This window comes from Hakea prostrata, chromosome 5 (genome assembly GCF_041222555.1).
Source record: "Hakea prostrata isolate BN-2017 chromosome 5, UWA_Hpros_2, whole genome shotgun sequence".
Lineage (NCBI taxonomy): Eukaryota > Viridiplantae > Streptophyta > Magnoliopsida > Proteales > Proteaceae > Hakea > Hakea prostrata.
The window spans coordinates 1,469,012-1,524,086 of NC_142604.1; the positions used below are offsets into that span (position 1 = coordinate 1,469,012).

Sequence of the window (55,075 nt, forward strand, 5' to 3'; positions counted from 1 at the left end):
ATCCCGGATCAAGTATGATGCGAAAAACTATTGAAAATTCAATTGTCATCCATTGAAGAACCAAAAGATTCTTCAATTAAGTGAATTTTCTTGTATTGCTTGTTCTCAAGAAAAATTTATTATTAAATATTCACCAGCTAAAGTTGAGATTGAACATTCTACGTTTTTAAAACGTATAGAGGGTGAAATATATGGGCCCATTCACCCATCATGTGGACCATTCAGATAATATATGATTTTAGTAGATGCATCTATAAAGTGGTCACATGTATGTTCATTATGAACTCGCAATTTGGTGTTTGCGAGATTGTTTGCTCAAATAATGAGATTAAGAGCATAATTTATGGATTATAAGATAAAGACAGTTTGTCTTGATAATGCTGGTGAATTTACATCTCAAGCTTTATGATTATTGTATAACAACTGAGATCACAGTTGAATAGCCTGTTGTTTATGTTTATATCCAAAATGGTTTAGCAAAATCATTTATTAAATGTCTCCAATTAATAGCTAAACCATTGGTTATGAGAACAAAGCATCATTTGTACGCATCAGGCCAAAAGGTTGTCATAAATTCTCCCTATTACAATTGGCTTATGGTCAGAAGCCAAATATTTCTCATCTTAAAATTTTTGGATGTACGGCTTACGTTCCAATTGCTCCACCACAGCGCACAAAGATGAGTCCCAAAATAAAGTTGGGAATATATGTTGGATATAAATCTCCTTATATAATTCAATATATTGCTAAAGATAGGAGATTTATTTAATGCAATACTTGCTGAGTATTATTTTGATGAATTAGTTTTTCCAACATGAGGGGGAGAGAATAAACAGTTGGAAAAAGAGATTGATTGTATGCATTATCATTATCTCATTAGATCCTCGCACTGAGCACTATGAACTTGAAGTTCAAAGGATAATGCAATAAATATTATAAATCAACTGCCAGATTTGTCGACTCGCTAAGAGTTACTAAATCTCATATTCCAAATTTGTAAATGCTCCAATTAGAATTGATGTCCCAAAGAGGACAATCTATCAGTGCAAATGAAATTAAACCACGTTTAAAACGTGGAAGATCAATCGGTTCCAAGGATAAAATCCTAGAAAAAGAAAGGAGCAAATGATCAAGATGGTCATAAAATGGAGACAATTGATTATGAAAATCCTGAAGACATAACTTTCTATGAAACCCCAGAAGAGGTTCAGATATCTAAAAATAATGAAGAGATCTCGATTAGTTATGTCATTGCAGGAAAAAGATGGAACCGAAAATATAAAGTTGTCGACAACAATTTTTGCATATAATGTTTTTGTTGAAATAATGCAACAAGACGAGGATCTTGAATATAAATTTGTTGATGAATATAAATCAAGAAATGATTGGCCAAAATGTAGAGACGCAATTCAAGCAGAATTGAATTCGCTTGAAAAATAAAGTTTTTGGACCTATAGTCCAATATCTGAAGGTATAAAGCCAGTGGGGTACAATTGAGTTTTCTGCGAAAAATGAAATGAGAAAATGAATGAAATCGTGATATATAAAGCATGAATTATGGCACAAGAATTTTTGCAGATGCCTGGCATTGATTATATGGAAACATGTTCTCTTGTGGTGGATGCAATCACCTTCAGATATCTTATTAATCTGGCAGTATATGAAAATTTTGACATGCGTCTAATGGATATTATTACAGCCTATGGCTCACTCGAGTGTGAAATATATATGAAAATCCCTAAAGGATTCAAAATGCCTGAAGCACATAAAAATTCCTAGGAAGTTTGTTCAATAAGGCTTCAGAGATGATTATGACATATATGATATAATCTCCTTAGTGGATATTTACTAAATGAAAAGTATAAAAATGATCCAATTTATTATTGTGCCTTTATTAAGGATATGGATCTAATTTTAGTAAGTGTATATGATGATGATTTAAATATCATCGAAACTCTGAAGAGTTTCCAAAAGCAATAGATTATTTGAAGAAAGTTGAAATGAAAATCTTGAAAAGACAATGTTTTGTCTTGACTTGTAAATTGAGCATTTGACGAATGAAATATTCGTTCATCAATCAACTTATATAGAGAATATTTTGAAGAGATTTTATCTAGATAAAATATATCCATTGAGTACCCCAATGGTTGTGAGATCGCTCAATATAAAGAAAGATTCATTTCAACCCCAAGAAAATAGTGGAAAATTTCTTGGTCATAAAGTACCATACTTAGTGCAATTGGGGCATTAATGTATTTTGCTAATAGTATAAGACCAGATATAGCATTTTCTATAAGTGTATTAGCAAGATTTATCTCTTCTCCAATACGAAGACACTGAAATGTTATAAATCATATATTTCAGTATATTCGAGAAATTATTGACATGATATTATTTTATGAATGTGGACATCAACTTACTTGTTATGCAGATGCAAGATTTTTATCTGATCTATATACAACTAGATCTCAAACAGGCTATTTATTCACAAGTGAATGTTAGCTATTTTATATTTGGTTTAGACCAATGATACAACACATTCTGAAAGCATGAGTCTTCTACTAGAAAAAAGGGGTTTGAACAATATTATATGAAGATTATGCTGCATGCATAGCTCAATTGAAGCGATGATACATCAAAGGAGATGGAACGATACATATTTCACTGAAATTCTTCTTCATTCATGGTCTTCAATGAAATGGTGAAATCGATGTTCAACAAACTCGTTCAAGTGATAATTTGACAGATTTATCTACTGAGAAGTTGCATACTTCAAATCTTGAGAAGCTGGTATATGATATTGGAATGTACGTACTTAAAGATACTCAATGATGTTATCATCAGGGGGAGTAAAATACGTGCTGCACTCTTTTTCCCTTAACCAAGGTTTTGTCCCACTAGGTTTTCCTGGTAAGGTTTTTAATGAGGCAGCTACCAATACGTATTATTTAGATATGTATACTCTTTTTCCTTCACTAAGATTTTTTCCCACATGGTTTTTTCTTAGTAAGGTTTTAACGAGGTACATTATCTATTGATGGACATTCAAGGGGGAGTGTTATAAATAATATTGATTATGGATATCCATCACCCCCCAATAGACAATACTTCCAATTGAAGATCTCAACCACCTCAGCATACAATATTGGTGATTCACATTCCCATCTTAATTGAAGATTACAGTGATCTCAACACACAATGTTGGCAGTCAATATTTCCATTCCATGCACCTTCTATCTTGGGCGGCAATCTATCTTTTCATATCAAGAATATCTTATTGTGTGCAAGAATCATATATTGTATTTCCATATCAGAGTAGATGCTCATTCTACTATAAATATGTAATGCACTCAACTAAATGAATTACTTTTGATTGATCTTGTTCTAGTTTTCTTCTTTGTCTCTGATATATTCTCTTTATTTTATAACATAATAAACTTTTTGTCTATTATGGATTATGGTGATAATTTCATTCTCTTCATTTATGCAAAAGTTTACTTAAAATTTTATAGTTAAGATGAGGGTAAAATAGTCAATACACATTCTTTTATAAAAAAACCATATATTTTTTTTTCCCTTTTCTCCTTTTTCACTTGCTCATTATCATTTTCTAACAATTTTTTATTTTAACATGCCAAACTTATTTTTCATTCCATAATTTATTTTAAACAAAAACAAAAAAACCTTTACCTTTATTCAATAAAAATATTTTATTTTTTTATTTTTTTTTTTATTTATAAAATAAATTTTATATATTAAAAAACCACCCCCCCTTTTTTTTTTATTATTTTTTTCACCCCTTTTTTTCTTTTTTTCAAATTTTTTTGCCTTATGCATCAAAATGCCTTCCGTGTCTCAATATTCATCCTCATATTGTGTATTATTCTGCCAGCGGGGTTGCTATCAATGGAAGGAATCTCTTGCCCAAACGCCCTTGGAATCGATTGGTTCTGGGTTCAACTTTCATAAATCCCTCTATCACTCTTTGGTTTTGTAGCACTGCTTACCACATAAGAATAATCATTTGGCAATAGATGTGCAGCATAAATCCTCTTCCATGGTAGGCTCTTTTTGGTATCAATTCTCATTTTCTATTATGCTTGTAAAATAATAAGTACAAGAATTCATTATTGGTCAAGAATGAAAAATGGTTTGATGAATGTTGTCAAAAATAAATTATGGAATGAAAAATAATTTTAGTATGTCAAAATAAAAAAATGTTAGAAAATGATAGTTAACAAGTGAGAAAGAGAAAAGAGAAAAAACTATATATGATTTTTTATAAAAGAATGTGTATTGACCATTACCCTCATCTTAATTATAAAATTTTAAGTAAACCTTTGCATAAGTGAAGAGAATAAAATTCTCACCATAATCCATAATAGGCAAAAAGTCTATTATGGATTTTGGAGGCTTTTCTATTATTTTTTTAATTAAAAACAAAACTGATAATAGATGCCAAACAATTTAAAATAATAAAAAATTCTCATAATTGAGAATGACAATTGATACCAAAAGAGCCTTAGTCCGTATGTCTTTTTCACATTTTCACTTTTTGGGTCATTTTTTTTTTTATTTTTTTTTTATTTTTGGCGCGGGGTCTGGTGGAGAGTGTGGGTTATAGAAGACACTCTTCCAAAGAAAGCATTTAAATATAAATAGTTAGGGCTAGCTATATTGTACTCTTAACATTTTCCTTTTTATTTTTCTTGTTTTGTTACAAGTAATTATTGGAGACTTAGAATGAAATTAGGGCTATATTGTGCTCTTCATTTGTTTCGTAGTACAACCATCTCAAAGCTCTAGGAGTATACCCTTTAGGTGGACCACAAAATCCTTCGTACTACTTGTGTGCTTTCCCTGCTTTTGTATTTATATTGTTGTTTGATAAGTAAAAAATAACAATGAACTGGATTAACTACGATCAGTTCTATTAATCCAGTCGGAACCGGTTCAAGAACCGAGCGAAGAGATAGTGTATGCATGAAGGAACCTAATGGTTATAGAAAGATACGTGATCTCATCAAATTCGCGAAAAGTGATCGTGCTTTACATGGAAACTATAACTAACTCAGATGAAAAGGAAAAAATCCTACGACTGGACGGCCACAAAGGAGAACTATGAATGAATCTGACGATCGAGAATACGAGATGAATCCTATATAAACTAAAGTATCACACAAATAAGAAGTATCAATTAAACTCTGCAACTAGCCAGAGCTCTGTGGTGATTCAATTACTAACTTAGCCTTCGGAGGTGGCTTCCCGACCGTTGGGTTAGCCCACATCTGACGTTGTTTTGCAAGAATCCAAAGGTTGATCAATTTTGTACGCATCATTCAGACCCTTGGGAGCATGGGAGGAGGCTTTTAGAGCTGATGGGTGGGCTTCAGGCTCCTTCTCATTTCTTTTGGTTTTGGTGGCCCGATCCTTAGCAGCCTTGGCCTTGGTTGGCTAAGGTCTTCACAGCCTTTGGATTATACTTTGGAGGCACTGCAAAACAAAGAATAAATGTCAATACAATATTCATATAAATAATTAAAGTAAAGACTGGAATCGGGAGCTCACCGGGGGCTAGACCCCACCATTGAAGGATCACCTCGTACTCCATGGCAAGATCATGGATTTCCTAACACGCCCGGATAGCCTTTATTGATTAAACGGTGCTCTCATCTTCGGGAGATAGAGAGGGGGCGATTCACCTAGGTGTAAGAGTTCTGGTGACTCCAGGTGATCAGGAAGTTTAGATTAGACAGTGGCACTTGGTTGAACAGAAACCGATGACGCCAACCCTTATAGTTTGATGGGCAAGTCCCCTCAGCAAGGATGCTGCCCGACCATCCTAACTTGGGGTGCTTGGAGAAAAAGATCCAATCGGGAGGGTTGGACTTACTAAGATAGTAAAACTAAGAGAAAAGCGGAAATGAAGGGGTGATTTGGAGTTCGAGACACAACCCGACTAAGCCAATGATGTGCCTCCAACTGTTCGAGAGGAGCATATCGGGACAAAGGTCCAAACACTACAAAAAAAAGGGTTTTCGTGGCGGTTTTTTTCGCCAAAAGTGGCAAAAACCGCCACCATTTATTTTTTGGCGGTTTTTTAAAACGCCACAAATCCGACGCCGAATCCGCCGCAGCCATTTAATCTCGGCGGTAATTGGTATCGCGTGTGTAACGTGTAAATAGTGGCGGTTTTATATAACCGCCACTATTAATATGAATATGCCGGCGAAAATTACCGCCCCTATTTGAATATGTAAGAACGTGGAATGGGATGAACAAAGTGTATTTAGTGGCGGTTATGATATAAACCGCCACTAAATGTCATTAGTTAGTCACGGTCATACCCAAACCAGCCACCATTAACTTATATTTAGTGACGGTAAAATATAAACCGCCACTAAATGTCATTAGTTAGTCACGGTCATACCTAAACCAGCCACCATTAACTTATATTTGGTGACGGTAAAATATAAACGGCCACTAAATGTCATTATTTAGTCACGGTCATACCTAAACCAGCCACCATTAACATATATTTAGTGACGGTAAAATATAAACCGCCACTAAATGTCATTATTTAGTCACGGTCATACCTAAACCAGCCACCATTAACATATATTTAAGAATTTCAGGAAAAATGGTAGAATAAAAAGGGAATCTCACTCCACTTTTCAGAGTATCAATGTAAATTGAGAACTCCTTGGGAGGATTGGAATAAGCTCTCTCATCCAGGTTGGGAACCCGAAGGAGATAGGAGAAAGGAAGAAAAAAGTTGGTAGAAATCTCATCCACCTCAATAGGGCGAATATGGGAGACATAGAATCATGGGCCATTCACAGGCCTTTTTGATGGTCAGGAACTCTCAGAAACTACCTGTTGGGAGACCTTGTGCTTTCGAGAAGGAGAGGGAGAGGTAATTCTACCCTCAACGACATTCCTTGGTTGTTCCCTAGGGGCTAAACGAATGGAGGTAGCCAACCAGCAGTTGGTGATCCTCTCATTCTTATCACCCGACAGCTCAATTGAAGTTGAAGGGCTAGGTTGATTAGCATAATCATCCCCTTCAACCATTCGGTCAATGGAATTATCCTTGAAAGTTCTGCCACTACCCATTGAAGAAAAAGAAACAAATTCTAAGGGTATTTCGAAGGAAATGGAAGGCCAGAATCCTAAGTAAGCTAAGGCAGAAGTCACAAACCCGAAAAGAAAAGAAATGATGGAATAGAAGAAGAAACAAAGCTAAAGACTAGGAAACTTACTTGTTTAATCTTAAAAGAGTCGAAGATTGAAGCTGGAAGACTAGAAATCGCAAGAACTTGTTGAAGACCTCAAGCGCAAACAAGTTCACGAAATGGCAAAGTAAAAGTTGAAGCTAAGAAACGAAGGTGTTTAAATAGACCAAGAGCAAAATTTTGAATGAACGAGATCAATTAGGGATCAACTATCACATCCCCCCAGTCGGTACCCTAACTGAAATACCCGGAGGTGTGATCCACAACCCTGAAGATTAAGTCTCAACAATCATCCTCCCACATAACACAATAGGACAATCATGACCAAGAATAATCATTGTATTAATGTATTAAAAGAATAATCAAAGTATGGATCTCAGAAGGATCTCAAAACACTATCAGAGTACGGAAGTGATGCAAAATAATCAAAGTAAAAGTGTGCGGAAGTAAACTCAAATAATTAAGTGTGGAAGAATAGTTAAAACTAAAGTATTGCCAACTGAAAGAATAACGAAAGACCGAAATTGTTCTAAGTTCTACAAATAGTATGTTTCCTTATCAAAAAGGTAATGTCTAAATTCAAAAATCTCCGTATCTGGTACGGGGTAGACCAGCTCCAGAGTAGGGCTAATCCTGGTACATGCAGTTGACGCATGAACATTCTTCACCGTGATATTCGTGATCGCCAACACTTGGTATACCGTACAGATCACTCGTCTGGGTCTCATATTCCTAGGTCTCAATGTCATTAATACCTGCAGCAAAGTCTAAAGCAAACATTGCCCCAAAGGGTGAAATCAAAAGAACTCAGCAAGTAGTTCAGATATAGTTAACAATTATAATCCAATTTAAGAACATAGCATGATGCAATATGATATGAGACAATATGCAAGGAGGCAACTAACTTTAATAGATGCTTGTCTCTAATGGCAAACACGCATTAAGATGGAATACCAACCTCTTATAGGAAGGTCTTTGTCACTTTGATCCTTCAAGGACTGGATACCTCTTTTGGCATCACGGGTAAGGAGTTCTAGGCATTCCTCTCGGACTATCACCATGGATGGGGTTTAGGTCACCTCTCTCTCACCACACCATTTGGTATAAGTACTGGCGCATGTCAGGGTTATACCTATCCCAGTGCAAATCATCTACTGAGTCACATCAACTTAGGGTCAGATACTTTCTCTCATGTCTCTCATAATCGGTTCTGGTATCCTTTGTCTTAGAGTCATCGTTTCGTATGGCACCAACCAGCTTAGAATAGGGACTCTTAACCTTAGTGGTCATCCACATATAATAAATGGGAAGCTCTCATGTCCTCTCATGGGTTGTCTACCGGCCTTTAGCGCCCATGAACCTAGGCTTATTATGATGGGACCCTACCAATGAATGACCCCTACAATGTCATTGTGTCCCTTCACAAGTTGGCTACTGGTCTTGAGGGCCTACAATCCCCATTGCTACCACGAGTCACTCGGCCTTAATACCCACGCCAATAGGGTGTGATATGACAAGATTTCTAACCAAACACTTCTAGACATCCTAGGTATGACATCTAGTAATCATGAAAAGTGCTAAAAGGCATCATAGGATTATGTCTCATAGCACCTCCACTGATGTCCCAAGACAGGAAACACACAAATGACGTTTCCCAATTCACAATCACAACCTAAGCATTCACATTACAATATGAATCCAATCACATCATCATATCATAATTCATTCTCATTCCAAGCATTCACATATCTAACAAATATACATAACATCATTACTAACAATATTCTGAAATTACAGAGGCATATCAATCATGTTTAAGTCCTAAAAATAACATATAGAACATGCATTCAAGTCCTATTACAAATAAGAATGCAACTAAAGTTATATGTTAGTGAATGCCCTCACCTTATTGTTGATTTGAAACCTTTAAAGAGTAGATCAAAAGATGAGTTCAAACTTGCCAAAAGTCCTAACAAAATGATGATTCAATGTTAGGAACAAACCCTACAAGTTTGGAGATGAAAAGAGGGCAAAAACTAGGCATTCTACTATCAGCAACATGCTTGGTCACTTGGGGCTGCCAAGCCAATGGACCAAGGCTGCTGTGTACAGACAACAAATCCTAAAATCGATAGAAAAAAACTCATCGTTTGGGTTCCAAACCACTGCAAAATTAACTAGAAAATTCTAAAATCATAGAATATAATCTAACATGGATCGAAATTAGACTAATCAAAGAGAATAAAAATCATATAGATTCATGCTAGGTTTTTACTGAAATCATACCATGAAGTTCACGGAAGAGCTAGAGTGAATGGAAATTCACTCTAGAACTAAGAGAATAGAAGATTAGGTTCTTACAACAAGTATAGACCTTGAAGAAGCTCTACACAGTTGGTAGAAATAATAAAGAAAGAAATACTATAAAGGATAGAGTGAATGCTAACCTCGCAAGAAAAAGAATCGTCGACGAAAAACTTGACAGATGCTCCCAAACCTTCCTTCACCTTGGAGAGGGTTCTTTAGAGTATCTTTGATGTTCTCTGGTGGCTTTAGAACATAATGACATGTTTTAGAACAAAAAAGAATTAAATAGGGCTTCAAAAACCTAATTTCCCAAAAGTGCCAATTTTTCCTCGAGACAAGCTTAGCAGGCTGCCAACTTGACAATTTTGGTCAAAAAATGTATTTTGGTGCTCTAAAAGCCCTAACTTCTTCTTGGGTCCTTTTTCAAGTTATAGAAGGGTCTTACCTAGTTTTTTGGGACCTTCCACTTGTGTCATTACTATACTCTTGATCCATGTACCAAGTCCGTCAACATTCGAGTTAGTTCTTCTCCAAATCCGACAAAGTTCCCAACTTAGCATGATCTCCATCTACCTCCATTGGTTCAAAGTCAAAACCAATGGTTTCAATTTGGATGACCCACAGTTGCATTTTTCCCGCAGTTTGGGTTTTCGGACCTACAATATGGATTTTCAGGTTAGGGTTTTGAGGGATTTCACATCAACGGTTGCAAAATGAAGACGGTTTGTGAAAGAGAGCTTCATGATGGCGCATGTTCCCAATGAACACGTGGCGTCACAAGCGCGGAGCATGAAGAGCGAAGGCAGTTCGAGAAGACGTGACGTTTTTGACATTGAATGCGACGCCTAAAGAGCGATCAGGAGACCAGGGAATGTTTGAACTTCTCTTTGCTATACCAAGGCCTACCAATAGAGACAACATACCAAGTGATCGGTTTATCTCTCTTGATCAGTTGGCTCGGTGGGATCATGATAAGTAAAAAATAACAATGAACCATGGTCGGTTTGATTAATCTAGTCGGGACCAGTTCAAGAACCGAGTGAAGAGATAGCGTAAACATGAATGAACCCGACGGTTATATAAAGAGATGTGATCCCGTCAAATTCAGGATAGGTGATTGTGCTTTACATGGAAGTTGTAACTAACTCAAATGAAAAGGGAAAAATGCTACAATTGGATGGCCACAAAGGAGAACTATGAATGAATCTAACAATCGAGAATAAGAGGTGAATTCTACATAAACTAAAGTATCACACAAATCAGAAGTATTTGAATCATTTCTCTCCATTATTGTTTTCAATTAAGCTCTGCAATTAGCCAGAGCTCTGTGCTGATTCAATTACTGACTTAGCCTTTGGAGGTGGCATCCTGACCGCTAAGTCGGCCCACATCTGACGTTGTTTTGTAGGAATCCGAAGATTGATCAATTTTTGGACGTATCATTGTTTAAGATAAAGAGCAATTGGTTAAAGTAATTACAATAAAGGTATTTTGGGAATTTAAAATACAGTAAATGTTGAGTTATCAAGTAACCCCATTATTTTAAAATAGGGGTGCACTTGATATATAATCTAAAACATAGGGGATGTAAATATAATAGAATAAATTACAGGAGGCATAAACATAATAATTTGCAAACCTAGGAGTGTATGTAATTGCTCTTTATTATATTGTATATGTAGAGATGTTCATTGATATCGACAAAAACCTAGCAAAACTAACTGAGAATGATGTGAATCAACAAACATTGGAACCGAACTGATGTAAACCACAATTATCATGTTTTGAATAGACATTTTGCAAAACTGAAACCTAATCGAACATCACCAAAGCCATTTTTTTTTTGGTGTTATCACCAAAGCCATAAGAGACAGAAAAAGAATTTAAAAAAGGTATCATATCAAAAGCAGCTTGAAATTCATCAAGAGTCTTTTGGTATCAATTGTATTTCTCAATTTCTGATCTTTTTCATTTTATTTTGGATTTGTTAGATATCTATTTTAGATCTTATTTTTTATGTAAAAGAATAGGAAATACCCTAAAATCCATAATAGACTTTTTGTCTATTATGGAATCTAGGTCAAAAACTCATTCTATTTAATTTTGTACATTGCACTTAAAATTCAAGTGCAAATTGATGGTATGCAGTAAACATACATTCTTTTTATGAAACTTGGCCATCATTTCTTTCCATTTCCTTCTAACACCCTGTAGATCTTTCTTACATCAACGTTCATGGCTTCTCCTTTTGAGACTTCTCAAACCTTGTCTGATTCACCATTCATTTCCTCTAAGAAATCTTTGGGCCATCATAGATTCACTCAAAAGAGGGCCCTTTCCATAAATCTTTCCCTATTCACTTGTCATCTGTTGATTTTTTTTTCCTTGATAAATGATGTCACTCCCAAAGGAGAAGAAGATAATGAGCAAGTGATGGGACAAACCAAGAAGAAGCCTGAACAATTTGCCAGCTAGAGTTTGCGAGTCCAATAGCATAGAAGCAACATAACGAGGACATCAATGACATGGACTTTTTGATATCTAGGGTTCTATTCTGTCCAACACAAACGGATATCACTAAGTTAGGTATTGTGTCATTGCTTCTCATTTTTTAGAACACCTCAAGAGCCTTTGAATATTCCCCATTTACCCATTAAGCATCACATTCCACAAAACACAACCCTTCTAGACATTCTAGCTATCAAAAGGATGTTGTGCTATAGAGCATTTCTCAGCATAAAGCTTGATCAAAGATCCACCAGTTCAAGTCATCTCTACAGACGAAGGGTTGATGCCCTAGGCAACCAACCAGATGGAGAGATGAAGTTATTGAAAATGACAAGATCAAGGGTGGGTTACATCTTCTCTCTCTTTTGGTTCTTTTGAGGAAATATTGTTTTCCAAAATTTTTCATGGATCTGATTTGATGTTTGCATATAAACTCAATCTAAACTCCTAGGTTTATTATTTTGATATTCTTTGAAGATTCAACCTGTTTTAAAGTTTTACAAAAGAAATTTCTTTTGTTTACATTTTAGTTCACACTCTATGGCAACTATTTTTTTGATATAATCCAACATTTTTCACATTATAATGTTAATTTTCCTTATTAGTATTTGTTGTGTTTGTACTCACAAGTGCACGAGATCGCCCAAGTAATATAGAGGTAAGAAAAATGTCATTCCCACAAAAATCGAAAAGAGAAAAACTCATGTACTAGCTTAAAAATCACCCTTAATTATCTAGCTAAATGAATTATCAAGAAGTAACTAAACTATTGGTTAAATTAACAAAATACAAAAGAAATAATTAAATTGCTAACGACAACACAAATCAAATTCATTGAACGAAATTATTAAGGATTCGATTTCACCAAACGTGATATAATTTATTGATCTATTCCCCCTATTCATATAACCAACATAATCTCTTACTTGTTGACGAAATTCTCTAAGTTAGATTATCTCATCTATTATGCATGAGGATCCCTAACATATTAAATATCCCTACTAATTACGCATAGAGGATTAATTTAATATATCGCATTAAAAGCAAGAAACTTACAAACAAAGTTGAACAAACCACATAACCTATTGCGGATTAGATGTAACTTGTTATTCTTCAATCTTGGTTCTAGCATGCATTCCTCATTATTACATGAATGAAAACATACCATGAAATTCGTGAAGGTTGATCAAGCATTCAAACATTAAAAATAAAATTGAAGAAAACAAGAGGGAGGATTGAATTATATGAAAGGAGAATAAAATCAATAACTATCTCATGTAAGGATCTATCTAACCTTATCAACAGAAACTTAAAACATTACAGAAAAAAAGAAAAAGAAGAAGAAAAAATAGTCAAGATATACATCACTCTAGGGTTGAAGAATAAGAGATTGCAACAACTCTCCAAAATTCGCCCTCAAAGTAGCTCCTCTCCAAATTCATCCTCTGCAGTTCTCCAGAGCCAAAAAACATTTTTGCTAGAGTCACTTCCTTTTTTTTTTAAGCTAATATCTTTCTAATTAAAAATCAGAGCCAAAAAGAAAATAAAACCCTAAGCATGCAAGGAACCCCTCTCCTCCACGTTTTTGACTTGAGGAATCTTCTAGAGAGTGGAACTCTCTAACTTGATTAAAAAACACTTTCTTTTTTGAGTGGAATAAAATTTAGCTTGGTTTCTTAAGATTCTCTTCACAAAATACCCTTGCAAGATTTAGTTGAAGATTTTCTACAAGCACAAGTAATAAAACTTAATTAGTATTTGCTAGGAAATATATAAAATCACCAAAATTATAAAAATAAAGGAAAGTGTGCAATATATTAGATTTCATACAATAATAAAGTAAGTTGATATAAAAAAATTATGAACAAAATGAAAATGTAGCCAATTAATTATTCAAAATAGTATGCATGAAATAAACTTGACACGTGTATTTGCATGTGCAAATTTCAACTATTTATATATGCAAGCTATCCTAAGGATATAGTTGAGATATACGTAAATTGACCGGATGAACCTTAGATAAAAAATTTTACCTCTTGCATTGGTATGCCATTTTTTCATGTTGATGTGGTTTACTTTTCTCTTACCTAGTAAAGCCCCTCCGTAGAAAATTTCCTTGTCACCATAAGAAGTAAGAGGCCAAATTCTTCAGTCGAAGGCTTGATTAATCCCCTCACCAGTAGACTATGTTTTGGACTTGAGAAACCTTTATTAATGAAAATTTTTAATAAAATAATAATAATAATTAATAACCAACTTTGAAGAGTGAGTGAAATACATAATTCAATAATTGTCTTATTATATTTTCTCCAGTTTTCTTTCTTCATTTACCCAAAAGAAATGTTTATTTCTTGGCTTCCAAACAAAGCTTTAATATGATGTCGCCATTCAGTGTATGGAATTTGGTTATTTGATTGAGATTTGGGGTGCAACGCCTGTTCCTTCTGCCCAAACCAATCACATGCGTTGCCAAACAAGGTTGGAAAAGCATTTGTGTGGGCGAAAAATACGCAATTTGCTTGGGCGCTGCAAATTAAACTGCAGCACCTACAATATACGGGTTGAGGTTTTGATCTCGTGTACGTTGCAGGCAGCTTGATCCAGGCCCCAAAAATACGTGCAGCATCCGGCGGGGTTACCCAACCACATGGATTGTCTAATCAACCAAAGTACAAAAGCAGCAGAAGCCGCAACAAAGAGAATCAAATTGTTTTTGAAGTTTCTGAAAACCTCAAGGAACTCGAAGAAGAGTAGACGAATTTTTTAATGGAGAAGGAAGAGTTGCACGTGGTAATGGTTCCATGGTCAGCTTTTGGACACATGATTCCGTTCCTGCATCTCTCCATAGCTCTAGCCAAGTCTGGAATTCGTGTTTCCTTCGTTTCCACCTCAAGAAACCTCAGCAGGCTTCCCCTCCATCTAATTCCTCATGATTTAGCGGCTCCGCTGAATCTGGTGGAGCTTCACTTACCCGCCGTCGATGGCCTACCAGCAGATGCCGAAGCCACCGTGGACTTGGCCATGGATCAAATCCAATACCTGAAGAGAGCATATGATCTCCTGAAACCACAACTCAAGCAGTTCATCTCCCACGACATCCCCGACTGGATAATCGTCGATTTCTTTCCCTTCTGGGTGGCAGAGATCTCTCGTGAACTCAACGTTCACATCCCACTCATTTTGTTGTCTGTTTACAGCTCAGCCATGTTTGCCTTCTTTGGTCCACCTGAGTATCTCACTGGTGAAGCTCAAAAAGAACACTGGCCATCTTCCGAATCTTTGACGTCTCCACCAAAATGGATCGATTTCCCGTCCACAGTTGCCTTCCGGCCGTTTGAGGCAGGCCCCATCTATGCAGGCATTTTCTGTAAAAATGCCTCCGGAACGACGGACATCGAACGCTTCGCGCTCATCTCTACTGCTTGTAAGGCCATGGCCTTCCGAAGCTGCAGGGAGTATGAAGGTCAATATCTGGAATTAGTACAGAAAGTCCAGCGGAAGCCTGTGATTCCAGTAGGTGTTCTTCCGCCGGCGCTGCCACCTTCGTCAGCAGAGAAGAGCTTCGGAGGAGAGTGGCTGACCGGTTTCAAGTGGTTAGACGAACAATCACCGAAGTCGGTTGTGTTCGTTGGGTTCGGCAGTGAATGGAAGCCGAGAAGAGAACAAGTTTATGAGATGGCTCATGGAATTGAGCTGTCCGGGGTTCCCTTCTTATGGGCTCTGAGGAAACCAGCTTGGGCAGTTGATGAAGAAGACGCCTTGCCGCAGGAATTCAGGAACCGAACCCAGGGCCGAGGTGTGGTGTGCATGAGCTGGGCACCTCAGCTGGAAATTCTTGCTCATCCTTCGGTGGGCGGATCATTTTTTCACTCAGGTTGGGGTTCCATAATAGAGACACTCCAGTTTCGTCACAAACTGGTGGTGCTGCCCATGGTGGTCGATCAGGGCTTGAATGCTACGCTGCTGGTTGAGAAGGGCTTGGCCGTGGAAGTAGAGAGGGGAGAAGATGGTTCTTTTGATCGGAAAGGCATCTCCAGTGCACTAAAGAAAGTCATGTTAGAGGAAGAAGGCGATGGGGCGAGGGAGATGAGGGCCATCTTTGGTGATCACGGGCTCAATCAAGCATACATGGATGGGTTCGTCCAATACCTCAAGAAAGAAAGACCAGAAAAAGACAAGCTGAATTAGGTTCTGTTTGGGATAGTTTATATTTATGTTTATGCCTTATGAATAATTTAGGTTAAGTTATTACTACAGATATAAACGGGTATTACATCAGTTACAGCGCAATAAATGCGTTGAAGTCTTCAGTGAGATTTAGTACTATGGGATTGCACATCTTTGCTGAGATTTAAATCTCAACCATTTGTTTTTCATCTGTTGAGATCGAAATCTTGATTTGATGGTCCACTCCTTCTCCCTGAATAGTCTTGCCCCTTGAACTGAAACTGTAAGGGTAATCTGGTCTTTTTACCTAGTTATTTGGTTTTAGCCAGTTCTTTGAACCGGCTTGGTTCACATGTATTGTATAAGGCTCTTGGTGATTTGGTTCATTCATTATGCTACATAAATCGATTTGGGGTTTTTTCTGATTCGTGTCTGACCTTTGGCGATGACGGTTTCGTTTTCTCTCTGTTCTTCAGCATCGACCTTTGTTCTTGGATGATTTCTAAGGCGTTGTGACTAGAATGTGTTCAACGAAGGAGAAGAAGACTTGATGGCTATTTGAGGATGATCCAATGCCTAATTTGATTACTCTTGTATACTGATTTCATCTCTGATCTTGTAAGTTTATTTCAATCCCATAATGAGATCGGACTCATACCTGAGTCCCGGAGAGTAAGTCCATTTGGACCAAACTCCGTCATCAAATCTTGTGTCTTCTTGCTTTACAATTTTGGTAAATCTCTGTCAACTGAGCATGTTTGGGTTAACAGAAGCAATTTCCAACATAAGCTCTAGATTGTATAATGAAAAATAATTTGGGTATTAATAAGTGAAGAATATATAATGTATTACTATTGACATTGCTTGAATGGTTGGATTGCCGATCAAACCCTTAATTGATTGGATTTCATGGATGTGAGATTGGATTGAACTTGCAGTTAATTTATAATCTACTAAAAATCACAGAAAAGAGTCATAGCAGCCGATTTGGATGATCTCCAGGCCACCTCTGATGGTAAAGTCATGCAATGAGCAACACCGAAAAAGTGAAATCATGAGTGAACATTAAGAGAATTTAAGAGTTTGAAGTGCATAGCATTGCTTAGTCTTAATCTTAGGCATTTATACTCGCATATAGGATTAGGGTTTCGAGAGACTACTAAGTCAGCATTCCTTGGACGTGGCCTAGTCAACGTCACTCATCATTGTTTGATTGTCCTAGTCAAATAAAGTAAATTTGATGGGGGCAAAAGAGTAAGTATATTTGGCATTAATGCACAGAATGCATGACCTCATCAAATTTGCTGTCAGGCATTGTAACCTGCACACTTATACGGCCTATTGTCTGATCAATCTTGAACCAAGTCAAACCCCCTGGTTTCATAGGTAGTACCCAATATGTTGGCTAAACAGGTGGTCGACCAAAATTGTCATAGCACAATGTATTATAGATTTGATTTCAATATCAATCTAGTTTTCGGTTTAATTACCTTGTAGATATATATGAGTAAATTGAACTGGCATCTTAAAATGGAGGCCTTAAAGCATTGACACCCCACTTTATGTTTAAAAAGCACAAAGACCCTAAAATTAGATTTTTATTGGATATATTATGATCCCCAAACCATTGTGAGTGCAAGTCATACTTCTACTTGGATAATGTTGAAGAAATGCTTAAGAAGTCATCCAACTTAGTAGTGCCAAGAAAAGGTTTGGATGCAATGGGAGAAAAGAAAACTACATCCACATGAAAATTTCATCCGTGATTCAATGTTCTTCTCTATGTCTGTTTTCACTTGCTTGCAACTCAATGTTGTGTATGGAATCTTACCAATAACATTCGTAGCCGAATGAAAGGAAGCTCTTACTCCACCATTGCTCAAGTCGGCTGCCGGCTGCCGGCTGATTGAATGCTCAACTTTGGTAAACCCCATTATGGCTTATTGATTCTTCAAAAGCATGACTTGTCACAGTAAAATAATTATTTCTATAATAGATGTGTAGCATAAAACCTCTTCATTAAGTGATTTATTTCGATAATGTACCAAATTAACATCCTTGTATGAGATCGCCAATTTGAATCTCCTTGGGATCAGGTGTGATACCCCACTGTACATTTAATTTATATCTAAAAGTTATCCTAAATATGTATTTGAGGTGTATGTTTTTTGGAGATTTTCTCTGATCTCACAGGGCAAGAAACAATCTTGAGAAAAGTGAAGCTTTTTTTAGTAGCAATGTCAATAAACAACTAAGAGCACAACTGACTCAAGTTCTAGGGATTAAGGAAGGTAAGGATCATACGGTTTACCTGGGTACGAATCTGTGGTGTGGAAGAGCAAGATCAAAAAATCTTCAAGGGGTGTTAACTAAGGTAAGCAATTGACTTGCTAGTTGGAAAGCGGCTAATCTATCTTTTGCAGGAAGGGAAGTTCTGATAAAATCGGCTCTCCAACCGGTAGCACAGTACAAAATGCAGTGTTTTCGATTTCTCAAATCAATATGCAAACAGATAGATTCGCTTTGTCAAAGATTCTGACAAGGACATCCAGAGAAAACCAAACAATTAACCTTAATCCCTTGGCGATCTTGCTGCAAGCCAAAGAGTCATGGTGGTCTGGGATTCCAAAGGATGGAAGAAATCAACACAGCTCTCCTTTTAAAACAAGGATGGAGACTCATCAATGAACCTGATACGTTATGGGTCAAGGTACTTCGAGAAAAATACTTTCCCCATTCCTCGATTTTTGAAACGAAGGTCAAGCGGAAAGGTGGATCGTGGACCTAGAAAAGTTTGTGTAGTGTGTTCCATATCCTTGAAAAGATGATATTTAGAGAAGTCATAAATGGAATTCAAACCTCATTCTAGTTTGACCCATGGAGAAGAAATTGCCCAAAAATAGCAAAGGAGAACCCGGGCATGGATTGTTGGTTATCAAAAGCTACGGTAGCCGACGTCGTCAACATTGTCAGGTGTAACAAGGAGTGCCTGCAAGGACTAAACAACACCAATTTGGTGTTATCACAACTGCCCAATCTCTCACAAACCCATGAAGAGGATAGATGGGTTTCATTGCTATCAAGTTCAGGTGATTTCTCGACAAAGCTAGCGGGAGAATTTGTAAGGAGTCAACAACATCAAATTGTTGATTATGAGGAAAAAGGGTGGTGGAATTTCTTTTGGAAGCTCTCATTACATCCAAGGTTTAAAGTTTTTTTTTCTTCTGGAGTTTGGCAAATGCAGGAATACCAGTCAAAAGAGTACTGGGACATTGGGCGGAGAATGACACGGGATGTGTCCTTTGCAGAAAGGAAGAAGAAACGATCTGACATCTATTCTTCTCGTGCGAATGGACGAAACGAATATGGGCTGCTGGAACACTAGGATTGCGAACTGAGGCTATTACTTGGGAATCAATCCTTGACTGGTGTAGAAATGTTATATTAAATATGCCAGCACCAAAGCAAACTAAACGGTGGACTCTTTCCTACTTTATTATCACATGTTACTTTATATGGATGGAAAGGAACAAAATATGCTTTTCAAATGAACAGCCTAATCCACATAGGGTTATGCATAATATAGATCGATGGGCTAATAACTTACAACTGAATCCTATGCCACATGAAAATATGAAATATAACACTAAAGCCAATGGTGGAAGTGTTCTTAGTAAATGGTGTGATAATAAAGCTGTCTTTAATAATTATGCAACAATCAAACTAACCACTATGTTATGTGCAGGGGCATATCATGAACTATTGAAGAAAGCAGGGTGGTGCGTGGGGATAGTTTTGGAAGGGCGTCTCAGCTACTTGGATACGGGACAAATAGCTAATGGTGGAGAAATGGAGGCACTACTTAAGGCAATTACGATAGGACAGGAATATGCAAAGAAACACCAAATTACGATGCAGGAAATTTGGTGTAATCAAAAGGCAGTGTTGAACCAATTAAAGACTCCTTATTCTGCCTGGCAGATACATTTAACACCTCTTTTTGTTAAGATCTTATTGAACTACCCTAGATCATCTTTTGGTAATTTTAAATCCCCAGTACTACAGGAATGGTTTAGTAAGTTAGCTATGTTGGCCATAACGGACAACAAGAACTGTAACCAATATGAATTTCTATCTTAATTTAAAGCTTTTATTTTACTATCAAAAAAAAGTTGGCCCAAAATCCAAATGAGCCTCAGATTCCAACCCAAAAAAAAAAAAAACATTAACATCCTTAAAAGAGATTCTAAAAATAAGTGTGACTGGAGGTAACTAAATGTTATACTTCACGTCTTCACCCTCCATTTTACGGAGAAAACCATCATTTGTTCAAATATAAGCACTGATGATACTTTGACAGTACTGAGCAAAAATCCTCTGAGGGATTTATTCATTAGCCATGTAGATATGTAAAATTAACCAAAAACATATTAAATTACAGGAAAAACTAACCAAAAATAAACTAAGAACATTGCCATGTTCCAAAGTTCTCATAAAAACGAAAAGTAAATCAAATCCCAAAGGATTATGATCAAACAAAATTCCCCTAAGATAGATAACAGGTATGCTCTTCTCTCTTTCAAAGTATCCACCATTTTCTTGGTTTAAGTTGTCAAAATGTGGTATATTGAGCACATCATCTATAAAAGTAAGGATAAATTTCCGGGGTAAATATATCACACTCACCAAACTTCTAAGAATGATGACTTAAAGTTCCAATAGAATAAATCATTTGTCAACTATAAGATTATGATTCAAGAATTTAATTAATTTTGTATATTTCACATCAAATGTTCAGAATAAGAACAAGTCACTAGAATCACAAAATTGGAGGATGTGAACTAAACCCCACCCCCTCCCTTGCCTCTTTGGCTCCCTCTCCCCATCTAGCCAGCTGTTCTCCTCCACCACTGACATCTTACAACCGAAAATTTATCCAGTCCATTTTTGACAAGGAAATGGATGATCCATTTCCTTGTAGATGTGTGACATGTGTCCCAACATCACATCAAAAAGTTGAAATCCATTTATAAATCACATCAAAGAGTTGTGATTAAAATTTTTTTTAAAATGATGTGACTTGTAAATAGACTTCAACCTTTTGATGTGATGTTGGGACACGTGTCACACATCTACAAGGAAATGGATCATCCATTTCCTTGTCAAAAATGGATCATCCATTTCCTTGTCAAAAATGGACTGGATATCTTACAACCTCCCAAACTACTCTTTCTCCTACCCTTTAGACAGCTCTCTTCTCCCTTTCCCTAACCCCATTAAACCTAAAATCCCTCTTTGTTTCATCCGTCCTTCGATTATTGATGGTCTCAAGTCATTGCTTTTTTCGAAAAGGTGTTCTAGACAATGAAATTGCCAGTTGGAACCACTGCTTGGTGGGTGTTATGGCCATTATGGTTCAAGCCAATGAACTGGAGCATACTAACCGAATAAATGGTTCAAATTTGGTCCAAGATGATCCATTTGGTACTTCTGAGACTTTGCACTTCTTGAAAGAGATACCAACTGCTACTAAGAAGACCATTTAGTGATACACAACCGTCCTCATGCTACTTCCCGGCAAAAGTAATGCAAATAAGAGATTCGACGTATCTTTATTCAGACGTCAGTCACAACATTTAATTCAACATTGAATGCACTGAGAATCATTAAATGCTCATTGCTGGTGAGGAAACTTCTCATGCGTCCAAAGTATGCCTCGAGTATTGCATATACGTCTTTTGTCCCCCCCCCCCCCACTGTGTGCTGGTATCACGTCAGGATCAATTTGATGCTGACCTCTTGATTCACCAACTAGATCTCCAGCTGTCGTGAAATCACACAGTTTATCTTGTTGTGCAAGCCTCTCCAAGAAGTCACCTCCACCCTCCAGTTCATCAAACGAGCATCGTAGGGCTATGGAGCATCCTCCATCAATTTAGGTATGGACCAGCTATATAAATCATCACTATGCCTGAACAACAATACTCCAGCCATTACTCCTGAAGAACATTCTCTTCTTCATCTCTTTGAGCATTTATTCCTCAAGGGGAGTCTTTGATCCTCTTATCTGAACTAACTTAATCATTGGAGGTGGCTTCCCGTCCTCAGAGGCAGCCCACTTTTACCATTGTTTTGGTCTCAGAAACCACACTCGGATCAGGAGCGAACTAGGAGGTCCCCAGCACATTTTCGCTACAATAGTGGGTCTCATGACCGAGGGGTGAGGGCATCCTTTCACACTATCCAAAACCTCCCTAATGAAGTAGTGGAAGCACATTGTACCTTGGAGATTGATCTTCTTAACTGTGACTTCTTTCTCTTTAACTTCTCTATCCATGAAGACAAGATTCGACCTCTTATGGGGGGCCTTGGCTAATAGGCAAGAAACCCCTCTTGCTACAACATTGGCATCATATATCGAAGCTCAGCCATGAAGACCACTCTTCACTTCTCTTTTGGTCTCTCTATTGGATCTCCATCTCCAATATTTGTGTGTTGAAGGCTTGAGCATTGCCATATCTACCCTAGGCACCTCCATCTCATCTGATGCCATCACAATGAAGAGCTCGCCTTACTTTCACAAGATTTTGCTTAGACATTTTAGCTGAGAATCCCCTTCCCTCTACTATACTCGTCACAGAAGAATCAAGGTTTAGCTTCAAACAAGGAGGTGCATTTCAAACAGAAGCCCCCCCCCTAGGTCTCACTTGTAAGAAATTTCACCACCCTCCCTATGCGAACAACAAGTCCCCAGCTACCCCTAAGAACCTCCCCTCCACTTTGTGTGGCATTAATGAAGGAACCCCATTCAAGAAGCTCAACAAATTGCCCCTCATGGCCAGTCTATTTTTTTCCACGGCAATATCGACATACTCATCTCCAGTGGAAAGAGCTGCCTAAAAACTCTGCTAGTCTAACGTGAATTGATTTTTGTTCTTGTCAAGCTTGATTGATGTTGACCCCTCTTTAGTGCCTAATGCTTGAGGCTCTACCAAGCTTTGTCCTAGCCCTTCTTCATATTCGCTGTCTATTCCTGCTCCCCTGATCTAAGTGTCTTCTTCCCCTTGTTCCCCTTTTTGTGTTTTGCCTCTACCCAATACCCCCTTGCTGGGTCCAACCCAGCCCACATCTCTGCCTCATCTTTTTCTTGTTGACACTCTCTTCCCTCCCCTCTAACCATTTCCCCCGTGTCTTGGTAAAAGCCCACTGCCCACCCAGTTGAGACCGAACCCAACTCATTGTCTTCCCTTCTCTTGCTCAAGCCCACCTGCTCTCCTCCTTTCGACCCAAATTCCTATGCCCCTCTCCCTTCCCCTCCATCCCTTACCCTTCAATCTTACCCCCTGGTCCAATCCTCTGAAACCCTTCCCCTACCAATCCCATGGAAACCAAGTCTCCTACTTTTATTCTTTGTTTGTTGCTTTAGTTGTTAGGTTAGTGTCTCTTTGTTCTTGCTTCTTTGTTGTTTGGTGGGGATTTGCCCATTTTCTCTTGTATTCTTTCTTCTCCCCTTTCTCTCCCTTTGGTTATTGAATATTTTATTCAAACAAAAGAAATTCCCAAAATTATTTGCTTAAGATAATAAAAATAAGATTTTCAATGCTAGATTAAAAAGAAACTACATGTTGATAAGGTATAAAGACTTATTTACTGATGTATAATAATTTTAGATTGAGGACTTCACACTGATAAGGAAAGAACAAGTCAGCTTAAACCAGTCCGGTTTGAGCCCAGTCCGACCAGATCCGAATCGAACCAGTTCGGTTTGAGCCCATCCGACCAGTTCAGGAATCAAACCAGTTTGGTTTGAGCTTAGTCCAACTAGAACGGATCCTATCAGACCGACCAAGTCAAAGTCAGTCGAATAAGTACAAAGGCTGAATAACAAGGTGAATCCGAATAAGATTCTAACCAAAGTAATAGTATTCAGTTACGACTCAACTACTCGTATTTGAGTAGGACACAATGACTAAGAGTCAGATCACAACCAAACTAGGGTTTGAGTATCACTCGAACTCGTACGTGGAAAATCTATAAAAAGGTAAAGGAGCACAAGAGAAAGGTACGCTGAATAGAATTATCACTATTCGTATTATTATTGTTCATTACTTTCTTGCCTTCCTGAGTCGGATTTAATTAGATCGTCGGAGGTGAAAACTCGACCTCCACGGTCGAGCTCATCTGTGCAGGTTTAACCGGCTGAAGGGACGAACAGGATTGTGCAGCAACAATTGGCGCCGTCTGTGGGAACTTGATCAAAAGGCTATTATGAAGACGAGATCAGGTTTGGTAATCGAAGAGTTGTCTGGTGGAGAAAAGGAGGTCGACCAGGGTGGGATGGAAAAAATTCCCGAACTCCAGATTCAGCAAGATTCTCCAATTCTCCCAGACACACCAGCAAATCCATATGCGACAACACATCAAATTGTCGAAGTTCAAAAGGAACAAGTTGAGATGAGAAAAGAAATCTCATCCTTAGGCGAGTTGATCGGGATGGCCATACAACACATAATTGCTCCGAGAGGCGATTCTCGGAAAAAAACAAAAAGTCTCGAGGGGAGCAGGCGTGACCGACCACCAGTGATCGACCGGATCCCTCAACAATCTCAAAAAGAGTCAGCGAAATCTCGAGCCCCGAAGGAGGATAATCCTCCGATCGACAACGACGAGGATCGAGGAAGCGAGACAGATCCAAGCAAAGGCCTCAAAGGGCAAAAAAGATCATAATGGTTCAAAGAAGCGTGATGACGAGATGAATAAGCGCATCGCCGACCTTGACGAAACAGTCAAAAAGGCGTTAAAGCTCGGGAAGGAAGAGTTATACGCCGTCTTAAAGGAGGATCCTTTCATAAAAAGCGTCTCGGAGGCGGAGATGCCAATAGGTTTCAAATGTCCGACCTTCAAGGCGTACGATGGATCGAAGTGTCCTAAACACCACATCACCCATTATAAGTCTGTCATGTCTACTCAAAGACATAATGAAGCAGCCATGTGCCGTAGTTTCCCAAAGATCATTGACCGGAGCTGCTTTAGATTGGTACCAAGCTCGCCTCGGGGCACAATAAAAAGTTTCGAACATCTAGGTTGGACTTTCTTATTGCGTTTCCAAAGCGGAGTAGAAACCAAAAAGAGAGAAGATACCCTGTTTGCCGTAAAACAGGGGCGAACGGAGTCCATTAGAGATTTCCTTGAGAGATTCAATAAACTGACCATGCAGATTGAGAATCTGGATGAAAAAGATAGCCTTTCACGCCTTGTACCAAGGGCTCAGCCATGAAGGCCTACTTGAAAGACTTTTGAATGACATGCCAGAAACATATAACGATCTCCGTGAACGATGCCACAAGCAAGCTGAGATATCAGAAACAATTGAATCTCGAAAGAAGGAGCATCCGACCATGGAGACACGAACATATAAAGAAAAGTACCAACTCGTCGGAAGGTCGACCATAAACCCGACCGGGATGGTCGACCCGAACAGAAAGGTTACCGACCATGAGGAGATCGGAAATTCCGATGCAGATTAAAGATCGAGGAATCCTCCAACAACCCGAAAAGTTACATTCTCGACCAGGAAATCGGGACAAAAGCAAATATTGCGACTTCCACAAAGATCATGGACACTGGACAGATGACTGTCGACAACTAAAAGAAGAAATTGACAGAATCATCGATCAAGGGCGACTCGTAAAATACCTCAAACCTACCCAGCCTGATCAAAAGCAAGTAGAAGGGGGTAGGAAGAGGCATAGATCTCCGAGCAGAGAAGGACGCCAAAACAAGTCCCGACCACGAGAAGGAGGAGATAATCAAAAACGACCACCAATATTTACCGTATTTGGTGGTCCAACCGAGGAGTCCAAAGAGGGCAAGCCAAAAGAAAAGCACGATATGTGGGGAATGCCGAGCTTGAAAAACCAGGTGAGAAGATCACTTCAGAACCAATCACCTTCTCAACCAAAGATAAGTAGGGGGTAAACACTCCCCACGACGATGCCCTTGTCATCAAAGTCACTCTGGCCGGAACAGAGGTCCATAGAGTCCTAGTAGATACTGGGTCATCAGCAGATATCTTGTCGTTAGAAGCTTTCCAAAAATTACAGCTAGATGAGAAAATGTTGATCCCTTGTGGGACGCACTTGTACGGTTTCACAGGAACCTCAACCCGAGCAGAGGGCACTATCAGATTGGATCTTCGTATTGGTGAACACCCCAGAGACAGGGTCGTCCAAACAAATTTTATGGTCGTCCGAGATCTGTCAGCTTATAATATGATCTTAGGACGACCAACCCTTTGTACCCTGGAGGCGGTAGTATCATCCTTACACATGAAAATGAAATTCCCAACAAAAAAGGGAATAGGAGAATGTTCCGCCGACCAAAAGGGAAGCAGGCAGAGCTACGCCAATTACATGAGAAAGAGAGTAAAAACAAGCTCTACCATGGCGGTTGAAGTCAGAGATGATCGAGATGAAGAAAACATGCAAAGAGTCAAACCGGTGGAAAAATTGGAAAAGATTATGCTGAATTCAAGGGAAGATCAAGGAACTATGATCGGAGCAGAACAAGAAGAAGAATTTAAAAATAGTCTAACCAAATTTTCTACGAGAAAAATACCGACGTCTTTGCATGGTCCGCCGAAGACATGCCCGGAATCGACAGAAAAGTAGCCGAGCACAAGTTGAATATTGACCCGCATGCAATTCCAATAATACAAAAAATAAGAAAATTTTCTTTGGAAAAGCATGAGGCAATCCGAACAGAGGCTCAGAAGCTAAAGCAGTCCGGATTCATTAAACCCATCGACCACCCAACTTGGTTGGCCAATGTGGTGATGGTAAAAAAGACCAACGGAAAATGGAGAATGTGCACAGACTATACCGACCTCAACAAAGCCTGTCCAAAGGATTGTTATCCTTTGCCAAGGATAGACTTGCTCATCGATGCAACCGCCGGGCACGAGATGCTCAGTTTCATGGACGCTTATTCAGGATACAACCAAATCTTGATGAACCCAGACGACCAGAAACACACAGCATTCATGACAGACAGGGATAGTTATTATTACAAAGTAATGCCCTTTGGTCTAAAAAATGCTGGGGCAACCTACCAGCGAGCGGTCAACAAAATTTTTGAACAGCAGATAGGCAGGAATATGGAGGTATACGTTGATGACATGCTGATAAAGAGCACATCTCAAATCAATCATCTGAAGGACCTAGCAGAAGTCTTTGAGGTACTCCGAGCATACAAAATGAAGCTCAACCCAGAGAAATGCGCTTTTGGAGTATCTTCAGGAAAATTTCTGGGGTTCATGGTATCCCGAAGAGGGATAGAAGCTAATCCAGAGAAGATAAAAGCCATACAAGAGATGAAACCACCAAAAAGCATCAAGGAAATACAAAGTCTTACTGGTCGGGTAGCAGCCTTAAACAGGTTCATAGCTCGGTCAGGAGAGAGATGTTCACCTTTCTTCCAAGCCTTAAAAAACTTATCCAAAAAGGGAGTACCAGAATGGAGCGAGGAGTGTCAACAAGCTTTCGAACACCTAAAAGAAAAGCTAACTACTCCACCCTGCTAATACGACCAACCACAGGAAAGGAACTGATCGTCTACTTGGCCACTTCACCCCTGGCTGTTAGTGCGGTATTAGTGCAAGAGGAAGGAAAACAGCAAAACCCGGTTTACTATGTGAGCCATGTGCTCCTTGATGCTGAAACAAGATATCCGTAAGTGGACAAGCAAGCTTTGGCCTTGGTCATAGCAGCCGTAAAAGCGAGACCATATTTTCAGTCACATTCTATTGCAGTACTGACAAATTTTCCCTTGAAGAAAATACTGCACCGACCAGACTTGGCCGGAAGACTGGTATCCTGGGCAGTCAAGCTAAGTGAGCATCAAATAGAATTCCGACCAAGACCAGCTATTAAAGCTCAGGTCCTAGCTGATTTCATCCTTGAAACTTCTGAACCAGAGCATGAACAAGAGGAAGAGGCCACTCCCGAAAACATCAAGAGATGGATACTTTCAGTGGATGGTTCCGAAGCAACGCACAGGGGAGTGGAGCGGGATTGCTCCTAATCAGCCCAGGAGGATTCCACATCCGGTATGCCCTACGCTTCTAGTTCAAGGCCTCAAATAATGAAGCAGAATATGAAGCGCTAATAGCCGGTCTTCGCATAGCGAAAGCCCTCGACATTCAGAATATTGAAGTTAGAAGCGATTCACAACTAATTGTGAATCAAGTGAACGGGCTATATGAAGCAAAAGAAAAAAGGATGACTAAATATCTGAACATGGTCAACCAATACAGACAGTTCTTCAAAAACATCCAAATCCAACAAGTCCTTAGAGCAGAAAATGAACAGGCAGATGCCTTATCTAGGTTGGCTACGGATGAGATGGAAGCAGACCCGGTTGTATATATGGAAGAACTACAATTTCCGAGCATCAATCTGACCGACCAGATGCACATTCAGTCCGAGCACGGTTGGATGACTCCAATAATCAATTATCTTGAAGGTGATTTACTACCAGAAGATCCAAAAGAAGCTCGAACTGTAAAGCAGAGAGCAGTTAGATACACTGTCAGAAATGAAAAGTTGTACAAAAAGTCTCTCACCCGACCATTGTTACAATGTGTGGGGGCTCCAGAAGCAGCCGTCATCCTAAAAGAAATTCATGAAGGAAATTGCGGAGGTCATATAGGAGCCAGAGCCTTAGCAGATAAGGTAATAAGGCAAGGATATTATTGGCCCACACTACAACAAGATTCGAAGGCTCACGTCCACAAATGTGACAAGTGCCAGGCACACACCAACATACCTCATGCTCCCGCAATGCCTCTAACATCAACTCTCTCTCCGATTCCATTCGCTAGATGAGGGATAGACTTGGTAGGAAAACTACCAAAGGCCACAGGAAGCAGAGAGTACTTGGTGGTGGCGGTCGATTACTTTACTAAATGGGTGGAAGCTGAAGCACTGGCATCCATAAATACCGATCAGATGAAAAAATTCGTCACGCATAATATCATGTATCGGTATGGTATCCCAAAAATCATAGTCACTGACCACGGTAAACAGTTCGAAAATGCTGAATTCGAGCGATTACAGAAAGAGCAAGGCATAGAGCACCGTTGGTCTTCTCGTAGCATATCCACAGAGCAATGGTCAAGTGGAAGTGACTAATAGATCAATGTTGGAAGGATTAAAGAAAAAATTGGACCAGTCTAAAGGCAGATGGGTAGAGGAGCTACCTAAAGTTCTGTGGTCTTACCGAACTACTGCCAGGACGACCACCGGAGAATCTTCATTCCGACTAGCTTATGGAGTCGAAGCACGGATTCCCGTAGAGGTTAAGGTCGGATCTATCGGAGAAGAAGAATTCAACGAAGAAGCTAACATCGAAGGGATGAGGGCCAACATAGACTTCATTGAGGAAATCAGAGATAAAGCACAATATCGATTGGAGGAATACCATAGACGCATTGCAACACATTACAATGCAAGGGTAAAAATGCGACAGTATCTTCCTGGAGATCTGGTCCTCCGCAAATCATCTGCCTCTGATCCTACAAATCAAGGAAAGCTTGCTCCTAACTGGGAAGGACCGTACATCATAATACAACAAGTTGCCCGTGGAGCATACAAGCTGCGCGATCCAGAGACCGGCCAACTTATACCTCGGACCTGGAATTCAAACAACTTGAGGAAGTACTATCAATAGTATAAAAGCCTCAACAAATTTTGGAATTTTCTTTCAGTTTTCGTCTTTAAATTGTTTAGATACTCACTACAATTGGTGATTCAGACATTTTGATTTGAATAAAGTTTTTGAAATTTCTACATATCATTACAGCATAAGCTATAGTACTTAGCTAAGATGATCATGGGGGTATTGACAAACAACTGAAATTCATCCACCGACCTACTAAGGTCGGAAAATAAAAAGTCCTAAGTCACTTAGGCACAAGAAGCAACTTAGACATACAAAGACTTGAACTTTGGTGTTCGGAAGAAAGGGGTAACAATTGACATCTGTTATAGATTAAAAATGTCTTTCTATTCCAAACAAATAAAGATTACATTGAGCCTCAAAAAGAGAGCAGTATAACAACAAAAAGACATTCAAAAAGTCATCCGAACTAAGTCTTCTTCTCGATTTACTTGGAAGAGGTCGAGCATCCGACCTTGGGCATCGGATCCCAGTTCGAATCCAGAAAGTCGGTTACTTCAACATTTGAGGGCTTTGGAAATCGAGGTTGGTCGGCACACCACTGGGGACGAGGAACTTTCAGATCGTCATAGATGCCCGGATCAATGAAAGCTTTAAAAGCCTCCAGATTCAAATCCCTAAAAGCTGCTATGATCCCCTGGTAGACTTGGCGACGAGCATAAATATACCCAGGGGCAGCAACCTTCGCCATAAACTTCCTGCATCCTGCAGTCTTGATCCATCTCTTAATGACTTCATGACGAAGCTCGTCGGAGAGATCTTCAAAGACACAGGGAGCCTTTTCTTCAATCAACCTGGTCAACCGAGCAACCTCACTATCCGAACTCTCCAACTTTGCTTGCAGACTACTGATCTCTGCATCCTTTCCGACCAGGGAGCCTTCAGCCTCCTCCAAGCTAGTTTGTAGAGTAGATTTTTCGAGCACTAATGCATCATTAGTACCTTTCACTGCTGCAAGCTCGCTCAGCAGCTCGGCTTCCCGAGCAATCAAAGAGTTGTTACTCGATTTCAAAGCTGACAACTCCTCTTTTAACTTCTCGTTACATTGCTCGGACTCTTGAAGAGAAAAGTAATCTTGCCGAGCAGAGCCAATACTTTGACCCAAGGATTGGATCAAAGCACAAGCCATCCTGTACACCAGGAAAAAAGGGTAAGATTACATATACAAGAAAGAGAACAACAGTTAAAACAGGAAGAAAGTACACATACCTCACAGTAATACTATGTGCCTGAAGACGACCAAAGGTATGGAGGTATTCAAGGTCGGATGGCAGAATAGCCCCAGTCAACCACTCGTTGGCAACATGGGACATGGAGCGAGGATCGCCTCTAAAAACTGATGAATTACCGTCCAACGACCAATCTGGTCGAAGAATGTTGGTAGACCCTGAGGTCTTCACCTCATCAGGATTACCCTGACCTGAAATATCCTCACCCAAGGAAGGATGAGAATCAGGATCCGAACTACTCTTGCTAGCCACCCTCTTAGTCGGTCGGGGAGGAAGATCGGATGAGTTGCCTTTCCGAACACGGGAAGATGATTTGTCCTTCATTACGCCCTTATCTTCGAAGGGGAAGACCGATCAGTAGCTGGGGCCTTATCTGGTTTAGTAGGATGCTTGGCCTCCACTTCCAACATACTAGCTGCAGCATCCTCAAAATCTTCCTCACCGAGCATCACTGCATCATTTTTTCCGAATAAGATGACTTTGGAAATAATAAGATGAAACGAAAGCAGGATGAAAAGGAGAAAAGACTCGTCTTACCGGTCAAAAACCCCCAATAACGGAGGATGTTCGGATATTCCGGACAATACCCATTAACAGCAAATAAATTCCGATCTGCGGTTGGGATCTTCCGAATACGATCCCGGGCTTCTGCTCGGAACAAGTAAGAGGAGGGATGGCATTTGAATCCTCCCTAGGTGCCTTTGGCCACAAGATAGGGAAACCAGGAGAAGAGGGAGGACGAACAAAAAAGTATCTAGACCTCCAACCCTTAGTGTTGGTAGGGAGAGTACCCTTCCCCACAAAATTCCCTTCCCAACCGGAATGAGAAGCGATCGTTTGGAAAGATAGAACCAACGATCTTGTTCTTGTTTTTTGCACATAAAGAAGCTGAAGAAACAAATTCAAGGTCGGCACTTCACCGACCTCATCCTCGTTTGAGAATCCCCAAAAACAGGATGATATTACGCCAACTGTTGGGTGCTAACATTCCAGGACACATCCCAAAACGATTAAGGAAATCAGCAAAAACAAGGTGCACGGGAAGCCTAAAGCCACTAACAAAGGCATCTTCGTATACAGCAAACTCACCAGGAGGAGGTCGGTGAGCCCGATCATAAAAAGATGGAACGCTCAGTACAAAGCTATCCGAAATAGCATACCGAGCTCGAATCTCCGTCAGATCAGCTTCTGTAAGCTCAGACGGATAGAATTTGGGACCTGAAGTACTAGGGTCGAAATCTATGTGTTCGGAAGTTTTAGGACGACTTCTCTCAAGAGCTAAGGCTGAGGGGGAAAGGTTAAACAACCAACGCTTCCTATTCGTACTAAACCGACTACGAATGCTCAATGAAGCTAACTCAGCATCACTAAGTAGGTTTGGACGAGTACCTGGAGACAAGGTCAGGTCAACAGCAGTGTCACTATCAGTGTCACTGTACCCAGAAGAGGAAGCCCCACTGTCTCCAGAACGAGCAGTGGAGCTCCCCGAAGAGGGTTGGCTAAAGGAGGCCCTGGAAGGCTTAGAAGCTTTCCTCTTCATACCCATTACTAAACAGAGGCGAAACAAGCAGAAAAGAACAAAAAAGAAAATACAAAAGAAAACTCAGAGATTGAATACAAATGCAATGATACAGGTCATCAAAAGATTCAGAAGAGGCAGGTAAACTTACTCGTGAAGGAAAAAGCAGAACGAGCACCAGGATAAAGCTTAAAAGGACTCTTCAAAAGCACTGCAACTCCTTTCGTTTTCACAGAGAACGGAAATGAAACAGCAGAAGCAAATGAAAGAGGGAGAAGAAAGGTTTATGTACCCCCAAATATTCCAATCTAAGTGATAAAGCAGGGGGGCTGCAAAACTTCCAAGAAGATTCTGATCCTACGACTGCAAAAACACCCACCTTCTGATGAATCTCCAAACGATGGCAACCGTACATCTTCCTTAAAGATTCTAATCTAAAAGTGAGGATTGAAAATCAAAAGAGAAGACAAACGGTTGCAATTCCAGCTTTTTTAAAAATTAAAGCATCCTCATCCAAAGTTATAAATGCAAGGCCACATGTCCAAAAAGTTTTCCTCAAAGAACGTGCACTGTCATTCTAAGCCGTAATGGCGCAGTACCCTGACAACTGACGTCAGTCATCAAACTTCCACATATCAAGATTGCAACAAGTAACATTGGTCGAAAACATTGACATACCCGATCACTAAATCTCTAAAGTCCGAACAGGAGAAAGCTCGGATTTCAGAGATTGGGGGGCTTATGATAAGGAAAGAACAAGTCAGCTTAAACCAGTCCGGTTTGAGCCCAGTCCGACCAGATCCGAATCGAACCAGTTCGGTTTGAGCCCAGTCCGACCAGTTCAGAATCAAACCAGTTCGGTTTGAGCTTAGTCCAACTAGAACGGATCCTATCAGACCGACCAAGTCAAAGTCAGTCGAATAAGTACAAAGGCTGAATAACAAGGTGAATCCGAATAAGATTCTAACCAAAGTAATAGTATTCAGTTACGACTCAACTACTCGTATTTGAGTAGGACACAATGACTAAGAGTCAGATCACAACCAAACTAGGGTTTGAGTATCACTCGAACTCGTATGTGGAAAATCTATAAAAAGGTAAAGGAGCACAAGAGAAAGGTACGCTGAATAGAATTATCACTATTCGTATTATTATTGTTCATTACTTTCTTGCCTTCCTGAGTCGGATTTCTAACTAGATCGTCGGAGGTGAAAACTCAACCTCCACGGTCGAGCTCATCTGTGCAGGTTTAACCGGCTGAAGGGACGAACAGGATTGTGCAGCAACACACACCTTAAATACAAGGCAATTTGGTCTCAATCTGTGAAGGATTTCTCATATTTGTTTTTCTCAATTATCTTCAATCAAGGGAGCTCTTCCCCGCACTCTCAAGCACAACTTTCAGCTCTTCGCATCCTATTTTAATTCAATTTCCTTGGTTTTTGGATGTCGAACCTCTGAACTTCCTTTCTTTGTAGGGTGAGGGTTAACCATTAGGTGAGTCATTGACTTATCCATAAGTTTTTACAAAATAGAATCCCAATCAGTTTATTTGTCCTATCAAAAATCACACATGAATATAACTGATTAAATTTGTAAAAATGTAAATGTACAAGATACCTTTGTGAGGCTACTAGATCCCTTCCATATGTTTACCCCAAAAAGAAAAAGATCACTTCCATATATAATGAAAGTTTCACCTTGTGGATGCTTCTATTAATGGTAAATACCATTGGTAGAATACATGGAAATTTGGGTTAAGATGATGTTCAACTCATGAAGCATGCTTCAAGATGTTAATTAATACCATAATACTACTACGGTCTATGAATGTTACTCTTATCCCCAAGTTATCATAATTCATATCTCTGTAAATGTGCATGTAGCACAATGGTAACAACATATTATATAGAGAAAGTAAAATCAAAGAGGTCTCAGATTTAAATCTCCATTCCTTTACACCTTCTCCCACCTCCCTTCGTATCCCCTAAGCCTATGACCCCAGTCCATGAAATTGATGATAACAAAAAGATTCATGACCGCATGACACTTCAACACATTATTAGTATGATAAAAGCTGCAGAAAATGAAATAAGACAAACGTTCTCTTCCAATCACTCATGGTTGACAATGAAAGCTTGAAGACTCAGAGCCGTTAGAACCAAGTCTCCCATCTTACGCAAATAGAAACATATCCAAAGAAGTATGTGGTTAACAAAAAAAGGAAAAAGACAAAAGGAAAAAAACTCAATGAAGGATGTTAGGACCAAATTGTTCTTATAGCTGAAGCTCTTGCTTTGAAAATACAAAGATCCAAAATCCACCTACTAGACATGGCCCTCCTAGCAAAGAGTCAGCCATGCTGTTAATATCTCTAGGAATAAAAACATAAGAACATGAATGACATGAGGCCCCAAGATACAAAATGTCCTGGACCACAAGCAGCTATCTTGGTGTATTCCACATATCATTCAAGATTCAAGGGAGTTCACTAATGATACCTTTCATTCAATTTATTTTTACCATGTTTTCTGCAAGCCAAATAATGTGACTGATCATTTAGCCTCCAAGGCAGCAAAGGACTGACAGTATTTTTTTTCTGAAAAGATCCCTAACCCACATTTTGTGTTGGCTGATTCTAGTGGATCGTGGTTTAAAATTTAAATATATTCAAATCGGACCGTCAAAGGGTTGCTAAGTTGCTTATGACCAACACCTTTTAAAGAAGAGGTTATGGATTCGATTACGCATAAGTTTGGAGGGGCGTGGAATTCATTTCATTACCACAAAAAAATGGTTTCTTTTTCCACCACACTATTGCCATTATAATATCTTCTATTTCTAAGAGAGAATGGATTTTCTATTTCCAGCAGAAGTTATTGGAAGAATCTTCTAGGAGGTATTGGATCTTTTATTCCTAGTAGGGGATATTGAAAGAATATTGCAATATAATGTTTCTTATTTTATCAACCATCTAAGTATGGCAACTTCATTGTATCATTCTTTATATAAGATAAAAATTCTCTCCCAAGAAGACAAGATGAATTGGGAGATTTATCCGAGGACGTAGGTTTCTTAAGAAGACCAAACCTCGTAAATGGTTGTCTCTATTTTTTGTGTGCTAATTTATTATTTCATCATGGCATCAGAGCACGAATGATTCTAGATAGCATCTTGCATTCGTGGGTGTTCTCGATCGCCTTTCTGGAGAATTGTCTAGGATCAAAATCCTTAGCTTCGCTGTTGCTGATTTATTCTTGTATTATGCTACTAATTTCTTCTCTGCTAAGTTCTTAATTTTTTTATTTATTTTTTAAGATTTTTTTATTCTTGTCCTTATGACTGAAACCAAGCGAATTGTTGCGTTAGACACTAAAGCTACCTCTAATTCTACTAAGGTTGTTTCCCATGAAGCAAGCAGCCAACGTCTTTCCTCCATATTACTAAATGGGAGAAATTATTTCCCTTGGTCACATGCTGTTACTATTGCCCTTGGAAGAATATCCAAACTTGGGCACATTAATGGTCAAACCAAAGCTGTGGAATCCCCTAATCCGAAATTTATTGAATGGCAAGCTATTGATCATTTGGTCATGACTTGGTTATTTAATTCCTTGGAACCTCAAATCTATGAAATTTTTGCTTATTTTGAGAGTGCCAAGACTCTATGGGAATCTTTGGTTGAGATGTACAACAAGAAATTGCTGGATCCAAGCAAGGATCCAATCAATCTTTTATCAAACACCTTGGAAATCTGAAAAAAAATGTGGATGAACTCTGCCAATATAGACCCTCTACTCATAATGTTGTCGATTATATCAAGTGGGAATATCAGGATAAGATATTTCAGTTGTTGGCTAGTATCAAACCTGAGTATGAGGACCTAAAGCATCAAGTTCTTATGAGTCCCATTTTACCATCTTTCATTGTTGTTTACCAATAATAATAAATAGAGAAGAAACTAAATGTCGTGTCATAAACACTGATACTAGTTCTGAAAGTAATGTCACTAAGAATTTGGCTAATGCTATTAATACTAATGGCAAACAGCAAAATGAGACCACTTGAAGAACAATCAAAGGGAAAGGCATGGGTCAAGGTCGTAGTTGGTTCCATTGTGACCATTGTTCATGTGATGGTCATACCAAAGACAAGTGTTGGGTTCTTCATCCACAACTACTTCCAAGTAAAGAAAAAGGCCAAGATGCTAAGGTTGTTATGCAAACCAGCCCCATTGATTTTTAGTCTACTCTTGAGACTCTTGCTCATCAGTTCTAGCAGTTGTTACAAAATCATGGAACCACTTCTACTAGCACCAATAATATTGCACCTCAGTCTAAAAACCTTGCTAAAACATATGGTAATGTTCATGCTCTTTCAATTTTTTCTCAAAAGTATTATATTATTGATTCAGGCACTACAAACGATATGTGTAGTTCTTCACATATTTTGTCTTTTCTTAAGACTATACCAAATGACTCATATCCTCCCATTACTGTTGCTAATGGAGTTCAAGTTCCAACTCATAGTGTTGGCCAATTTCAGATTTTTTTTTTTTTTCAAATCTATCAGATGCTTTGTTTGTTCCTTCTTTATCCTCTAATTTATTGTCCATTAGCAAATGCTAAAGAATGGAACTGCAACGTTATTTTTTCTTCTCGAAAGGTGCTTTTTCAAGATCGCGTCACCAAGAAGACCATTGGTAAAGGGCGCCTTCAAGATGGACTTTACATTTTAGATCTTCCTCATGATGCTTGTATGGCAAGAAAAAATTGTGTTGACATCTCACAGATATAGCATATGAGGGTGGGCTACCCATCAGATAGAGTTTTGCACACTATTGATCCATTTCTTTTTCATGATTCTAGTAATTGTGAACCATGTCATTTTGCCAAGCAGCATAGATTGCCCTTTTCTTCTACTACTCATGCTTCAAAAAATTTATTTGATCTGGTTCATTCAAATGTTTGAAGTGCTCCTATTGACTCTAGAGAAGGATACAAGTTTTTTGTCATTTTTATTGATGATAAATCACGCTCAACATGGTCGTATTTTTTAATGTCTAAAAGAGAAGTGATGTTTTTCATGATTGGTGTCATATGGTTCAAAATCAATTTAATCTTGCATCAAGACATTTCGTACAGACAATGGGATGGAGTATATTAATCATCCATTTTAGGTCCATAGATTGGGAATTATTCATCAAACTACTTGCATCAGCACTCCTCAACAAAATGGAGTGACTGGATGCAAAAGTCGTCATCCACTTGAGATGACCCAAGCTTTGTTATTTTCTAGTCATTTACCAATATCTTATTGGTCTAGTGCAGTTCATACAAGCTTTTATTTAATAAATTGATTGCCTAGTAGGTCCTAAAGAATAAATCTCCCATGGAGATTCTTCATGGTTGAAAATTTGGCATTTCACATCTTCGAGTTTTTGGGAGTATTTGCTATGTTCAAGATGGTGGTAAACTTGATCCTTAAGCTCGAAAGTGTGTTTTTGTTGGATATTCACTTGTCAAAAAGGGATATAAATGGTCTAGTGCAGTTCATACAAGCTCTTATTTAATAAATTGATTGCCTAGTAAGTCCTAAAGAATAAATCTCCTATGGAGATTCTTCATGGTTAAAAATTTGGCATTTCACATCTTCGAGTTTTTGGGAGTATTTGCTATGTTCAAAATGGTGGTAAGCTTGATCCTCATGCTCGAAAGTGTGTTTTTGTCAGATATTCACTTGTCAAAAGGGATATAAATGGCATGACCCTAATCTCATCGTCTTTACATTTCCCGTGATGTTACCTTTGATCAAGCTCACATGTTTTTCTTTGACAGGCATCAAAATCAGGGGGAGAATGATACTTCTATTGATTAAAGTGATCTTGATGTTGAATTTGCTCATGTCCCAACTTTGGGTGAAGAGTTTTATGACAACAACCAGAATGGTATTGACAATCAGGTAAATATCAAGAATGTGCTAGCAGATCCAACACCTAGTATAGGACATCCTATACATCCTGTAGCCAAAATTGTACCTCCTGAACTAGTTCCTACTCTAGTTCACAAGTCCACTAGGATTCCTAGGTCCTCAACCCAACTACGTGATTTCTCTACTTATTACACCCAACACCCTATTCAAACTATTATTTTCTATAATAATTGTTGCGTCTAGAACTTCTTCGAGAGCCGGATATTGAGATGACCACCTTAAGAGCTCTCCAACCAAGTTGGAATAACTGGGATGCCTGCACACACAAAGAAAGCAAGAACGGTCCGGCCTAGTTTTGGCCGGGGAACCGCCTCCGACGCTCAAGTCAGCCTAGGCAACAATAATGGTTCTTGAGAGAGTTCTCAAGAACGTAATGAGTAAGTACTCAGATGAAAGTTCTCGTACCTTTCTCCATGTAGGAGGTGGGTTTATATAGAGGTTACCTGGAGGCGGAGATTCCTTAAGTTCCGGATCGATAGTTGAGAAGTGAGTGGAGTAGTGGAATAACGGCTCCTTCTTTGTCGCACCTGATAGTGCCGTTATGCTGACTCACCTCCCCAATTCTCGGAATAGATATGCTGAGTGTTTATACGTAACTAACTCTTCTTGACTTAGTCAAGAGAGTCTTCTGAGAAATACTAGAGTTGGATATAGATATATATTTTTCCCAAGTGTGGCACTCGGGACCCTGCTCTAACGAAGAAATGAGCCTGCCCAAGAGGGAGGTATCTCTCCCGAATGAGGCCCTCGGGACCTTCTTCAAGGATGAGGTGAGCCATCCCAAGAGGGAGATATCTCTCCCGAATGAGGCCCTCGGGACCTTCTAAGAGGGAAGAGATGCACCCGCCCACGGGGGTGCCTCTCTCTCCCGAGGTGGAGACTCGGGACTTTAGCTCCCCACAACAGAGCCCCCCATTCTGTGCGATTGACTTCTCTAACGTATGGAATGTTACTCCCAGACTTCTTACAAAAATTCCTTTTTTCTTGGAGAAACTTTAAGACGTCGTCTTGAATAATAGCCATTATTCGAGGCCTTTGTAACTCCCAACCATTGTGATAATTAACATTTATTGCAGCTCCTGATATGCCAATGGTCACGTTATCTCAGCCGTTGAGATACTCAATCAAGGGCCGTTTGATTGAGATCTTAAGTCCCTCAATCTCAACCGTTGTGTCTGTTCATTGTTGGTCGTTGGATCGCGACCTTTCATGTGCCAGATCTCAACCGTCACCTCGCTTGATTCACAGTCGTTGGATGTGTCTCTTCATCTTCCTCCTCCTCACTATAAATAGAGGTTCAATCCTCATTTTCAATTTTTTGCTTGCAAACTCCCTCTGAAGTCCCCTGACTGCGTTGCTTGCTTTCTCCAACTCGCTATTCCAATCTTCAAACCAGTAAGTTTTCTTTAACTTTTCTTCATTTCTTTCCTTTGTCATTTCTGCATTATGGATAATTTAAGAAAAGGCAAGGAAATAGCCCGAGCCCCCTCCCGACTGGAGGTCTCGACTGCTGAGATCTCCAGTCCCGAGTCGTCTTCCCGAACCCAATCCATGCATTATTCCAGTGAAGATGCTTTCTCAGGTTCTTCTGACTCTCGTATTGTGAGAGCAACTGCTGACTTAGCCAGGGACGACCCTCTTGACCAAGAACCTCTATGCTCCGATTTAGGAACGGACTTAGTCAACCTTGGTCCTTCTATGGATTCTTCGGATGACCAGGAGGTTGATAGTATTAATCAATCTCCTGGTAAATTCCGAGTGAGTCAGAGACATTATTCGCCTCACCCACCCCTTTCTCGTCCTCAGGATTGCCGCAATCGCTGGCCACCTTTTATTCTTTCTGAGTTGCTTTCCGAAGAGGCAGCTCTCGAAGAAAGGAACAAACCCAAGACGCCTTCTCACATTGACTATGATCTCAAGTCTTCGGGTCCCGAATTCTATCCCGGAGATCTCAACCCAAATCATCTCCAGCGTCTAAGGGATTTCTGTGAAATTCCAAAGAATTATCTCTTCCAGCTCCCGTCTTCCTCTAGTCGAGTTGGAGAGCCCCTGAATGGGGCCCTCTCCCTTTATTATGATGCTTTCTTAGGAGGTCTTCGCCTTCCAGTTCAGAAAATTATTGAAGACCTTCTAGTTCATTACGGAATCTCTCCGTCCAACCTTATTCCAAATAGTTGGAGAAATGTTTCCTACTTTGTTGGTTTTTGTCATAATGTTGGAGTCAAACCAACATTCCCCCTTCTTCAACGTTTCTTTGAAGTTAAGAGTCAATCAAAAGGGGGTTGGCTCTCTCTTCTTCGTCGGGCAACCGACGCTGTGGATTGGTCGGGCAACATCATTTTGCCGGCGTCTATGCCTACCTCCACCAAGGGGTGGAGACATCACTTTTTCTTCTGGCCAGGCCCAGTTCCGCCGCATTCCCAACTACTTTTGTGAAGAAATCTAAGTCTGATCTTAAAGAACTCAATAATCTCATTGAGTTATCCGCCGCCGAAGAAGCAGCTTTAGAAAAAATCATCCAAGTTGGCGGAGATTCAGCCGCAGTTCACGGATATTTATCTAAGTATCCGTCTGCTCTTCAGTTGTGGGGCTTTTCTCCGGGTGAGCCCCTTCTTCATTGATATTCTTCAATTTTGTATATTTTTCTTATCTTCGCACTTTCTGACTTTCTTCGTTTGTTGTCGCAGTGTCTAACAAATTGGACATCGACGCTCTTCGGGCACTTACCACTGGGAATATCAAAGAGGCTTTCGCCCGAAAGCCAGTGAAGAAAGGTAGTGCCACAGAAACTGGTCACGCCGTCTAGGCTCCCGGCGCTCCTGGCTCGTCCAAGCCTTCGGGCAAGAAGACCGCTAGGGAGCCCCCCGGGGGGGGCGGCCCCGCGGCGGGCCAGCCCCCCCCCCCCCCCCCCCCCCCCCCGCCGCGCGGCCGGGCCGGGGCCCCGCGGGGGGGGGGGGGGGGGGGGGGGGGGCCCCGGCACCCCCCCTGTTCCCCCCCCCCCGCGCCCGCCCCCCCCCCCCCCCCCGCGCCCGGGCGCGCCGCTTCCGCTGCGGCCTCGTCTCGGGGGGGGGGCCCCCCCCCCCCCCCGGGCGCCCCCCCCCCCCCCCAGGCCCGGTTAACCGCCCGACAACCCGCGGATGTGAACCGTCACAGGATCCATGGTTTTAGTCTATCAATAATAATAAATACAAATACAAATAATCAAGAGCAAGAATAGTGCAATAATTAATAAACATGTTACAAGAGTCCAAATACTCCGATAAATATCCAAGAAATAATCAAAGGAAAGAATCAAGAATCAAATGTAATATCGAGTTCAGCGGAAGCAAAATAAGTAACTAAATAATCTTCATCTTCAGGAGGCTTCATGCTCTGCAAGTTCATGTATCACTTTGTCTCGTGCCACATCGGCTTCAAACGAGAAGGCTCTTTCATACGAATCATCTCCAACTTCCGACGTTGTGCAACCATCTGTACAGTTTATATAATACATACAATGAAAGGAATGAGTTCCAACGAACTCAGTAAGGAACAAGCAATTCTCATATATATGTCAATACAATCCACGAATGCACATATGAAATGATATGGATGATATGCAGAAATATGAATGCTACTAAGATCTAACTATGCAAGTCTCTAATGGCTGACATGCTTTAAGATATACACCAGCCCTCCTTTGGGTAAGTCTCATCACTCTGATCCGGCAAGGACTGGTTACCTCTGTAGGGATCCTGGGCAAAGGGGTAAGTCCACACTCGGCTCTCAAAACCGTGGGTCAGGGGTTAAGTCAACACTCTCTCACCACGACCATTGGCAATGAGTACTTGGCGCATGTCGGGGTTTCTAATCCAATGCAAGGTCATAATGGTAACATACTATATGAAGTCCAGATACTTCCCCTATGGCACCAACCAACTCGGTTCAGTATCCTTCGCAACCTAGGAGTGTGAATCCTCACGGACTGGCTACCTCTGTTGGACTCCACTCCTTAACCCTATGGTCATCCACATATTATTGGGGCGGATGCTCTCATGACTCCTCGCGACACCCGGTCCGCTCCTTGGACGTCCATGAGCCCAACCTTAACATATGCAACCCTACCATTACATGACCAATAGTGGACCACTGAGTCTCCGCACGGACTGGTTACCGTTATAGGATGAAACATAGTCACGTCACCATTGTCACGGGTCACCCGGCTTCAATTCCCCTGCCCGAAAGGGTAATAGCATGTGGGGTACCTAGCCATGCAATTCTAGACTCCCTAAGTATGTCATCAAGTAATCATGATAGTGCTGGAGACATCAGCAGGCATGTGTCCCATTCCACAGCCTTCTGATATCCCAAGCCAAGATATCCCAATGGAATACCCCTTCCATCACAATCACACTACAACACTCTTTATCATATCATGAACAGTTGTGCAATATCATAAAAGATGAAGTACATCAATGAATACCACAAACAACAGCAAGTGTACAATAAGATTCACATACTTTATACAATTACACGCAAGTTACATGATCAAAGAATAGTAAATAGAACAACGAGAATCATCATGTATATGTAATTGCATATAAATAAGAATGCATGTCCTTACCAGTAATTTAGTAGAAGTCCTCTAACTTGCAATCCAAAAACTATTATAAGACTTTTTATTTGAAACAGAGAACACCTAGGCATAGGGTTACAAGAATGTATAAGAGTCAAGAGTCAAAACAATTCAAAAATCAAACCTACACAGTTACTTTGGAAACCAGCCGGTTGCTTGTGGCGGTTGCTTAAGTTAAGCGACCTCCACAAGCGACCGCCCCTGTTTCAGACAGTTTCCAACTCCGAAAATCAGACTTTTTATCATCCGATTTCAATCCGTTTTGGGATGATCTTAGTCCGAAATTCAAGCTTAATAAGTCTAGAACAAGGGGGTAACAAGAAACCCTAAAATTAACAAAGATTTATTACCCAAATCATTCCCCTTGATGGGATCCATCCATTAAACAAATGCGGGGATTCGTTTCTGACGAGGATCTCATCAAGAACATTGAAAAGGGAGATACAACAAATCAATTGGGTAACCACCAACAAAAAGGGGATGGGTTCATATCAATCAGAGGTTAAAAATAAGAGAATTGCAGATGGAGATTCATTACCTTAATCAGAATCACCAAGAATAGAAGAGAAAATGTTTTATATCATTAACAAGACTTCGAGTTGAATCCCGCACGATTCCACTCCACCGCCTAATCGCCCAAAATAGCAATCCCGAACAAAATAATGCGTTAATAGGGCGAGGGATGCTATTTATAACGAACGAGGGGGCAAAATAGGGCATTTTCCCTAAGCGAAGAACCGGGCGGTCGCTTAAGGCGGTCGCTTGGTTTAATCAACCGCCACTAGTAACCGCCCCCAAGTATATTGCTATACAAGGGTGCTTTGCTCATGGGGTTGAAGACCAAGTACAACCAAACCCAAATGAAGACATGGGGGAGATCATAGTCCGAAAAATCAATCATAATAGGTTTGTAATAAAGGGGTTAGGGTTTCATCATAACATATGGCTCATGAAAAGGTTATGATCACGGAAAGAGAGGGAATGATTGTTATCAAGAAAATAACAAGAAATCATAGGAAATCTAGTTTATGTTAACAGAAACATTACCCATGAGGTTTCCCGCACATGGAAGGTTACAAGAGGTTTCCAGAAAGATCATTCAAGGGTTAGGGTTTCAAGGAATTTATTTGGCTAGGGTTAAGATCATGATGATGATCATAGATCTCAAAGAATAGAATGAGATCATGGAATAGATGGTTGCAAGGATGCATCATCTTTTTCCCCGATCTCAAACAAGAACAAGAACGAAGAAAGAATAATTAGAAATCCTAATTAGGTTAAACATGGATCATGAAGAAAATATAGTGTGATCAAGGATAAAGAATTAGAGAATGATAGGTTACAATTTTAGTAAAGAAAACACATTGATTGGCTGTTAACAAGATCAAACTAAGGGTTCTTGGTTTGATCCAAGAGGTTAGGATTTCACCCTTTTTTTGGCTCCCAATGAAAAGGTTGAGAGCACCGGATGAAGGGAAGTAAATTGATAGACAATAAAACAAGAAAATAAAGATGATCAAGTTTAGGTTAACACAAATATCACCCAAGGGAAAGAGAAACAAAGAATCAAGATTCACCCATGGGAAAGAGAAACAAAGAATACACAATCTGAAAAAGTGTTGGGGAGTTTCCAACAAATAAAAGAACAATAGGATCTCAGATATGGTTACCTCTCATGAGAGTTGGTTACCTCCCATGAGAGTTACCCATAAATAACTCTCACAAAAACAACCCAAGATAGATAAAGGAACATCTCATTAGTATTTCAAAATAAAGAATGGAATTAGAAAGGGTCTACCAATGAGGGAAAATAAGGTTCTCAATTAAAGTGAAGGGAAACAAATTCAAATCATACAATTAGGGATTTACTAACAAGAATCCGTGTATCCCACGAAAAGACTAGGGAGGATAAAAATTCACCCTTAGGGCAAGGAATTTACAATCAAGAAAGGTTTTGGGGAGGGTCCAATGAATTAATAGAAAATAAAAGGGTTGCCAATTGTTCCAAAGAAAAACAAGGATCAACTCCTCAATCATGAGGACACAAGGGAAGGTCATGGTAATAATATGAGACCTTCCCCACAATAATAAAGATAGGTAGGAAATTAGGGAAAGTATCATTAAGAGCTTTGGTGGAATCAAATTCAAGGATCATCGCCATATGGCTTCAAGATCATAGAGTGAATTGGGGGATTCACTCTAGGGCTAAAAGAATTAAAGAAGAGGTCATTACAGTAGTGTAATACCCTTCTCATGATCAGAAAATCAGAAGTAGAGAAGAAAGAATGAATTAAAGAAGAAGCGAATTGAATACCAACCTTTTAGAAGAGAAACCGCTGAAGAAACCTGAACAGATACTTGAGGATCTTTCTTGGCTTCGAAGGAGAAGTTCTAGGGATCTTCCCACGTTCTCCCAAGGCTTAGAAACATATTGAGAGTAAAACACTTGGAGTTCCCCCTTTTACATATCACAAAGAGTCCAAGAATTACTAGGGTTTCACCAAACTGACCAAACTGACCCTGTTGGTTGATTGGTTGCCAAAGAGGAAGTTCAAAGGTCGATCCCACACTATCAAGAGGTTTAGAAACATAATGGGAATAGTTTACCACGAAATTAAAAGAAATAAAGCTTTTGAAAACCTTCAAAACAGATATTTACCAAAATGCCACTGCCTGGACAGCTTGTTCAAAAATAGGGATTTAATGGGCCTAACTTCAATATTTTTGGATGGGCTTCTTTCAACACATCATACTACTTACCTAGTATGGAGGAAAGTCTTCAAACCAGGTCCAACTAAGCTTTAGGTCCATCAATCAAGTTCTTCTTCACAAATAAAATAGTTCAACACCAAATCAAGTAAGGTTTCCATAAGGAAACACCATCATCAATATCCATGGGTTTTGGGTCAAACACCATATCTTCTACTGAGATGGCCCACAAAGACATCTTCCTAAGATTTTAAAAGATAGTAAAACTGAAATCACGGTCAAACTTCAAAGTCAACATTAAACAAAACCCGACTTCACCCAAAATAGATCGGGTCTTCGGGCTAGATTTAGGCTGGGTGTTACAGCAAGCATCTGAAGGATCTTCCAGATGACAAATTCTATGCCAATGCCTACAGGTAATTCTCCGTCCTTAGTCCTTTATAGTTCTCCATGTGATTTCTGTAACATGGTATTCCGTATTTTCTTCAGATTCTTCTCGGAGGGGCGCATTACATGGGCGAGTGCATGATTCGCTCCGAGCACTTGATTAATCAGCTTCGAGAGCTGAAGGAAGACCAGGAACGAACCGTCGCCGACCTCTCTGAGTCTATCAAGACTGTTAAGTCTCTGAAGAGATGTGACGAAGAAAGGAGCTTGAAATTGAAGGAGATATCCAGAAGCAAGGCAGCTCTTAAGGAGGAACTTTCTGAGGCCAAGGAAAATTTGGGAGAGGCCCTTCAAGAAAAAGAGAAGTTGAAGCGCGAGAAAGCTGAGATGGAGACTATTGCCATGCAGCTTCGCGAAGAAGTCCGAGCTGGTAAACTTCCTGTCAATGCTGATGAGGTGCCCGAGGTTGTCCAGAAAGAGATCATCACTTCTTACCTCGGCACTTCTCAGTTCAAGAAACTCCAGGTAGCTCTCTCTGCTTCTACCTACCGCCTCGGGCTTAATGATGCTTTTATTGCTGTTCTCCGACGGGTAGATATTCCTAACCCGAAGGAATTAGCCGGAATGCTAGACGGTAGAGTTTATGAGACTCTTGGAAGAGCCGTACCCGAAGGGATTGAATGCCAAGAACCTTTCAGCCCTCCCGATCCTTTTCTCTATGTTGATGACGATCAAGAGGTGGGCTCTGGAGGGAGTCTTGAGAAAGAAACTCCTAGTGGCGACGGGCTTGGTGAAGACAATCTTCCCGAATTTGGGAATCCTCCTGAGAATTGAAAGACTTCGACCTTTTCTTGCTTCCGTTTCTGAGAAATTTTGAAGACTTTGAATATTTGAACTTTTGCTCTTGCTTTTTGGAATTTTTTATAAACAGTGTTGAATTTTGCGCAACTTTGCGCTTTCTGTAATATTGGTCCTTGTGGCCAAATGTTTTGAATAGTAACTTGTAGTTGTTTTCTTCAAACTGAGGCATTAAGCTTCTTTGTTGACTGGTCCTGAGTGTCTTCCCGAGTCACTCCCCTAGCGTAATGCCTTAGGGTTGATGATGTTTTGATTTCTCCCGAGCCTTTATTCCAGATGGTCCCGAATATGGTCCCGAATGAAGGTCTTGGAGAGAAATGTATCTCATGTGTCGGAGAAATTCATCAGTGATGGAGAAATTCTCCCGAGTGGCTACCCGAGTGAAGTCCCGAGTATAACGCCGTTGAATATTTCCATCTTATAAGAGTCTGCATTGGACTTTCACAAGAGGTGGGGAAATACTCCCGAATGGCTACCCGAGTGAGGCCCCGAGTGTAACGCCTTTGAATAATTCCATCTTATGAGAGTCTGCATTGGACTTTCATAAGAGGACTTTCATAAGAGGTGGGGATATACTCCCGAATGGCTACCCGAGCGAGGTCCCGAGTGTAACGCCTTAGAAAAAATTCCATCTTATGAGAGCCTGCATTGGACTTTCATAAGAGGTGGGGAAATACTCCCGAATGGCTACCCGAGCGAGGTCCCGAGTGTAACGCCTTAGAAAAAATTCCATCTCATGAGAGCCTTTCTTGGTTTTCATAAGAGGTGGGGGATTTCTCCCAAATGGCTACCCGAGCGAGGTCCCGAGTGTAACGCCTTAGAAAAAATTCCATCTTATGAGAGTCTGCATTGGACTTTCATAAGAGGTGGGGAAATACTCCCGAATGGCTACCCGATCGAGGTCCCGAGTGTAACGCCTTAGAAAAAATTCCATCTCATGAGAGTCTCGCTTGGACTTTCACAAGAGGTGGGGAAATTCTCCCGAATGGCTACCCGAGTGAGGTCCCGAGTGTAACGCCTTTGAATAATTCCATCTTATGAGAGTCTGCATTGGACTTTCATAAGAGGTGGGGAAATACTCCTGAATGGCTACCCGAGTGAGGTCCCGAGTGTAACGCCTTGGAAAAAATTCCATCTCATGAGAGTCTAACTTGGACTTTCATAAGAGGTGGGGAAATACTCCCGAATGGCTACCCGAGTGAGGTCTAACTGGGATGCCTGCACACACAAAGAAAGCAAGAACGGTCCGGCCTAGTTTTGGCCGGGGAACCGCCTCCGACGCTCAAGTCAGCCTAGGCAACAATAATGGTTCTTGAGAGAGTTCTCAAGAACGTAATGAGTAAGTACTCAGATGAAAGTTCTCGTACCTTTCTCCATGTAGGAGGTGGGTTTATATAGAGGTTACCTGGAGGCGGAGATTCCTTAAGTTCCGGATCGATAGTTGAGAAGTGAGTGGAGTAGTGGAATAACGGCTCCTTCTTTGTCGCACCTGATAGTGCCGTTATGCTGACTCACCTCCCCAATTCTCGGAATAGATATGCTGAGTGTTTATACGTAACTAACTCTTCTTGACTTAGTCAAGAGAGTCTTCTGAGAAATACTAGAATTGGATATAGATATATATTTTTCCCAAGTGTGGCACTCGGGACCCTGCTCTAACGAAGAAATGAGCCTGCCCAAGAGGGAGGTATCTCTCCCGAATGAGGCCCTCGGGACCTTCTTCAAGGATGAGGTGAGCCATCCCAAGAAGGAGATATCTCTCCCGAATGAGGCCCTCGGGACCTTCTAAGAGGGAAGAGATGCACTTGCCCACGGGGGTGCCTCTCTCTCCCGAGGTGGGGACTCGGGACTTTAGCTCCCCACAACAACAATATTTCTCCAAGTTCTTGACTTTCCTATCAACCATTGATTCTAATAAAGAACCAAAAAAAAATTTTGGAAGCAAGCAAGGTAGATGTTTGGATTAAGGCTATAAAAGATGATGCAAGCCCTTGACCGCAACTGAACTTGGGAAGTGGTTCAATTACCGAATGGGAAACAAACAATGGGTTGTCAGTGGATTTATAAGATCAAGTACAATAGTGATGTCCTGTTGAAAGATACAAAGCTTAACTTGTAGCCAAAGGATACACTCAAACCTATGGTGTTTACTACAAAGAGACCTTTGCTCCTGTGGTAAAGATGAACATAGTTCGAGTGCTTATATTTGTGGCCGTTAATTGTGGATGGCCACTATTTTAGATGGATGTAAAAAATGCATTCCTTCATGGAGATTTAGAAGAGGAGGCCTATATGGATCTCCCACCTAGACATGCCTTGGAACATCAAGATGGAATTATGTGCAAACTCAAAAGGCCATATATGGTCTCAAGGAATTTCTTCGTGCATGGTATGGAAACTTAGCAATGCTCTTATCAAATTTGGCTTCAAAAGAGGAGATTCCGATTCTTCAATGTTTGTTAAAACTAATGACAAAGGTGTTGTGGTTGTTTGATTTATGTTGATGAACTTGTCATTATAGGCAGTAGCCACTCTTGAATCAATACTCTCAAACTTCATTTGAGTAAAGAATTTGACATCAAGGATCTAGGTAAGGTAAGATACTTTCTTGGCATTGAAATTGCTAGCTCTCAAAAAGGGCTCTTCCTCTCTCAATGCATATATGTCTTGGACTCGTTGAAAGAAACTGGAAACTTGGGGGCTAAGCTTGCTAGTGTTCCCACGGAATATAATAGCAAATTCACTAAAAATGTTGAACAACACAACATCTAGTAAGACATCTAATTTACTTAACCATTACTAGACTTGATATTGCATATGTTGTTAGCTATATGAATCAATTTATGCAGACTCCCAAAAAGCGGCAGTTGGAATTGATTGATCATATTTTGCGGTATTTAAAGTTGTCACCAAGATGAAGAATTTTGATGAAGAAAAATAATCACACTAAAATTGTTGAGTATACTGAAGCTGATTGGGCTGGAATTAAGTCCCTTGGACAAAAGATCTACTAGTAGTTTTAGTATGTTTGTGGGGGGAAATATGTTACTTGGTACAGTAAAAAGAAGAACTCCAAAATAAGACAATTGAAACTCCTTATATTCGTAGTGAAGATCAGCTAGCAGACATTTTCACAAAGGCTTTGCCCAAAGGTTCACTTCAAAATTTGATGATCAAGTTGACCGCAGATGATATCTTCGCTCCAATTTGAAGTGGCGTGTCAATGTTATAATATCTTTTATTTCTAGGAGAGATCGGATCTTCTATTTCCTGCAGGAGTTATTGGAAAAATATTCTAGGAGATATTGGATCTCTTATTCCCAATAGGAGATATTGAAAGACTATTGTAATATAATGTTTCTTATTTTATCAACAATTTGAATATGATAACTTCATTTTATTTAGGTTTCTTAGGAAGACTAAACCTCGTAAATAGTTGTCTCTCTTTTTTGTGTGCTTATTTATTATTTCATCACACACAATCAAATATATTACTTTAAAATTTAAATTCTAATACTACAAACTGGTTTCTTGAATAAAACGCACTTCTTCTACATTTCACCTAATACAAGAAAAAAACTACTAAATGCACAGTCACAGGGGTATGGTTCCTTTATCCTCGAACGACATCACGATACAATGTCCTGATAGTGGATTAATCAATTTGGTTGGTCTTTCTTTGGCCCTGCTTAAGGTAATGGATGAACCCATCCATGTAGGCTTGATTGAGCCCGTGATTACCAAAGATGGCCTTCATCTCCCTCGCTCTCGCCCTCAACCCCTCACCTTCTTCTTCCACCATGACTTTTCTTAGTGCTCTGGCGATGCCTTTCCGATCAAAAGAACCATCTTCTCCCCTCTCTACTTCCACGGCCAACCCTTTCTCAACCAGAAGCCTTGCATTCAAACCTTGGTCGATCACCATCGGCAGCACCACCAGCGAGTGACCAAACTGGAGTGTCTCTATTATGGAACCCCACCCTGAATGAAAAAATGACCCACCCACAGAAGGATGAGCAAGAATTTCCAGCTGAGGTGCCCAGCTCATGCACACCACACCTCGGCCCTGGGTTCGCGACCTGAATTCCGGTGGCACGGCATCTTCTTCATCCATTGCCCAGGTGGGTTTTCTCAGAGCCCATAAGAAGGGAACCCCAGAGAGCTCAATTCCATGAGCCATTTCATATATCTGTTCTCTTCTGGGCTGCCATTCACTGCCAAACCCAACAAAGACAACCGACTTGGGTGGTTGTTGATCTAACCACTTGAAAACTGTCAGCCACTCTCCTCCGAAGCTTTTCTCAGCTGAAGAAGGTGCCGGCGCGGGTGGAAGAACACCTACTGGAATCACAGTTTTCCGGTGAAGTTTCTGTACTAATTCCAGATATCGACCTTCATATTCGCTGCAGCTTCGGAAGGCCAGGGCCTCACAGGCAGTAGAGATGAGCGAGATGCGTTCGGCGTCGGTGGTTCCAGAGGCGTTTTTACCGAAAACGACTCCATACATGGGACCTGCCTCAAACGGCCGGAAGGCAACCGTGGATGGGAAATCGATCCACTTGGGCGGCGATGTCAAAGATTCTGGAGATGCCCAGTGTTGGGTTTGAGCTTCGCCAGTGAGATACTCAGGTGGACCCAAGAAGGCAAACAGGGTAGAGCTGTAAACAGAAAACCAGATGAGTGGGATATCAACGTTGAGTTCTCGTGGGATGTCTGCCGCCCAGAAGGGAGAGAAATCGACGATTATCCAATCTGGGATGTCTTGGGAGATGAACTGCTTAAGTTGTGGTTTCAGTAGGTCATATGCTCTCTTCAGGTATTGGGTTTGTTCCATGGCCATGTCCACGGTGGCTTCGGCCTCTGCCGGTAGGCCATCGACGGCGGGTAAGTGAAGCTCCACCAGATTCAGCGGAGCTGCTAAATCATGAGGAATTAAATGGAGTGGAATTCTGCTCAGATTTTTAGTGGTGGAAACGAAGGAGACACGGATTCCAGCTCTAGCTACGGCTATGGAAAGATGGAGGAACGGAATCATGTGCCCGAAAGCTAACCATGGAACCATCACAACGTGCAAATCCTGTTTCGCCATTAAAGAATCTAATCTGTTTCCCAATCAACTCCCTTGTTCCTGGAACACTACTGGACTTGGCTTCAAAAAATATAAAATATGATCTCGCTTTATAGCTACAGGTTTCCACGTGAACTTCAACGGTTGATCAACCCACCAACAACAAAAAAAAAACAAAACCGATGTGAGTAGCATGTTCTATTTTTAAATTTTTATTTTTAAATGTGGGTAGTGTGTCTTTTGAAGCCATCAATGCTGTTCATATTATCTTCGTCACTTGTGGTCAAGCAAACCATGACCGCATTAATATTCTCATTTCTATTCCGGTATATAGAAAGGTCCTAACAAAAAAAACCATGATCTCATTTGTTTTATTGAAAATAACAGATGAATTATTTGGTTTGAATTATAACAACATTTTAATTTAAAGAAAAAAAAATATTGCATCATAGCATGATTATCACATGGATTGGGGGCGTCAGTCAATCAATTTTCAGTTTAGTGCAAGTATTTGATTAGAGTGGATTTGGTGATTGTCACAGAGATTAGGTTTTTTTTTTTTCAAAGAATAGGTTGCAAGTATTTGTTCAAATTAGGGTTGCAAGTATTTTTTCAAATTAGGGTTGCAATAGGTTGCAAGTATTTTCAGTTTAGTGCAAGTATTTGTTCAAATTAAGGTTGCAAGTATTTTCAGTTTAGTGCAAGTATTTGTTCAAATTAGGGTTTCAAAGACAAAAATACAAATTTTCAAGCTATTATTGTTTGATCTAATATGCTAGTATCTTAACTAGATAATAGAGTGAAAAATAGAACTTTTTGATTTATTTTAGAAATTTTTCTATTTATTTGAGCTGGTGAACAAAGTGATGCAAAAAGAAACCATGCTCTTTGTCTTCTTCCTTTTTCTTTTTTTTCCCTTGTTTGTTTTTGGTGGAAGGAACCATACTCTACTGCCCTCAGATTTATGATTTAGAGATTTGGGAATACCACCATCGGTATAAGCTTATTATCTTCCATCCTTTTTTTTCTTTGTCATAATAATTTGATCTTAAACTTATATATATATATATATATATATATATATATATATATATATATATATATATATATATATATATATATATATATATATATATATATATATATATATATATATATATATATATATATATATATATATATATATATTGACACAGTGCTAAAGTTTCTATTATGAGAATGTCTTGAGAATGAGTGCCTCAACCAAAGCAAAATATCATTTTTTCCCTATGATCTCGAGCTATGTATTTGAATTTGCCTGCTTTGCGGAGTGTAAAATAGGAACCATCCATGTTCAATTTAATGGAGTTGGGGTTTGGTGGTTCCAATTTAATATGATGATTCAATGACTTCTGACTATAAAATTGAAGGCCTTTCCCCTTTCCAAATTTGAAAGGAAACCTTTGCTGGTGAAGGGCATTCTTGAGTATCAAAAAGGCCTGTGTATGCTTTCCACATAAGCTAGAGTGTTGTGAGAATATTAAGAGGTTGTTCAGCTCACGGATCATTGTGCCATTGATTGAGAAGACATAAGACTTTGTCCACCAACTAGCCCTATTGTTCTAGGATGGAAAAGTGTAAGACCTCCCAGACAGCATGGACTAGATGACAGTTGACAAATATGTGATCAAGGTTTGTTTGTTGTTCACCACAGTGGAGGCAATGTGTGGAACACGAGCAACCTCTTTGTTCCAGTAGAGAAGCAGTAGGCAATTTTTGATACAGTACTTTCCATAAGAAATGTTATACAAGCGTTGTTGTGGGCCTATGATTTTAACCTGTCCAACATTGAAGTGGAAACCGACAACCAGACTCTTTTCTACATATTGCAGCACAGTCCACCAAAAGCACCATGGAAGCTATTCCCCATCATATTGGACATCACAAACCTCAAGCACTCATTTGCTCTTCTATCTCTGTCCGTCACATTTATCAAGAAGCTAATATGGTAGCTGATGTCTTGGCAAAGGAAAGTGTCCTTTCACAAGATGCATTCCTAAGTCCTAACTATCTCCTTCCCACCCCCTAATATACGCTGGCCTTTAATGTTTGATCAATTAGGATTAGGTTGTAATAGGGGATTCTCCCTTTAAATAAATAAATTCTGCTTTTACCAAAAATATATATAAGTTGTTCTTAAACATAAAACACAGGATTTTTTGAACCTCTGTTTTCCTAGTTTTTCAATATTCAATTTGTTCCCTTATGTTTGGTATAAAAATTGTTTAACTTCTTCATATTTAATAATGTATTTTTGCTTCTGGTGGTGTTATGATCCGTGATCTATGATCTTTTGGATGTATTATTCTAAAATCATCTGTTGTACACATATCTTTTTTATGCATTACAATGTAGTAGCAAAAGGAGACACAACCTCAAGGGATTGACTCTGAGCAAAGACCAATGCCTCTAAAGTCAAAAAGTTCAAATCTTCTTGGGATTAGGGCAAAGCCCCATCATATATTTATTACTATCTTTTTTTTTTTTTTTGGAGGTAGACCCATCATATATTTATTTATTTATTTAATTTTTTTTTATAAGAAGAAAAATATATATATTTACTTAAAGACAATTACACATATAGTCATACAGCCCATTATAGTCTGCATTTCCTACCATAGCAGTTACCGCTAGGTTAGTTATCCTATTATGAAGCTGTGGGGTTGGAAATTCATCAAAAGAAATATCCAAAGTTGTAGTAGCTAT

The 55,075-nt window shown here is 39.8% G+C and overlaps 1 protein-coding gene and 2 pseudogenes across 1 annotated transcript; 2 read left to right on the forward strand and 1 right to left on the reverse strand.

Moving 5' to 3' along the window:
- The first annotated feature begins 14,790 nt into the window (after positions 1 to 14,790).
- Positions 14,791 to 16,266, forward strand: LOC149014297 (putative UDP-rhamnose:rhamnosyltransferase 1 pseudogene; annotated as a pseudogene).
- A 13,148-nt stretch (positions 16,267 to 29,414) lies between these two features.
- Positions 29,415 to 30,038, forward strand: LOC149014298 (uncharacterized). Its single transcript, XM_089155250.1, has 2 exons — positions 29,415 to 29,830; positions 30,005 to 30,038. Exons 1-2 carry the CDS (start codon positions 29,415 to 29,417, stop codon positions 30,036 to 30,038), a joined length of 450 nt encoding a protein of 149 aa, XP_089011376.1.
- Positions 30,039 to 50,759: 20,721 nt separating this feature from the next.
- Positions 50,760 to 52,446, reverse strand: LOC149014299 (UDP-glycosyltransferase 91A1 pseudogene; annotated as a pseudogene).
- Between the last annotated feature and the right edge of the window lie 2,629 nt (positions 52,447 to 55,075).

What these genes read in the sequence shown, in the direction of transcription:
- LOC149014298 (XM_089155250.1), top strand. Translation starts at nt 29,415, where the DNA reads ATGTTGGAAGGATTAAAGAAAAAATTGGACCAGTCTAAAGGCAGATGG. An exon ending in GCTCCTAACTGGGAAGGACC is followed by an intron (nt 29,831 to 30,004) that starts GTACATCATAAT and finishes TAAATTGTTTAG; the next exon opens with ATACTCACTACAATTGGTGA.